The following is a 72,089-nucleotide window of genomic DNA, read 5'->3' as shown; positions in this document are numbered from 1 at the left end:
GACTCAACCTGTTACCCAGAATAACCAAGCTAAAAACAACATAAGGACGGGGAATGGTGAGGGAGAACAGAATGACATGAAGAAGAACAAGTGTGTGGAGAAATTAAAGAATGTTAATGCCACATACAATGATGTAACAGACACCCGGGAACATATCTTTCTGGCAAATTCTAATCAACTCTCGTGGTAGAAGCCAAAGCCTTTAAGGTATCAGAGGGTGAAGAGAGACCCCTCAAAGTTTTGTCGATTCCACAATTACATCGGTCATAACACCGATGACTGTCAACAGTTGAAGGATAAGATTGAGATTCTCATTCGGGCTGGTCAATTAGCCTAGTACGCCCAAAATCGGGTACCTCCCAATCAACCTGTCGGGCAGAATCCTTAACTAGCTGAGGGAAATGAGGAGTCTTGGGAAGTGGAAGTTACCCGTAGGACGGCAGAACCTCTAGAAGGAAACGATGAGGTCACCTAATGGGATGACATTGATCCACAAGTAGACAAAGACAGGTCTGAGCTTAAAGCAGTAGCAGAGCTCGAGGAAATAAGTATCGACCCAGAAGAACCTTCAAGAGTTGTCAAAATTCGAAAAAATGTTGAAGTCAAAAGGAAGAAGGAGCTGGTCGAGTTTCTAAGGAAGAAACTAGATGTTTTTTCTTGGTCGCACGAGGATATGGTGGGAATCAGTTAGAGTATAATAATGCATACTTTAAACTTGGACAAGAATGTGTCTGCAAAGTCCAAAAAATGGAGGATTTTGGGGACTGTACGGTCTAAAGCGTTAGAAGAAGAAGTAGCTTGCCTACTGAAATGCGGATTTATCAGAGAAGCAAAATACCCGATATGGGTTGCTAACCCTGTTCTGGTTCCGAAGCTAAATGGGAGGTGGAGAACTTGTATCGATTTCTTCCACCTCAACAAGGCATGTCCCAAGGATTGTTTCCCATTACCAAGAATTGATCAGTTGGTAGATGCCACGACCGGTCACCAACTCATGTCCTTCATGGACGCATACTCTAGATATAACCAGATCGCGATGAACCTTGAAGACTAAGAGCATACCAGTTTCATGACCGACCATAACTTATATTGCTACAAAGTTATGTCATTCGGGCTAAAAAAATGTCGGAGCCACATACCAAAGGTTGGTCAACAAAATGTTCGCTAACTAGATCGGGAGAAACATGGAGGGGTATGTCGATGATATGCTCGTCAAATCAAAGACTACCAATAACCATGTATCCGACCTGGAAGAATGTTTTGTCATATTTAAAAAGTACGACATGAAGCTAAATCCAGAAAAAATAGGTCATTGTTAGAAATGCCTTCACCCAAGTCGCGTAAGGAAGTACAAAGTGCAACTGGAAAGGTGGAAGCTTTAAACCGCTTCATTTCAATATCCACTAAGAAGTGTCTACCATTCTACAACTTTCTCAAGGGAAACAAGAAATCTGAATGGACCGAAGAATGCGAACATGCATTTCATGACCTGAAAAGGCACCTAGCTGAACCCCTCGTACTATCAAAACCGACATCTAGAGAATGTCTGTTTCTTTACCTGATCGTGACAGAAAATGCAGTCAGTGTTGTGTTAGATTGAGAAGAAAACCGGGCATAGAAACCTGTATATTATGTAAGTAAGAGGCTTCTTGGAGCTGAATCACTGTACTAGTTGATAGAAAAGCTTGCGTTCTGTCTCATTTTGGCTTCAAGAAGGCTTAGGCAATACTTCCAGTCCTATTCTATTCACGTCTTAACCGACCAACCTTTACGGAAGGTTTTGTAAAAACCTAAAATGTCGAGAAGTCTATTAAAATGGGCCATCGAACTTAGCCAGTTTAAAATATTATACATGCCACGAACTACAATCAAGAGCCAAGCGCTTGCTGATTTTTTTACCGAGTGCACAGGTTTTCAGGATGAGATGATAAGGGAGCCGGTGCAAGAATTATGGAAAATCTTTGTTGATGGATCGTCTAACGAAAACGGGTCGGGAGCTAGGATAACATCGGTTCCATACAACTCTCAGGTTCGGGTTTGAAGCATCCAACAACGAAGTGGAGTATGAGGCCTTATTGGCAAGGATAAGGGTGGTGAAAAAGTTGAAGGCAAAAGCCATCCAATGTTATAGTGATTCTCAGCTCATGGTCAATCAGATATTGGGAGAATACCAAGCTCGAGGCATCAAGATGGAGATCTACCTGGCTAAGGTAAATGGCGAGCTGTCTGAGTTTGAGTTTAGCTCCGTTGAGCAAGTACCCTCGAGCAGAATTCCAACGCTGATGCTCCGGCTCGACTCTCTACCATCAAAGAGGCATATACATTGAATTTAGTTCCAGTGGAGTTCTTGGAAAGCCCAGGTATAGCAGTAGAAATGGTTGAGGTCAGAATGATTGACACAAAACCAACCTAGATGACTCCCATAGTGGAATATCTCACAACCAGAAGGTTACCTGATGATAGGAAGGACGCAAGAGAGTTGCTGTATCAAGCTCCGTAGTATGTTATGATTGAGGGGATCCTACATCGACAAGGGAATTTGTTGCCCCTCCTATGATGTGTTCTGCCTAAGGAAGAACATACTATTTTGTAAGAAATACACGAAGGCTTCTACAAAGACCATGCTTGGGGGAAAAACCTAGCTCTAAAGGTACTGAGACAGGGCTATTTTTTGCCCACTTTAACAAAGGACTCGATCTCGTATGTATAGTCGAGTTAACCATGATCTCATCCTCTTGGCCATTTGCGACATGGGAAATTGACTTAATTGGTTCCCTGCCAAACGGGAAAAGGAGGAGTACATTATTTTGTAGTTGCAATCGATTATTTCACGAAGTGGGTAGAGGCTAAACCTTTGGCAACCATCACCTCGAAGAAAGTCTTGGACTTTGTTGTGAAGAATATCATATGTAGATTTGGACTCCCTAGAAAGACCGTGTCAGACAACAAAACTCAGTTTGATAGTGATATCTTGACAGACTTTTGTGAAAAATATGGCATAACCAAGAGTTTCTCATCGGTTGCGTACCCATAAGCCAATACATAGGTCGAGGTTATAAATAAGTCCCTGAAATCAATCTTGAATAAAAGACTAGATGAAGCCAAGGGATTGTGGCCTGAGTAGCTCACACAAGTACTCTAGGCCTACCGGACATCACATAGAACTTCCATGGGACATACACCTTTTTCCCTAACCTTTGGTAGCGAGGCTACGCTCCCAATTGAGGCAATGGTAACAACTCAGACAAAAAACATTTGATCAAAATCATAACCGCGAGTTACTTAGTGCATCCCTCAATTTGATCGAAGAAAAATGAGAGGCATCACAATTACAGCTCGCCAATTATCAGCAGAAGATCACTCGTTATTTCAATTAAAAGGTTAAGGGACGCAAACTCAGATTAGGCCATTTGGTTCTTCGAATGGTCTTTTTGGCAAATAAAGATCCCAAGGAAGGTGTGTTAGGGCCGATTTGGGAAGGACTATATTAGATCGTAGAGGTCCTGCGTGAAGGAACTTTCAAGCTAGCCCGACTAAGTGGGGAAATAGTCCCACAGACCTGGAACGCCCTACACTTAAAAAAGTATTATCATTAGTTTTGTTGACTTTAATGTTTCAGAGTTATCATCTATGTAAGGCTTATTTATAAAAGCCATTTCAGTTTAATAACAATTGGAGTATTAAATATCCAATTTTATCGTTTTGTTATCATAAACTCGCTTTGTAAAAGCAAATCATAAGGTTTATACATTGTGGTTACTTGGGGGGCACATAACCGAGGAGAGCTTTTAAGAGAGTTCAGCTTATTCGAATAAGGATTAAAAACATAGAGTTTTGAGAAATTGATTATTCAACGACTTTTTAAAGCTCTAATATTCAAAAAAAAAAAAAAAAACCAAACGCAAACTAAGTTTGAGAAATCAATAAAACCCTGTATATAACCAGGTCCGAGGCCTGATTCCTAACAGTTATAAAGCTACTAAGCCTATTAAAAACCCTGGATATAATAAAGTTCGAGGTCTGATTCTTAACAGGTATGACGCAAATAAGTGAGAAAAATCTTAGGATACAACTAAGATAATGATAATATCTATCTCAATCTAAACTCAACCACTAAGATTTCGATTGTACAAGAATCTAAAGATTCATAAGCATGAGAAAATAATAAACTAAAGGGAATGTAAATATATCACAAGTTAGATGAATATTCAAAAATATATTGTCATCTCGAGGAGAAAAATCCTCGACCTAAGCCCGGAGGAAATTGTTTTGGTCCCAAGGTACTTGATTACAAAAGCTTGAAAATAAAAATGAAAGTAATAAGTCACCGAGGTCCGTCAGCTCACTCCAGAGAAGTCACCAACTTGCCATCTCCCTCAACAGCTCCAGAGGCATCGGCGGTCTTCGAGGTTATCGTGAGAACCGAATTTTAAACCTAGCAAGATATGGGTCCCACAGCTCGCGCTGCATAGAGAAGTTCTTATCCTGGTTGAAAACCCAAAAACGGTATAGCATCTCCTACATTTGAGTCAATGATTCCACAACTTACTCCTTGGCTTTGGCCTCGACCTCGATCAGATTCCTCTTGAGTTCTTCATTTTCGACCTAAAGCTGGTCCACGCGATGGCTCACCTCCATGACATGATCGTGAGAGGCAGACAAGGCGACTTTTGCAGACCGCTCGCTCTCCTAGGAGGAAACCATGGCAGCTTTGGCAGTCTCTTCGCCCTCTTGAGAGGCATTGAGGGCAACTCAAAGTTCCTCGTCCCTGTCTTTAACTCGAGCAATTCCTCAAAATTGAGCCTAAATAGATTGCAAAAAAATGAAGCAAGTCAAGAATAGTTTATTAAAAGAAACTAAAGAGAAAAAAAAAGTTAGGAGAGTGAGAATGACTCACAATGAGATTCATCCCCATAGGAAATTTGAGGATGTCCTCAGGAGTGCACTCCTCTATAGCCCTTAAATCTTTGGCATTGGCTCTGTAGGCATGGCCGACCATGTGGCTTGCCATCTTGTACACAATACCCCGAAAAGCCTCGGGGATCTTGTTCAGGTCTAGTGGCAGGACTGGGATCTGAATAGTGAGAGCCTCACCATGGATCACTTAAGGATTTGAGGGAGGTGCATGTCAAGGAGGAGGAGGAGTTTGTTGAACCGTGATTGTTCTTACCAGAGCAGTGTGAAGTTTCTTTTGTGGCTGTTCCCTGGTGGAGCTGGTACCTTTGTCTTTGGCAGGGGACTCGGTGGTACCCCCAGTCCTTGGAGTTGTTTTCGTTGTCACCCTAAGCCTCTTCACCACATGACCAGCTCCGGTCCCACAGTCCTTAAAAGTACCCATCAAATCTGGGGCTTCTGGTAGCTCTATCTGTTCACCTGAAAAAAAAAAGTGAACTGAGGATTCAATTTAAAGAGGTAATTATTCAAAGTATTATAAACACAAGAGAAAAAGCAAGAACCCTACCCTCCAAGATAGAGGCAGAATCTACTACGATCAACTCGAGGTTATTGACCGGGGTAGGCACAACCTCTAACTCTTTGATTAACGGGGGTGGGGGAGAATATAAAATTATGACCTCCTTGGTCCTAGGGGGTTCAGATCCTTCCTCAAGGCTGGACTCATCTACGAACTGCCTAAAACTAGGGGCATATGCACCCTGACGCAGGGAAGGGCAAGATCCATGGTTTGTCCCATACTCCTAAAAAATGGTGGACCTAAAATTGAGGGTGCTGTCAACTACGATGGTGCCCTGGGTCAGTGGGGTGACAACTAACAAGATGGTTAGGGTTGAATCAAATTAGCCTATAATTGTCAGCAACCCCATCTAACTCTCTGTAGGAGTATGGGTTACCTTAGCCGGAGGGGCCGACTGCTGCCCTGGACGCAGCTCGATCTGGATCGGGCTCTTGATTATCTTCAGGAGCTCATCTTTTACGCACCAGTGGTGCCATGTCTTCTTCCTCCTTGACTTCCTCATTGGCTGGCAAGGCCTCTTGAGGAGGGGGGAGTTCAGGGATGACTGGAAGAGGAGCTCGGATCCTGATAGCTAGCTTCTGGCCATTGCTGATCAGGTTTTAGGCCACCCTGGTGGCATCATTCACAATCTAATGATAGTATTTCTCCCTCAGAGGAAGACTAGACAATGTCTCGTATTGACCCCCAAGGGTCACAGATAGTCCTAACCTCACAAATATAGCTGCACAAGGAAATAACTTAGTAAGAAAAAGATAAAAAAAAAAGAGCATAAGCGATAAAAAGTCCATGTGCTGAATTCATAAAGATAGAAGACTTACGAGGACCGTTGAAGTATCGATGTTTGCAGTTCTTGAACCCATTTGAGATAAAGAACAAGTCTTTATAGCAGTTTGGGTGGCTGGGGAGGTCGATGACAGAAGCTGAGTTGGGAAACGAGTGAGGTAGTAAAAACCATCACCTCTCCACTTCTGGTCGGGATTGGCCTTGAGGAAAAATAAATACATAATGTATGCTAGAGTTGGGATCTCCCATTAGTACCTCAGAATCATATTCTTTAACCCTGCCAAAAGCCTGTATGAGTTTGGGGGGAACTGGAATGGATCCAGTTTGACATAGTTCAGAAAATTTATGAAATACTTGTCCAATGGGAGGAAGGCACCGGCCTTCAGGTGCTTATCACTCTAAGCCTCGTAGTCGTCTTGGAAAGGGGCGCAGCTCCACTCTCCCTCTAGCGTAGGTCAGGCGATAAGGCCGTCAGCTCCCATCTCAATCTTGTGACTCAACAGGATCTTGTTCACTTTCCCTTGAGTCGTGATCAAGGAGACTATTTGTTTGGCCTCAAAGAATGCATTGGGGTCGACCATGATTTCCCTATCAACCACAGGGCCAAAATGAGGGATGGGAGAGTTAGAGGCAGCCTGCTTTCCCTTATCTTCGCTCTGAGTAGAGGAGTTCGCGGTGTTTTTCTTTGCAAGGGCCATAATTTAGATTGTGTGACGACAAAGCGGCCTATTAGTGGCGGCCTAAGATGATTTCTAGCTATTGTTGTGGAGGTACGAAAATTCGAGGGTTTAAGTGGTTTATTTTTGGGATTTGAGAATTTATACGAGCTAAGTTGTGTCCTAGCCTCAACGCATGATTCCATGCATGGTCCTAGGCCATGTGCTTCAATTTCTTAAAATTCCTTGATACTTCGAAATTTGAGTGTCAAATCCGTCAGACCCACTACTTTTCTTTTGAAAGCAGTTTAATGCAAAACTTCTTAAGGAATCGTAACCTTTAAGCTACCTAGAACCAAACCTAAAACCTCTTTGGCTTCTACACTCCAAACATGTATTCTAATTGATTTACCAGTAGAGTTTTCTTTGGAAAACCCAGAAAATTTGCCCAGTTTTATGAAATCCTTCTTTCTAAATAAGCCTAATATCGTTCATTTAGCATAAACTGAACCCTATTACCTATTTACAAAAATACATTACCTAAACGACATTGAGCAAATGATGTTTTTCATAATAAAAGGAAACAAAAACTCGCTGGAAAGAAAATAGTTGAAAAATTCAAACAATATGAGGAAATAGTTTTAGTTGAGATGATCGGTCTAGAGAAAATGTCGATATGTCCACAGGAAACTCCCTGGAAGCTTTTGAGAGTCCGAAAGGCGATGGAGGGTTTCAGGAGAGGTTGGAGAAGAAAAAGGGAAACTTTTATTTTTGAAGTGGAGACTATTGAATGCAAAGGTGGTGAGGGTTTAGGTTTGATCACCCTATTTATACGTAAACTATGGGAATTAACTCGGGCCATCCGATTAGGTTAGCTTGAGATCCAAAGGCTAAGATTAAACGAACCATACGGCGGCAAAAAGTTTACAGGACATTTATCACAGTCCTTGAAACTCGAACGGATGCCAATTACAGGCAACCACGTGTCCAGTACTCGAGTAGTGGGCAGGCACTAAAAACCCCTACTGTGCATGTCAGAAAGTGATGGCATCAAGCACGAGAAAAGGCTTGGAGGGAAAATGTTGTACCCTAAAATTAGCACAAGTTCAATTACTCAGCTTAGGTACATCTGGCAGATGAATATGTGAAAAATAGCCAAGTAGAATATCTGACTAGCAGTGATGTGGATAGCTCAAGTTTCGGGGCCTGACAACACGATACCCAAATTATTATAAGACCGCCTCTTAGGATAACAATTGAGTTTGAGACTTATAATGACCAGATCCAACTTTGGGCGCTCTTAGCTTACTACGAGTTAGGGTTCAGATAGTCCTTGAACACGAGCTCAGGTGAGATATTCATCTTGGGAAAACCTAGACATAACGCATACTGAAGGCTCCTTATACGCTCATTAATGACCAGGCTGTATTGTATATATATCATTTATTATCTGAGATAGCAGGGGTATATTCTGTTCTGTTATCAAATCATATCCCAATGTAAATTAGAATAATTTATATTAAATGTATGCCTTATTTATTCATGCAGTTACCCAAACCTGACACGAAAGTTCCCCTATAAATACGAGGGATAATGGACAAGGAAGGGGACGACCATTTTTCTATTTCTAAAACTCTGTAGAAACTGAGAGAGAAAAGCAATAACATTGTCTTGTGGACTAGGTGGATTTTAACCACTGAACCACGTAAAAGTTGTGCGTGATTGAGAGGGTTCTTTTATTACTTAATTACGATTTATAATTTAGCACTAATCCACCTATTTAATTTTTTAATCTACTGTTAGCGAAAAACCGCGTCAACAATCATATTCTCATGAATGAATATGGAATTTTCTTGATATTATTATATAATTAATTCAAACAATAATTATAATATTCAAATATAATAAAATTATTGTTTTATTTAATTCAATAAAATGTCTTTACATTCTTTTAGGGCATTTCCTAACATGTTCCCACCTATATGCTTGAGTGTGGGACACGTGTCTGTTTTTTACAGGCATCTATTTGGGTTTCGAGTACAGTGACATGTGTCTTGTCAACTTTCTGCTGCCGTTTGGTTCATTTAATCTTAACCTTTCAATCTCGAGATGCCTTGATCATGTGGCTCTGATTCTTTTATGAGTTTTGTGTATATATAGCAGTACAACACCTAATTTTCACCACCTATGCATTTCAAAGTTTCTTTTTTCTTTCTTTTCTAAAACCCTCAAACCTTTCTTTGTCGATTTTTTCTCTGGATTGCTCCCTCGCATTTTCAACCTACACAATCTTCCCAGATTCCTCCGATCGAAAACTATAAGTCTTTATTTTCTCTTTCTTAAACTTATTTTACATGTTTCTATACATATTTGTGAAGTTTCTTGTTTTCTTATGGCTTTGTAAGTGGCTTTGGTTGTGTTTGTGTAAAAAAATAGATAGGACCCCTTTATATAACCCAAATATGAGTGGCAAAAATAAGTAGGCCTTTTAGGAATTTTCTCGGTTTTAAGGGCTGTTTTAATAAGAATATAGACCAAAAATGCAGATTTCTTATCATGAAACTAGGTAGCTGAAGAGTCACGTTTCCTGGGTGGTTTTGCATTAAAACTGCCTCATGAAACCAAGGTTCTGACACGCGATTTATGAGGTGACAATACTTTCTGATATTAGGATGCGTGACTTAGGGGCACACATGGATACATGTAAGAGGGCCTTAATTATGCTTTAGCCCGTAAAAGATTTGGTTCGAGCATTGTAGCTTTCAATCTTTAGGTCAAATTCTCCCATGATCCTTGTCGATGGTTACATCCTTAGGTCGCCTCTAACAGTGTAATGACCCTCAACACATACAAGACCAAAATCTTGAAGAAATTTAAACTTTTTACTTATAACTCAATGTACCGAAATTCCATATAAAGAAAAAGAAACTTTGAAAAAAAGTTCGTGTGTGCACACTTTTAGTTTAGCAAACAAAAAATACAACTTCTCTTCCACAGAGTTATAACAAAACATTTATCCCAAAAGAAATAACAAACTTCCAACATTTTCTTTTCAAAATGGTGATCCATCAAAAACCTCCCAAGTTCAGGCTACATGTGCATATCCATAAGCATACTTCGACGCTCACTGTTCCACTTTGCTATTGGACTTACCTACAACATGAAACAACTAGGTAAGTGAAAACGCTTAGTAAGTATAGCCTTGCATACAAATATACTAAACTCAGTAACATGTTGCCCTAACTAAGGTAGGTATCACTACTGATCGTTAGGATACTAGATAAATTCCAACCCTATCATATAATTCTCAAACAATAGCCAAAATCATAATCAAATACATGATTGTACCTAACAAAAAATGTTACACATATCATGATAACTTGCACTCAGAAAATCCCAGAACATTCAAGATATATAACACATATCATAACTAATCAATAGATTAACAGCAAGAGATCCGGGCCTAAACCCGATTCCAATATTTATGTCCTGGCTCCCACTCGGACTATATTTTTACCATGTCTTGGCTTCAACCCGGACCATATTACCATTGTTTTGGCTCAAACATGGACTATATACTTACCATGTCCTGGCTTCAACCCGGACTATATACTTACCATGTCCTGGCTCCAACTCGGACTATTTTACGTTAGGGTTCTGGCTGTAACGACCCGGATTTTCAAGACTCGATAATGCGGAAATATAAATGTTTTCATTTAACAAAATGTCTCCAAAACCCATAGAAAAAAAAAACTTTTTAAAAAGTCGTATGGCCATACTTAACATTTAGTTACAAACATGTTTTATAAAGATTAGAGTGAGCCTAGTTTAGGAAAATTACACAACATTTCCAAAAATAAAAAGGCTTCCCAAAAGGTCGGTCCACATGTACATTTGCAAGGAAGACTCCAGCGCTCACTGCTCTGCCTTGCCCTTGCTTTTACCTACAACATGAAACAACTAGGTAAGCGAAAACGCTTAGTAAGATCAACTTTCAAACAAAGCATGTAGAGAAATAGGGATCCGGACCCATCCGGACCCTACACAATCAATTTCAAGAATGCTAAAGCATCCTGGCAAACTTATGGTCATGCCTGATAACCAAGGATAAATTAATTCCTATCTAGAAAAAATCCTGCACTCAGAAAATCCCAGAACAAGCAGATATATTATATCACAACTATATCTTACCAACAGTTATATCCCTGCACTCAGAAAATCCCAGAGCAAGCAGATATATTATATCACAACTATATCTTACCAACAATTATCTCCCTGCACTCAGAAAATCCCAGAGCAAGCAGATATAATATATCACAATATAATTCGAGACCAACGCTCGACAATTTCCAACAATTCATGCGTAACGCGCCCTCCAACATAATTGCTAATCTGTAAAAGAGAACCGAGTCCCCACACTAAGATCTAGCCAATAAATATTCTTATCAAGGGTAACTATCGTGTTACCTAGGGCATCGCTACTTATTCAAGAGTGTAATCCAATTTACACGGTTTTACGGAGACTTCTATGTTAATCAGTGGTGCTGGTGAGCAGCTGCCCCTAGGGTGTTCAACCTCACTCAATCTTGGCAACCCCTAGTATCTCTAGGCACTCTCACGGAATGGCCAATATTCACGGCTGCTATCCGGGAATAACTTATCAGAGCACTTGCTCGGATTCTAACCGTCCAATGATTAAGTAAGCATGAGGGCCCCTAGGTCCCATTTATCTTGGCGCCCCTAGGTTTAACCAGCTTATCCTCATCTCATGGCCACTTGTCTCGGTAATGAACCGGACATAAATAAAATCAAGCAGTGTGACGGGGATCAACCGTCTAGGATATGACGGACTTCTACCGTTCATATTTTCTAAATCAGCACTCACTAGACTAACGTCTCTAAGCAACTTTCTATGACAACCTATGTATATGCATGTATCCCTATACTAACATACAAGACAATAATCATTTCATGTTGCAGCCATACAATATAAGTTGACTTACTTGGAGTCCTTAGCGCTCAGCAAGTTTTCACCCTCCAACGTTCAGTCCAGTTACGCTTAGCCAATACTGTAGTTATCCATACAGTATACTCGGATTAATTATGGCACTAATAATTCATTATTATTATTTTGGGCAGTTTGGTCATTTTAATAAAAGTCATTTGTAAGGATTTACAATCCTTATTTGGTTTTAAACCTATTAAGGAAAGTTATACAAAATATTCGAGACTAAACCCTAAGTCTTGGGGAGACCTATCCTAAGGTCTCGATACCTAGGCTCGGGTATCACAATGGTATTTCCCACAATCCGCTAAAAATCTTATTCTTTCCAGGTATCGCTATTAACCCGCACTTTCGACTAGTCGGTTAAAATATGTAAGATTTTAGCCGGTATTATATCCAGAAAATACAAATAAATTCCTTAATTATTTTTAAAGAAAATAAACTCTTTAAATTTTCCTTTTATTTTTCTTAAGGTTTTAATATCTAAAAACTGTTTTAAGAAAATTGCCTAATTTGTCTTAATTAGGAAAACCGTTATAAATTTCTCATCTTGACTAATTAATTTTCCAAAAGCAATTAATCAATTTTTACTTACTAGAAAAATAATTCATTTAATTATTTTCTCAAAATATAGGGTTTTAAACCCTCTTTTAATTTATTAACTATTAATAAATTAAATCTCTTATTTTTAGAAAGAATAAAAACTCTTTAATAAAAATAATTCATTTAAACTCAAAGGGTAAATTTTAGTGAAAATATGATTTCAAGACTTACCAATTTATATCTTGAAATAAGCAAAATTTTACTTTTTACCTTATGTTCCAAAATCTCATTTTTACACTAAGTGTGAAAAACTTAATTTTCACATTTTTAACTACATACTTCGTTAGTTCATAACTTGAAATTTACTTACCCAATTGTTACCAAAATTTCCCAATTCCATTTTTGTTATGCCATTTAGGTCTTTGTAAAATCTTAGGTCAAAATGAGCATTTTTGATTGGTGAAATCATTTTCCAACAATGAGGTAAAAATGACCTTATTTTCAAGTCCTTATTTTTTCCAAACTTTGACAGTTAATAACTTTCAAACCGTTTAATATTTTCTTACCAAATTTTACAGTGGACTAATAGGTTATGCCAGAAATATGTCCACAAAATTTTAGAAAAAACTGGGTTCATTTGCCCTATACAGTGGCTGTCCAAACTTGGTTCCGAAAATGAGAATACGAAAAAACAGTTTTTTACCTAAACTTTGAAATAGCATAACTTACTCATTTCTAAACATTTTTTAGTGTTTCAAAAGCTCAATTTTATGTACTCAATCTCAACAACATAACAGTACAATTTAATTTTACAAAAACAATATACAGTGGCTGCTTGACCCCTTGGAAGTCACAGCTTAAAACATGTTTTGTTTTAGGGTATCCTACAAAACCCTTGGGGGTTTTGGTTCCCATTTTCAAAAATCAATACACATGCATCATAAAAATTATTAAACAACTACCATAACCTTATTACATCACCAACAAGAAACTTTAAGCATTAGATATACAAAATAATGCTTAAAACTAAAAACCCTACAACAAAATCATCAAAAGTAAACTTTTTACCTCTTTGGTGTTCTTGCTTAAGGTTTGAACCTTCCTATTAGCTTTGGCTCCTCCAAAACCTTTCAAAACCCCTAACCAACTTCCCCCAACAACATTGGTAATTAGATATTTGAAACTCTATGATTAAAACTTGACAAAAGTCTAGATTAATGAAACTTTACCTTAGGGAAAACCCTTCCTAGACCAAGACTTAGCTTCCAAGTTTCTTTGGTGTTCTTGGGGTTGAAAATGGAGAGAACACTTGAGAGAGTCTTCAAAAATCAGATGAGAGTGAATGAGGGAGGGAGAGTGGTCGGATTTGGGGGTTAGAATGGCTCACACAACTCTTCAAAATATCACAAAACACTTGAGTGCTTTTCTACCCACTTGCCCACTTGACTTCTTACACCTTTTTCACTCTCATTAAGTTTTAATCACCAAACTTACTATTAATTAATTAAATTAAATGTCTCTCATATTTAATTTAATTAACCACAAAATAAAATTTAACCTAAGGTCCATTCATGGAATAAAATTCCCCATTTCGGCAAAATTAGGCATTTACCACAAAATGCCTTAAAATTTCCATTTTCTTTTAGGTTTATTATTTTTGACCAAACTTTAACTTTTATGAATGTATTTTATGCCCAAAATATAATTGCCATGATTTTTCGTTTTATTTTCCGAGATTTTTACCCGATCAGGGTTTTTGTGTCGGTCCAGGACCGAAAGTCTTATCTTGACTTTTAAAATCACAAAATTCATATTTTGGCTAGCAATAACTCATGGAATACTTACAAACAAAATATAATATTATTTAAAATAATATTCTTAACCCGGGAGAAAAATCCCGACCCGAGTCGTTTAAAGGTACCCAAAAACGTAGGACGTTACACTGGCTCCAACCCGAACCTACATACCATCTAGCCGTAGAATGGATAAGCATTACAAAGGTAGGCATTAAGCATACTCTGGTCTTAACGACCCAAGAAAAACTAGTGTAATCTACTACTATAAGCATGCATTAGTATATTCATGTTGTAGCCAAGAAAGAGAAAGACTAACTTACTTGGAGTCTTTAGCTCCCAACTGGATCTTTAACAACGCTATTCGTTTTCCTTTTTCGCGATTACTGTAATTAATACAATGTACTCAGATTAAACTATGGCATACTATTATAACTAACATTCTATGATAGCTACATGCAATAACATTCCTTAGAGACTCTATACTATAGCCTCTTATACACCCTACAGGCCAAAAAAAATTTCAGTCTTTACAGTATCATGAGAAAATCAGCCTCACCGCAACATGTTATCTGTGCTGTGCATTTTAATATTCTTTAACTGGAGAACTCTCTTATCAGATAACTTGTATTTTGGTTTTTGGAAAAAGGAGTTCTACTCTGCTCCTATCTTTAGAAAAATGCCAACTTGTCGTCCTCTCGCGAAAGTTTACCATTTTCTATCATTTACAAAAATTCTGCTTTTTAAAATTTTACAAATAATATATGAAAATGTTATCCCTTTCTCTTAAAGATTCTACAAAAACCAAACTCCCATTCTGACCATTGTAAAATGAAGGGCAATTAGATCCTTAACTTAAGATTTGTAAAAATTAACTTTTAATTTAACTCAACCTGATTTGGGATCGATTAATTATCTAAATCCTTAGTTATCTTTACAAAGGATTATTTCTTTTAATTTCAAATTCTTTACTTCCACTATTTAACTTAAGGGGTAAAGTCTTCTTGTTAAACTTTTTCCATAAGTTGGATTTTGGGAAAAAACCCTTAAACTATCATTCACGTGTTCTTTGTCATAATGATGGAAACTAGGCGAAAGCATCGCGTCAAAACTTGTTTTAGGTTAAGAGTACTAACCTCCCAAAAATCATTCTTCGTTAAGGTTCGAAATTACTACCTTTCAATTAAACCGTGAAACATTTTTCTCTAAAATTTCACAGAAGTCCTTATACATATCTTAACTAATTCCCCTAAAAATTTCATTACTTTTGGGATGACAAAAATCACTCAAATTTATAAAGCAATCTGAGCAATGCCTACTACCCAGAAGGTTTTCCCAAATTTTAAGGTATCTTTGAAAATTCACCTCTCTTACACTGTAGCCCAGTTCTTTTTAAAATTTTACAGGGATCTTTATCCATATCAAAATTAGCTTCCTTAAATATTGCATAATTTTTGGAATAATAAAACTCATCAAAATGTTTAAATCAATATGGGTAGTGCTTGTTGCCCAGATGTTTTAATTCCAGATTCTAGGGAAAATTTTGAAAAAAAATATCTCTTACACCTTAACACAATTTCCTCCAAAATTTTATAGTAACCCTTATCCATGTTTAAACTAACATCCTACTAAATTTCATAGCTTTTTGATTAGTAGAACTTGCTCAAAGGTCAAAATGATCTTGGCAGAGCATGCTGCCTAGAAATTTTCCAAATTTACATCAAAATGCCAAAACATTCATCACTTGGGTTTAAAAATACCTTTTTATGATTTTCCAAAGACTATCATCAAGTAATAAAAAAGAACTATGCAACTACAAAAATATTTTTACAGACAGAGGAAGTAGAGTGCAATCTGACCCATTGGAAACCAGACCACAAAATTTTGGCAGCATGCATTTTTACACTACCTAACACCAATAAACAATTCTAGCATAACCCTAGCCACATGCATGCATGCAAATCATTATACCACACAATAATCTCAACCTTAAGTATAAAGCAAGCTCAAAAACTATTGAAACACCATGTACAACTAGATCTACAAGAATCACCACAAAATAAAAAGAACTCTACCATAGATTCTACCTTTTGAAGCCATAGCTTGGAGATGTGTTCCTTAGCATGTCAAGAGCTTCCCTTAGTGCTCTAAGCTCTCAAAACCGAGCCCCAAGTTCCACATGAAGATTTTTAAGAAAAGGATTAGGGTATAAAATTTAGATGAGGAAGAAAACATGCAAACTACAAAGATTTCTAACCTTGCTTCCACTAGATCACCCAAGTGCTTTCTCCTTGAAGTACTACCCGTACAAGCCTCTCTTGAACCCTATAACACAAGATCAGAGCCATGCATGGCTATTAGATCACATCCAAGAGAGGAGAAAAATAGAGTAGGGTTCGAAACTTACTCTTCCTTAGTGTGCTCTTAAGCTTCTCCCCTTCTTGAATGGGGAAAGAGTGCTCTTGCTTTTGGAGAGAAAATGGCAGAAATGGAGAGTAGAGAGACACTAGGGCTTTGGTTTTGGGGAGAGAGAATGGAGAGAGCTATTTTCTTGAGGAAAAGGAATACATAAGAAAAAATAATGATTGGATGTGTAAGAGGGAAATGATTGGGGGTTTAGCCAATAAGTGGGTAAGACTCTTACTCTTCCTATGGTAGGTGTCCTAAGCTCTTGAGAGCCCTAGGAATATCCCTTGCATCCCACCCCTCTCTCTCTCCTCCCTTTGAAAAGACCTTTATGCCCTTACTCATCTTTACATCTCTCCTTAGACACTCAAGGGCCCTTTGATAATTCTACTTATCTAAAATCCCCTAAAATTTACCCTATAGTTTTGAAATATCTCCAAGCTTAATTACTTATTAAATGTGACCAAAATATAAAATTTGTCACATATCACATAATTTTGGTAATTTTCTCAAATTGACCAAAATGCCCTTAGAGACCCGAGCAAGAAATTCTCAGTCCTAAGCCCGGTTGATTGGAATTCAAACTTCAATCAAATTTTCTTAAACTTATTAGCTCGAATATAAAGTCTTAGTTGCCAAAAAAAATTAATATTTTTATGCCATAGCATTTCCTATTTTATTTAGTCTAAGATTTTTCTCAATTCACTAATCATCACAAATTCATATAATATCATTTATCAAAAAAAATTTCACATAATTCTTCACTAGCTCCAATCGACTACTAACGGTTGTTCAAAACACGAGATGTTACAAACAAGTAGTTCTATTTTGTACCTAGGCGAACTTAACCATTGTAAAAAGAGCAACCAAAAAGGCAAAGGTATAGCAGGATCCTCCTCCCAAGGCCACCAGGTCGCTAAAACCCCCATCCCCCATTATAGACCAGTGGTGAAGAGGGATATCGGGGTTAACGCCAATAGTTTTTATGAGGTCGAGAGGATAGTCTCTCGAATAATTTTGATGTCCCAGATGAATAAAGTAATGAAGGGCCATAGGATCGAGAAAGATTCTAAACTTTATGCGCAACCTCCACTTGAAGGTGAGCAGAGCTGCATTACCCTGGAGGACAACTTCAGGGCATGGAGAGACGAGCACTTGAAGGAAAGTGCGTTCCTCCCATTGAGTCCATATTTTACAGACTTCTTAAATTTTGTGAAGCTAGCTCCGTTTCAGATTCCCCCAACAATATTTATTTCTTATGAACGAGTGGGAGGACCCCACTGCTGAAGATATATTATATTTCTTTTGGCTTAAGACCAATCCAAACACTACAACAGGTACAGATGGTTTCTACTACCTCACTAGAATTCTAAAGATAGCCAGCATCATCGCCCTCCCTAGCATCCAAACAACTATAAGAGCCAATTCTTTACGTGGAAAGGGCCCCGGACTTGTGACATCCATTATTTCAATCGACTTTGTAAGTATTTTTTCCTTAGCCTTATTAAAGTATTTGACTTAATATTTGCTTATTCTGATCATTTTAATTTCTTGCGCAAAAATTTACAAGTAGTCCGCGACTTCCCATATCCGTTTGAACCAATAACAGACCCTTGCCTCTGCTCTCGCTGCTAAAAAACAATACTGCCAACATGTTGGCATGTAGTCTAATAAAGAAGGTCCAACATTTGGCTCTAAAACCTTGAGGTCCTTGCCCCAATTTCTTGAAACGTTAACTGACTCTTCCCAGCTTCCAACACTGAAATGATTGGAATTCGTAGTCTCGTTGCTGTCTCCACGAACGCAAAAGGCTCCTCTCCATCGGGGTTAAACACCACCTTTTTCATCTTACAATCAATGGTATCACTGTACTTTTTCAGCCAATCCATCCGAGGATTACATCAAAATTAGTCATACCCAGCTCAATCAAATCTACAAATAGCTCCCTACCATCTACCCTCAAAGGCAAGGCTCTAGTCCACTTCCTAGATATTACCACCTCCCTAGTGGGTAACATGGTCCCAAAACCCTTAACATGCATCTCATAAGGTCTATTAAATCTATCAAATATTCTCTTAGCAACAAAGAAATGAGTGGCACTAGAATCAATTAAAACACGACAATCAGTTCCAGCGATAAAAATCAGACTTGAGACCACAAAAGTGATTGCTTCTGCCTGAGGCTTGGTGAGAGTGAACACACGTGCTGGAACCAGATTATCGTCCTTCTTATGCTACTCTTTGACCCCTTCCTAACTCTTCTGTGGGCATTTCCTCTTAATGTGTTCTTCCTTATCACAATCGTAACACACATTTGCCGACATTCACCTTGGTGGCACTTTTTACATCTCTTGCACTTTGGGTACTATACCCGTTCCTTGTTCCCAATGTTATTGTTTCCATTATTATATCTGGTCCTTTTATCCTGGCTCAACTACCCTGCATGATCATTCCCTTTCCTCTTCTAGTCATTGGAGTTATTATTCTTGGAGGCATTCTTTCTTGCCTTTCTCTTAGCAGCACCTTCTTTCAAAATTCTATCTTCCATTATCTCAGTAGTGAGGGCCCTTTCCAGAACCTGAGCATATGTACTGCTATCCCCTACTGACACAATCTCTACATCCTTGGCTATCCTAGGCTTTAAACCTTCAACGAACCAATCTACTCTGGCTATGTTAGTTGACACTAGGTCTGCTGTGAGCTTGGCAAGCCTGTCCAATTTTAATGCGAATTATGTCACCGTCATATTCCCTTAGGTCAAGGTAGCAAACTCACGCACCTTTGACACCCGTACCGCAACATTGCAGTACTTGTCATTAAATGCTTTCTGAAATTCTGCCCAGATCATTATAGTAACATCTTTTGCCTGAAAGATCACTTCCCATCAAATCTTTGCACAGGCTACCATGTCGTTTCCTTCGACTCGCATGAAGTCCAAAATTGACCCCATCATACTCATCCATTATTTAGGCTTCAATTGATCAGCATTCCCTTCGAACACTATAGGATGTTGCTTCCTGAATCTTTCATTCAGTGGCTCCAAATGATTGCTAGCATTAGGAAAAATTGCTATCACTGCTAATGGTTGTGGAATGTCTCTGATTAATGTTGTTTGCTAAGTTTGTTGCTGCCTCAACTGCCTTAATTCTCTTAACTCTTCTGCCTGCCTTCTCATGTCTTCTTGCATGGCAATAAACTGCGTTCCAACCATTGGTAGGTAGTATGAGGTTCTTTGTCGTGCCTATTTCCCCCATCAGCTGGTGGAGGGTTGCAATTGTGTTTGGCTCGCATATTAGGTCTCACAACATGTGGATTGTTAAGGTTGTGGTTAACCCCAACATTCGTTAATACAGATCTCCTAGGAGGCATGATTTCAATTTGTTCCTGAAACCAACAACATATCTTAGAACAACTTTTTTCTTAATCAGAAACCAAAACATATTTTAATCAATCAAATAACCAATCTCCATTTATTCATAAGGCAAAAATATCTTTATACATCCATCATTCACAAAGTTCACAAACTAAAGCAAATAAATAAATTAGACTGAACCAATCCACATACAATGAAACGTCTACAAACACATTTTATGCACATGGAAAGAACTTTTAAGCTTATGTAATAACTCTATAGAAATTCCTTGATCAAATGATTTGTTAGCCATCTCAAACCCTTCTTGTCTTGCGAAAGCCATAAGTGTGCATTTGTACTTAGAACCTTCCAAAGCTCTATCTTGTACGTGCTTCCATACCGCTTGAAGTTCATCTTGCATCCTTCTTAAGGAAATCATATCTCTAAATACTTCGTACTTCTTCTTACAACTTGACAATCCTCCTTCCCAGACCATGTCTTGAATGTGCTGATTGACCATCACACAATGGTCCACTAACTTTTGCTCTGTTTCGCAAAACCATGCATCCTTATCCTTACATTCCTTATCCTTCTTGCTAGCTTCCTTCATTGGGTCTTGTTCATGGGAACCTTAGGGACTCTAAGCACACAAGTCATACTAGCTACTATATACATGTAGATAAATCACTAAAACACATAAGACAAATAATCACATAACCAAAAGAAACTCAAATAAAACTTACAGTGCAATAAGTCAAGCTTGTCTTCAACGACGAGAGTCCATGTCAGGATAATCTACAGGAAACAAAACAATTTCTTTGATACCAACTCTAATGCCCCAATTTCTTGAAATGTTAAATGACTCTTACAATAATTATTTTTGAAATAAACACTCTTTGCTAGAAATCCAACGTGAAATACAACCCAACTTTTAAAACAAAGAAACTCTAGAGTTTCGTAATTATCACAAATAAAGTTAGATAAAACAAATTTTATTCCCAACAATAAAACTAAAAGAAACATCATTCAAAACTCTTCATAAATTCCCCTAGTATGCCCGACACCCTATGGTCGTTAAGTCCTTGACATGCACCCTCCACAAAAGCTCTCAAACATATTGCGTTGTAACCATATCTTTGCCTTTACCTACAACACATAGTACCCATGAGCCAAAGGCTAGCAGAAGAGTTGTGTAGGACACAACCCCATAACCTTAACATGGAATTTAAATCAATAACTTATAAACACAATTGAAAATAATTATATCATAAACACCACATTAAGTAAAAGATCTTAGCCCATATAAAGTTGGACAAGTGCAGTGAGCACATAATAACGTAAGCATGCAATTTTCAATATTTTGTAAGCATGCTATTTTTGTAACGTTGACATGCATTTTAAAATGTAAGCATGCCATGCAGTTATCACAAATACACATAAACAAAAAATAAATGTAATCTATTTAACATAATCATACACTAGCACGTTCACACATAAACATAAACTTTATAATATAATACAAATTCTACAATAAAAAGTACATCCAGTGTACACTCTGCGTGCAGGTGTCCACTCTTCATACCACAAAAGCAGCAGCAATCCACACACCCTAACACGTCTCTTCAGGTATCCTTAGCGAGCCTAAACATGTCACATAACATCAAAGTTTCAAAACTTCAGACCAAACCAAACTATATTAAAATACACCCATGTCCTTTTTTGAAGCTGATCCATACCCACCCTATCCTTAAGAAAGTCTTATAACTACACTGCATAAAGCTCCAAAAAGGTACAAATTTATATCTAAAGGGTGTTTTAAGATCCCCAAAATCTGTGTTTCTGGGTCGCGCCAGTGCCTGGGTGCGATCACGCTCAAAGAGCGCCTGGGCTAACTAGCCATGCACGGAGGTCATGCTAGGGGTGGGCACAATCACGCTAGGCCCTTTTTCTAGAGATCGCATATGCGATTTTAAACCTAGGAATCTAACCAAATTACAAAACTTCGACCCCAAATAATCAAATTAGCTATCCTAACATGTTTCTAACCCTTGGAACCCAGATATCATCAGTCCTAAACCTCTATTAAACATTTCATAATCCTGTATACATTTAAATCGCTCTAACAACATCAAAATTTAGACCTATCATAACTTGTATAAAACATATCAAAGAACTCACCTTTCAAATGCCCCGATTCAATCTTCAAAGTTTTGCTTCCCTTGTGCTATCCTTAGTCCACCAAAATTTAAATTCCACTCGCTCCTTTGAATCTCCAAGCCTCAAAATTAAGATCAAGAATAGGAAATATATTCTTGGCCTCATATTCTATCAAGTAATGTAACTGCAAAGTGTCTGACTATCATATAAAACTCTAAACTTAATTCCCACTATTAATTTTATTGGTAATTAATCATATAAAACACATTACCATACTATCCCCAACCTCTAACTTTTCCTTAATAATTTCTTAAGCACCTTCTAATTTCCATAAAAACTAATCGTTTGAACTTTTCATAATTATACTTTCTACCATGAAACTCATAACTATACTTTCACCCCACAACTCAACTATTATCACACTTTGACCACTAATACTTGAAGAAATAGTGTATGGATAGACTAACAAGTTTGTAACAATAAAACATACATTCAAATCATGCACATCATAGCTTAAATCATGTATCACATAAAATATACAAATTACCATAATACCCTGGCCCACACCAAATTACCAAAATATCCCGTAATAATGTGAGCAAATATTACATCCTCCTAGGAAGAGGCCTGTGGCCACCATGGAGGAAGTTGATGAAGAGGAAGAGGTCGCACCCTTTGTGCATAGATGAGGTGCTAGAGGCGACCAAGATAATATTCTAGGTCAGATGGAGTTGGGGGAAGCAGTTGGAACCTCTGGCCAAGGTAAGAATAACAATGATATTAACCGATTGCTACCAACTTTGTGATAGGTCGCTATGATCCAAGGAAGGTTGTGACTAGGCATCCTGATGACCAAAACAAGGACGTCACTATGTAACCATGTGTCGAGTTGCTGGTCCTTCACCACAACTTTAGCCTTCGTAACATGACTATGGTTGTAGATTATAAGTTTCATATTGAATAGTACGGAACCAACCTTCGACCTTAGTATTCTTTAGATTTAGGCAAGTTTTTCCCAATTACCAGGTAGCCCGAGTATGATCCAAGTTCGAATGAAAAGCCTAGTTCTGAAAGGGTGCCTAATCTAGTTTCGTTAGAATCTCCTCCGCATTCCATTATTCAGGAGTTAGAGGTTCCCCAAGTAGCTAGCCTGACCACCAATCCGAAACTAATTATCGTAGTTTCCTCCTCTAGTTCAGATAGTAGGACTTTTCTTCTTTTACCTGTTGTTTTTTTGTTTAATTAGAATTTATCAAACCATCTTTTGATTGTTTTGCAGAGGCAGTAGGTCTAACCTCAAAAGTGTCTTTACCAGTCCTGGTTCCACTGTTAAAGAGGCAATAGGTCTCGAAAATGTCCACCTCTGGGGCTAAAGCTTCAACGAGAACTCAGGCCTAGGCCAAGGAGACCACTTCCTCCTAACCACAAGCTTCAACGATAATGATCAAGGATTCTCCTCCCTTAGCTCCCCGGGTGAATGATTTTGCAATTCCCCAGATTATACAGGTTGCTCCTTCTATTGCCATCCTAGCTCGTCATATCGAGGTGGCGAAATTTCCTAACCATCTCCGAGATCCATTATAGGGCCTTACCACCCAAGTGGTCGCACATTTAAATCAACTCTCTGTTAAGGAGATGGAAGCAATTGAGGGAGATGCTGCCCCATTTATCCAGAACTCTACCCTGGGATATGTCTGGCCGTAAGTTTCATTGCTTCTTTCTCAAAATTTATCCCATATTTTTTGTAGTCTAACCCTTCATTTATATTTCAATGTAGTCATGTTTTTCCCGAATCTGGGATAGAGAATGGATATGTTCTAGCCATGCTACGGCAGAGCAATCCATGAAGGAGCTAGACAAAGTCAAGGAAAAGTACAAGCAGATTGAGGATGCAACCTCTAAGGAACTGGAGCAAGCTCGCGAAAAGGCTCGACAGCTGGAGGTGGATCTGGAAACCTCATGAAACAATGAGAAGATTGCCAAGGCACAAGCCATGGATGTGATCCAAATCCCTGACCAACATCAAGGGAGAGTCGAGGAACTCCAGTTGAAGGTCAAAAAATCTGAAGCACAAGTCGAGGAGCTCAAGCTAAAGGTTAAGGGAGCTGATGTAAAGCCGCTAGAGTCCCTAGAATAAATGTTCTACAAAGGATTGTGATTTAACCAGGAATATGACTTGTCCTTCATGGACGCCTAGTTGTTGGGGAGATTTCTCACAAAATTCCAGAATCAGCTGGCGAAATAACTGACCAAGACAGTGGACACAACCTCAAGAGCTGGAGGAAATGAAAGGGAGGACGAGAAAGGCCTCGTTCATTTATGCTTTATTTGTTTTTATTTTTTCTTGGGGATATTTTTTATCCATTATAATTAGGCCTTATAGGTCTAGACAATTTTCCTTAGGGCTCTGTTCGTGGTCATTTATCCTCATTTTACATTTCGTTAACCACAATCTTTGTGCATTTCCCTTGTATTTATTGTTACTGTTTTTTCAAACCTTTTAAGTTGTTATACACATGCATAGTTATAGGGACTAATTTAGATTGAAGAATATGATTGGTAGCTGACCAGTTGTTCTTCATGTCGTGGACTTGGTTATATCCACGGTTTTAATTGCCTAGTTGCATGTACCTGTTAGAATTCAGGTCTCGTACCTGGTCTAGTCCGGGGTTTTTCTTTCCCTTTGAATTTTCTTCATTTAGTTCATATTCAGAATTGTCTTCAAAACTCGAGCTTTATAAAGCCACACAAATTTCAAAATTTTTTAATTCTAAGTTGCAATTTTGTTTTTCTAAGTTAATGAATTTTTCAGAGACTAAACTAAGGGTGTATGCCCCAAAGCGACTAGAATTTATAAATATTCTAGATTGCTTTTACCAAACAAACTTGTCAAAATAAGATTTAGTGAAGAATTTGGTACTGTGTATAAACTACACATCATCCATTTTATTAATGCAAGAGAAAAGTAAAGGAAAGGGCTTTTATAACTAAGCCTTACAAAAACAATAACATACATTGAACTAAAAAATAAGCCTTATCATTGATAGTATTTCTTCAAAGGTAATGCATTCCAAGTTCATGGAACTACCACTCCATTTAACCGAGCTAACCAGAAAGTACCTTCTCGCAAAATTTCCACGATCTGGTGTGGTCCTTCCCTATTTAGGCCTAAAACACCATCCTTATGATCCTTGTTGGCTAGGAACAATCTTCTAAGCACTAAGTCTCCCAACTCGAGCCTTCATCCGTTGACCTTTGAGTAGAAGAATCGGGTTACCCTTTGTTGATAGTGGGTGAGTTGGATTTGTGATTCTTCTCGACGTTCTTCAATTAGGTCCAGGGATGCTTGTAACAAGTCTTGATTCTGCTCTTGGTCAAAAGTTCTTTGTCTATGTGAGGCCACTAAGGTCTCAACTAGGAGCATAGCTTCACTACCGAAGGTGAGTGAGAAAAGGGTGTGCCCAGTAGAGGTGCGATGTGAATTTCTATAGGACCAACGTACTTGCCAGAGCTGGTTAGGCCACAACCCTTTAGCATCCTCCAATCTCTTTTTTTAAGTTTGTCTTGAGTGTTTTATTCACTGCCTCGACTTGTTTGTTAGCTTGAGGGTATGCTACTAAAGATAAGCTATTGATCACACTGTATTTTTCACAAAAGTGCATTAACAGGTTGTTATCAAATTATGTCATGTTATCTAACATGTCCTTCTTCAGGTTTCTGAAAAGACATATTATGTTCTTTACCACGAAATTAAGTATTCTCTTCGAGGTTATAATTGCCAATGTCTCATCTTCAGTCCACTCTGTAACATATCGATAGTGACCACAACATAGCGAACTTCTCCCTTGCCAGTAGGTAATGAACCAATTAAATATAATCCCCTAATGGGAAATGGCCCGGGCGAGGAGATCATGGTTAATTCTATAGGCGCAACTTGGGAAATCATTGAAATCACTGACACTTGTCACACTTGTGAACAAATGAGGCCGAGTCTTTCTTAAGGGTAGGCCAAAAATATCCCTACCTCAATATTTTAGTGAGAGGCGTTTCCCCCCAACGTAGTCTCTGCAGAATCCCTCATGGACTTCTTTAAGAATTCTTCGGGCCTCGTCGGGAAAAACACATCTAAGGAGTGGCATGGAATGACCTCATTAAATATAGAATTCCCTCGACCAAAACATACCTTAGGACCTTGTACAACAATTTCTACACGTCCTTGTGATCCCTAGGAAATTTGTTTAGAGGTGAGATACTCCACAATTGGAGTCATCCAGGTCAACCTTCACTGATCATATAAACTTCTTTCGATTCTTCCTTTATACTGGGCTTGTTGATAAAATCAACTCGGACAACACTTACTGTGTCTACCTCTTTGGTTGTGGCAAGCTAGGCGAGAGCATGTGCATCTCTATTCTGCTCGCGTGGGACATGCTCTATGGACTAGAATTTGAATTCTAACAACTCACTTTTTACCTTGCCCAGATAAGATACCATCTTGATCCCATGAGCTTGATACTCTCCCAGTACCAGGTTCACCACGTCTTCAAAATCACTAAAGCACTGGATAGCCTTTGCTTTTAACTCCTTGGCAATCCGAATTCCAGCAAACAATTTCTCGTATTCGGCCTCGTTGTAGGAGGCACCAAATCCAAATCTTAGAGCTATGTGAATGTGATGTCCTTCGCGTGTAATTAGAATTATTCCAGCTCTAGATTCATTCTCGTTTGGTGACCCATCGACAAAGAGTTTCCACAATTCTTGGACTGGTTCTCCCATGGGCTCATTTTGGAAACCGTTGCATTCGACAACAAAATCAGCAAGGGCCTGCCCCTTTATGGTTGTTCGTATCTTATACAAAATCTCGAATGGACTCAGTTACATGACCCACTTCAGTAAATCTCCCGATGCTTCAGGTTTTTGCAATACCCGCCTTAGTGGTTGATCGGTTGAGATGTGTATGGTGTGGGGCTGGAAGTACGTCCTAAGCTTCCTTGAGCCTGGGATCAGACAAAACACGAGTTTCTTGATCAAGAGGTATCCAGATTTAGCTCCCATATGCCTCTTTTTAATATAATATAATAGTTTCTATGCTCAATTTTCCTCTCAAACTAAAACGACGTTGGCAACATTCTCTGTTATTGTCAGATAGAGGTCTAAGTTCTCCTTGCTAACAGGCTTGGACAGGATGGGGGGTTCAGCTAGGTGCCTCCTTAGATCTTGAAATCCTTCTCACATTAATTTTCCCATTCGAATCGTTTGTTTCCATTAAGAAAGTTTTAAAATGGGAGACATTTATCAATAGACTTTGTCATGAACTGGTTAAGAGCAACGACCTTTCGAGTTAGACTCTGGACCTCTTTTCACAACCTGGGAAATTGCATCTCTAACAGTGATTTGATCTTCTCAAGATTAGCCTCAATCCCCCTTGAGTTGACGATAAATCCTAGAAATTTCCCCGACGAGACCCCAAAGGTGCATGTCTGAGGTTTTAGTTTCATGTCTTACTTTCTTAGTACGCCAAAACATTCTTCAAGGTCGAATACATACACTTCCATATTTTTCCCGATTTGGTCAACAAACATCTTTTTTACAAATCTCTGGTAAGTTTCTCTAGCATTCTTTAGCCCAAACTACATGAATTTTTGACAGTAAATCCAGTATGTTCTTGGTCCATAGGGTAAATCATGATATGGTTAAATCAAGAATTTGCGTCCATGAAAGACATGTGCTTGTGGCTAGCCGTGGCGTCAACCAATTGATCTATTCTTGGTAGTGGGAAATAGTCTTTTGGGCATGCCATATTCAAGTTGGAGAAGTCAATATAGGTCCTCCATTTTCAGTTTGGCTTTGGAACAAAAACAGGGTATGTGAACCAAGTCTGATATTTTGCCTCCATGATGAACCCGCATTTCAGTAGGCAAGCTACTTCTTCTTCTAAAGTTTCTCCTCGCTCCTTCCACAATAGCCTTCATTTTTTATCAATCCTTGACAAAGGAAAACAATCCTTTCGGTAGGCCTTATTGAGGTTGGAGAAGTCGATGCACGTCCTCCACTTCCTATTTAGTTTTAGATCTAGAACGGGGTTGGCTATCCACGTAGGATATTTCTCCTCCCTAATGAATCTACATTTTAGGAGTGGGTACCTCTTTTTCCAGGGCCTCTCCTCTTTCCTTCCTCAGTAGCCTTCTCTTTTGCTTGTTGGAAGGTATGTTTTTGTCCAAATTTATTGTGTGCATGATTATGCATCAACTGATTCCTACCATGTCGGCATGTGAACGGGGGAAGACGTCGAGGTTATTACTTAAAAAATGCGATTAGATCATTTTTGTGTTTCATCCTTGTTGAGAATTACCTCCTCTAGCTCCTCCAAGGCTTGGAGCTCAGATCGATCTTTGCCAATCGTTGGGTCAATTTCTTCTAACTGGGCGACCTCGTCCCCTTCCATTTGAGGTTCTTCTACCCCTCGATGACCTACTGTTCGAGTCATGATATTCCCTTCATGAGAATGCTATAGCATTCTCTGGCAGCAACCTGATCCCCTCTTACTGTGCATATCCCAGCAGGGAGAGGGAACTTCATAACTAAGAGGCAGAAAGAAGTTATGGCTTCAAATTTCGTCAAGACTAGCCTCCCAAAATGACGTTATATGAAGTTGGACAATGTATTACGATGAAATCGAGCATCTTTGTTGTAGCTCATTTTTCACTGCCAATGGTTACAATGAGCTTGATCATTCCAATGGATGCCATTCCTTTTCCTGAAAATCGGTATAGAATTATGGAGGTTGCCTTTAGATCCCCCCCATCTTTTCTAGAGTGAAGCAAAATAGAACATTCACGGAGCTCGCGTTATCAATTGAGAACCTTCAAACTCTATGATTTGCATGCTGAATGGGCATGGCAAGAAGATCATTATGAGGGAATTGGACATGGCTAGTGTTTTCTTCTATAAAAATGATGGGTTGTTGTCCATTTTTTTTTTTTGACAATCGCTGCTCTGGAGTGAACATCATACCATTATGAGCTTTTAAATAACTTTTCTGGGCCCATTGCTTGTGCCTCCCAATTGAGGTGCACCTACGATCATGGCTATATCTCTCCCCTCGATAGGAGGAGCAAAGAGTTGGTTTTCGGGAGCTAGAAAAGTTGGTCGTGTACTGTGCACTGCTGGGTGATTGTGTTCTACACGATTTTGGGCATACTGCGCTAATGGTCCATCTCATATGAGGGTCTCGATCTCATCTTTTAATTGAAAAAAATTGTTAGTAATGTGGCCGATATCGTTGTGGTAATGAAAAAACATGGTTGGAACTCTCTTTGCCCGCTGATTTCTCACGGGCTTTGGCTTTTTCCTCGAAAGGCGAGTAGAGTTCGCTAGGTATATATTGTCCAGCATATTTTTCAAGTTGGTATATGTAGTGAATATTGAGACGTACTTATCCCTGACTTTGTTTTTCTTGGACCCTGCTGTGGGTGCAGTATTTGGTACCACTCCAATGGGTTGAGTGGGAATTTGACTAGTTCCTGAAATTATGGATTTGGCATCCTCAAGGTTTATCCATTCTTGTGCTCGGGCCAGGAACTCATCAGTATTTTTCACTCCTTTCTAGTGGAGGTCTTTCCAAAATTCACCTCCCACGTTGATCCTTGAATCGCCATAAGCTTAGTGCTCTCATCAGGGTCTTTAGTTCGAGTTGCTATGTTGGTGTACTAGATTATATAAGCCTTGAGAGACTCAGTCGATTGTTGTTTTTTATTGTCCAAGGAATCGGCCTCCACCCGTACTTATTTTGCAGCTCGAAAATGAGTTTTAATCACTATCGATAAATGTTCCCATGTGGTGATTGAATGCTTTTTAAATTTTCTAAACCAAAGTCTGGCCGGTCCTGTCAGCGTATCTAGGAACAGGACACAACACATGTCAATTTTGACATTATAGGCTCTCATCAAAGTATTAAAAGTCCCAATGTGATTTGATGGGCTGGTTGTTCCGTCATAGGTAGTCATGCTCAACATCTTGAAGCCTATTAGATACAGAGCTATAGCTATGTAAGGAGAAAAAGGATCAAGCTCCTCGTCAGAATCACAATCGTCCTGGTTTCTCCTAGAAAGGAGATGCTTCATTTTCTCCTCTATCATAGCAAGTTGCTCAAGGATTAGATCCTTCATTTTCAAGTTGTTTGGTAGTTTACCTTTAGCTCCTATCCCGGGCTGTGGTTTATTCAGGCTTTCATCCCTCCAAGCTTGAGCTTGGTTAATTGGGGCATTCCCGTTATCACACATTATTGAAGGATTTTCCCTAGTCTGATTATAACTCAGATCGTTGTTGTGAGCGTGCTGTCCTCATTGTGTGTTCAGATGATTGCAGAGATCGAATTGATGGTTCAAGCAAAACTATGAGCTGAGTTTAAGTGACTTCTCAAGTCCGTTTCTTGCGTTTGAGAGTGTGTACTATGAATACTCTCCGACCTTCTCTTCTGACAGCTCTCCATCCAGTTGTTGCCTTCTGTGAAGCTCACCATTCACTAGTGAGGTCGTGGACCGTGGTCATTCACATGAACTTAGATTCCTGTATCCCGAGATCGTGAAACATAAGTAACTTCTATATGGGCACAATTTCTTCCAGTGTCTCTTCGAGCTGATACATTTTGCTGCACTCGCGGGAATGTTGGGTGAAGAATGGGTGATGGCAGGTGCCTTATTTGCGAGGTAATCCTCCCTCCATCTTGGACTGGGTGTAATGTTGTAACTCCCTGGTTACCCCAGAACAGTTACGGTGAACAGTGAACCGGAAATTTGACTCGCTACCCGAGTCCTTTGGTTAAAAACGTGATCTAAGTGCTATTATCAGGTTAAGGTGAAAACCAATAAAAAGGAAAGGGTACATTTCATCATGTAAATAAACTGCTCATGAGCTTTTTTTTAAAATGTTTACAAGATGTCCATAATACAAAATAGTCGCTACAGTTCCAAATTTACAATCCCCGTCGGCCTAAGCGGCAAAAATAGGGTAAACCCCTAGTCCCTCTGAGAACTCCTTGACCGTGGCGGTCAAGCGGCTCTGTATGTACACAACATCGCCTAAGCTCTCCTCTCAGGGTTGGTTAAGATTCTCCTTTCCTTTACCTGCACCAGATAGCACCCATGAGCCAAGGCCCAGCAAGAAAACATAGTAAAGCATGATATAATATCAGCAACGGTCATAATAACCATTCAGGACTATCAGTCCAAACAAATAGGTGACATTAGCCAAAAGTCACAATAATGAGCATAGCTCCCTCTAGCCATGTGACCATAGGGTCAACAGGGCTTAACTGATGAGTGATTCTTTCATAAGTTTGATCAGGACAAGTGCATGGTGATTGGTCACCAACATAACCTTCCTCCCGACACTAGAGTCGTAACTATGGACAACGTCCCCTAGCCATGTGACAAACGGTAACATGGGTCATATACCTTGGCTATAGTCATCTGGTCGTAGACCAGGCAAGCGCTTATAAGTTCTTCGACCTTAGGGTCGGTCCCGCATTAATGCCATGGAGCTATTCAATGCGTGATCATCGACTTTAGAGTCGGTCCCTGACTAGTCAGTGTCATAAACAGGTAATCAGCGTTCATTAGCATTTAATATGCAATCCACGTCCACATATATCAACCAACATGCTTCAATATCAAACCATGCATGTCATATACCTATACAGGGTGCAACTGTATTCATACACTATTTTCTTACCTCAGTTTCGAGCGAGAAGTATGATAAAGACGACTCCTGAGAAAGATCGATCTTTTAGTTCCTTAGCGGATACCTAATCACAACCAATTATAACCTCCATTAATGGGAATCCATAATAATAGGGTCTTAACCTAAGCACCACCCTCGGGACCTCGAAACATGCCCACACGGTCTACTAATCCAGGGATCCCGGGCCTTAAGGATTGAAACCCCAAGTCAAAAACCCTTAAAAACACTCAAAACGGGACTTAGAAGGAACAGGGTAGCGCTACAGCGCTCAACCCCTAGTGCCCCAGCGCTACACTCAAAACCACCCAAGTGCCAGAAAGCCTCCTGAGGAGCGCTGTAGCGCCCTAAGGTGGGCGCTATAGCGCTACCTCCAGACCCAAACACCCCTGAACCGACCTTCTTCAACTCCTTCGATACTAACTCGATTTCCAAGCTTCCAAATCCTATTCTTAAAGCCAAATGAACCCAAAAACCATTCTAACACACCCCAAACATCACAAGCATGGGAACCCTAGCCAAAAATCCCCACAAAACCATGAATTCCCCCCCTAGAAATCTCAGCTGCAAATTAAAACCAGAACAGGGCAAACTAGAGAAAACCATGGTTAGAAACTTACCCAAAGCTCGGCTTATGATGGTATTCAATGGTGGAACACACTCCCAAACTCCCAAGGCTTGCTTCCCAAGCTTGAATCCTCAAAATTGGTTCAAAAACCACAAAGAAAGGTGAAGAGAAGAAGGTACGGGAGAACTCTTTTGCATACTCTGTTTTTCCACCTTCTTCTTCAGCTGTCAAAGGTTATATCTATCCTAGGGGTGAAATGTCCATTTTACCCCTAGGTCAATTAATACTTCCTAAAGGCTCCCAAGGGCATATTTGGTACTTCCTTCCTATCTCGTTAATTATAATTAACGCTCTCCAATTCCCGCTATTCTCAATGTTCTCAAATACCAATAATTCACATCCTGTTACCCTATATCTCCCGGTAACGCTCTAATCATCGAAATCACCCCGAGACTCAACCCAAGTCCCGACACTTAAACCTGTTGTGACTAAACCGCTAATCACTATTCTACGATCGTCTCATGTCGACTAGCTCGAACAAACCCACATCATAATGTGGTCTCAACACATATCATCGACATGCATACAATTATCATTATATTATAATATAATTCTCATAAACATGCATAAACACATTTACTGGCATAATTAAACAATTATGGCCCTCCCGGCCTACTAATCCAGCCATTAACCATAATAGGGAATCCGGGGCATTACAACTATCCCCTCCTTACAGAAATTTCGTCCTTGAAATTTACCTGAACAGCTCGGGATACTGACTCCGCATATCCGACTCCAGCTCCCAGGTCGCCTCCTCGACCTTGCTGTTCCTCCACAACACCTTAACCAAAGGTATTTTCTTGTTCCTGAGGACTTTATCCTTCTGATCAAGTATCTGAACAGGCTGCTCCTCAAAGGAGAGATCTGGTTCAAGCTCCAGAACTTCATAACTCAAAACATGACTCTCATCAGATACATACCTCTGAAGAGCGGAAACATGAAATACATCATGCACGGCCGACAATGCCGAAGGCAAAGCTAGCCTGTAAGCCACTTGACCAATCCTCTCCAGGATCTCAAATGGACCTACAGACCTGGGACTCAGCTTGCCTTTCTTCCCAAACCTTCTCACCCCTTTCCACGGCGAGACTCTGAGGAAGACATAGTCTCTTACTTGGAACTCCGCGTTCCTGCGTTTGGGATCTGCATAGCTCTTCTGTCTACTCTGAGAAGTAAGCATTCGAGCTTTAATCTTGTCAATAGCCTCACTGGTCCTCTGAACTGCCTCAGGACCTAAGTATCTCCTTTCACCTGTCTCATCCCAATGAATGGGAGATCTACACTTCCTACCATACAACATCTCATAAGGTGCAACACCAATGGTAGATTGATAACTGTTATTATAGGAGAACTCTATCAAAGGCAAATACTTACTCCATGATCCACCAAAGTCCAGTATACATGCCCGCAGCATGTCTTATAATATTTGGATCGTCCTCTCAGATTGCCCATCTGCTGAGGATGATAAGCTGTACTGAACTTCAGTCGTGTACCCATGGCTGTCTGTAAACTCTTCCAAAACTTGGAAGTAAACGTAGGGTCCCGATCTGACATGATCGACCTAGGATCCCCATGGAGGCGCACGATCTCTCACACATAGAGATCTGCATACTGGTCAACAGTATAAGTAGTCCTCACTGGTAGAAAGTGAGCTGACTTGGTATAGCGATCCACTATCACCCAAATGGAATCATGCTGACCAACTGTCCTGGGCAAGCCCACCACAAAGTCCATTGTGATGTCTTCCCACTTCCACTCTGGGATATCCAGAGGCTGCAATAACCCTGCCGGCCTCTGATGCTCAGCCTTGACCTGTTGACATGTCAAGCACTTAGCCACATACTCTACTACATCTCTCTTCATCCCTGGCTACCAGTACAATGATCTCACATCCTCATACATCTTCGTGGTGCCTGGATGCAAAGAGTAAGGTGTAGTATGAGATTCATCCATAATCTCCCGCCTCAATGCAGTGTCTAACGGAACACATATCCGTCCCTTGTATCCCTGGATACTCCAGCCAAGACATCCTCTCTAATCTTGATCAGTTGTGGATCACTCAACTGACCTTCTTTGATCCTCTCTAGCAGCGTAGACTGTAGCGTAACATTGGCCAACTGGCCCACCAGCAACTCTATACCAGCTCTGGTCATATCATCAGCTAACTCTCTGGCTATCAGCCTAATACCATGAATCTGTCCCGGACCCTTCCAGCTTAAGGCATCAACTACCACGTTGCCCTTTCCTGGATGATAAAGAATCTCACAATCGTAATCTTTTACTAACTCTAGCCAACGTCTTTGCCTCATGTTCAAGTCCTTCTGGGTGAAGAAATACTTCAGGCTCTTGTGGTCTGTATAAATCTCACACTTCTCTCCATAGAGATAGTGCCTCCATATCTTTAGAGCAAAAACCACCGCTGCCAACTCTAAGTCATGAGTAGGATACCTCTTCTCGTACTCCTTCAGCTGACGAGAAGCATAAGATATAACCTTCTCTGATTGCATCAAAACACAGCCCAAACCCTGATCAGAAGCATCGCAGTATATCACAAACTTCTCCTGGTCTGTCTGAAGACTCAGAACCGGAGCTGTAATCAATCTCTGTTTCAATTCCTGGAAGCTGTTCTCACATTTGTCTGACCACACAAACTTCTGACCCTTGCATGTCAGTTCAGTCAACGAAGTAGAAATCTTTGAGAACCCCTCCACAAAACGCCTGTAATACCCTGCCAATCCAAGGAAACTTCTAACCTCAGAAGCATTCTTTGGCCTTGGCCAATCTCTGACCGTTTCAATCTTCGCTGGATCTACTTTAATCCCCTCCTTACTGACTATATGCCCAAGAAAGGACACTTGAGGCAACCAGAATTCACACTTCTTGAACTTTGCAAACAACCTGTGTTCCCTTAATCTCTGTAGAACCAACCTTAGATGCTGCTCATGCTCTAACTCAGTCTGAGAATATACCAGAATATCATCGATGAAGACGATCACAAACTAGTCGAAATAATCCTTGAACACTCTGTTCATCATATCCATGAAAGCGGTAGGGGCTTTAGTTAACCCAAATGACATAACTAGAAACTCATAATGCCCATACCTAGTGCGAAAAGCGGTCTTCGGTATGTCTCCCTCCTTGACCCTCAACTGATGATAACCAGAACGAAGGTCGATCTTAGAGAATACCGTCTTACCCTGCAATTGATCAAACAGATCGTCTATCCTTGGCAAAGGATACCGGTTCTTAATTGTCAACTTATTCAGTTCTCTGTAATCTATACACATCCTCAGAGAACCATCTTTCTTCTTTACAAATAAAACTGGCGCACCCCAAGGTGAGAAACTAGGTCTGATAAAACCTAAATCCAACAGCTCTTGCAACTGTTCCTTTAATTCTTTCAACTCAGCTGGGGTCATTCTGTATGGTGCTCTAGACACTGGCTCCGTCCCTGGGGCCAGTTCTATAACGAACTCAATCTCCCTGTGTGCTGGCAACCCTGGCAGATCTTCTGGAAACACATCCAGAAATTCACACACAAGTCTAGTATCCTCTGGTCTCACTAGCACGACCTGGGTGGTATCAACCACACTGGCTAAGAATCCAATGCAACCCCCTTGCAATAAATCCCTAGCCCTCAATGCAGAAATCATAGGAATACGGGGTCCATGCACAGCACCAACAAATACAAAAGGATCCTCACCTTCAGGCTCAAAGGTGACCATCTTCCTTCTGCAGTCAATGGTTGCCCCATACTTGGCCAACCAGTCCATACCCAGTATCATATCGAAGTCAGTCATAACCAACTCTATAAGATCCATTGACAACTCTCTGCCCTCCACCATCACTGGCAAAGATTTGACCCATCTCCTGGATACAACTAACTCCTCAGTGGGTAACAGAGTACCAAACCCCACAGCATAAGAATCACAAGGTCTACACAACCTATCAATAACACTACTAGCAACGAAGGAATGTGAAGCACTAGAGTCAATCAATACATTATAAGCAGTTCCAGCACTAAGAAGCTGACCTGTAACAACTGAGGGGGAATCCTCAACTTCTGCCTGAGTCAATGCAAACACTCGCGCTGGGGCCGAGCTGTCTGCCTTCCTGGGCTCTTCCTTTCTTGCCTTAGGGCAATCCTTTTTGAGATGACCCACTGCTCCACAAGAGAAGCAGGCCCTTGCCTTACACTCTCCCAAGTGATGCCTCTTGCATCTTGGACACTCGGGATAAGACTTCCAGGCATCATTACCACCTCGACGACCCACAGAAATACCACGGGGCCGTCTGTCAGGACCTGGAACTGGGAAGGTGTCAGGAACCTTCCTCTTCTGATCACTGGGGCCAACACCCCTACCAGAACCCACAAATGGAGGACCTGGCCTCCTAAAATCCCTTCTGGCTGCATTGTCACACCAAATCTTAATCTCTGCGGTTTCAGCTGTAAGTGCCTTCTCCACCACCTGTGCATAAGTAGTCACTCCTGCCACAGTGGTGATGCGTACATCTCGGGCTAACCTGGGTTGTAGCCCCTGTAAGAAACGCTCTCTCCTGGTCCCATCAGTGGGCACCAACTCCTTGGCAAACTTTGCCAAACGGTCAAACTTTAAGGCATACTTGGTTACTGATAAGCTTCCCTGAAGTAGCCTCATAAATTCATCAGCCTTCGCCGCTCTAATAGCGTCATTATAGTACTTTTCTTTGAACAAAGTCTGAAATTCCTCCCAGCTCAGGAGATTAACATCCTTGGTCTGGCCAACCACTTCCCACCAAATCCGGGCATCATCCCGAAACATATTGGCAGCACAGGCCCCCCTCTCAGTACTAACTACCCTCATAAAGTCCAGAATAGTGGTAATCATGCTCATCCATTGTTCAGCTTTGGTAGGATCGGCACTGCCTTCAAACACAGGAGGTTGTTGTTTCCTGAACCGCTCATGAAGAGGTTCCAATCTATTTTCAACCCCAGGCAGTTGCCCAGTAACTGGCACCGACACAGAAGGTGCCTCTGCAACATTGGCAACCACAGGTACTTGCTGCTGTCTTAGGAGACGAAGCTCCTCTCCCTGTTTTAACACTGTAGCCTACAACTCCTCAAACATCTATTGCCAGTTTGTAGGTGCAGGCTGTGGAATCTGAGATTGTTCATTCTCTTGACCCTGACTGTTATTATTCTGGCCTGGATCACTCTGGCCAGCTGACATGTCTTTCTGTCCTGAGTTCATTCTGTCACTGATACCTTACTGAAACATTAATCAATACGGCCAGTCAGGTAGTAATAACTAAACCTCTTGCCGCCTCACGGTCCAAGAACAACAGACAACTATCACATTCCACAGTCATTTAGTATTCACAATCAGATACACGTTCATGGCACTCAGCACTCAGCATGTATCACATAATAACTTATAAACAACCATACTAATAAGCAGGCGCCAACAATCTCAGTACTAATTAGCACACATTTGCTGAAGATATAATATTTCAGGGCACAAGCTCAACATGGTATCTCATGCGCACAGGTAAATCATATATATCACATTTAAACAATTATACATGTAACCACATAAATAGTTACCAAACCATGAGTCGAGCTTGACTTCGGTGATATGTGTACATACCCAGCCAGTCTACAGGAAACCTAACCTTGGCATTGTTCTGATACCAAGTTGTAACGCCCTGGTTACCCCAGAACAGTTACGGTGAACAGTGAACCGGAAATTTGACTTGCTACCCGAGTCCTTTGGTTAAAAACGTGATCTAAGTGCTATTATCAGGTTAAGGCGAAAACCAATAAAAAGGAAAGGGTACATTTCATCACGTAAATAAACTGCTCATGAGCTTTTTTTTTAAATGTTTACAAGATGTCCATAATACAAAAGAGTCGCTACAGTTCCAAATTTACAATCCCCGCAGGCCTAAGCAGCAAAAATAGGGTAAACCCCTAGTCACTCTGAGAACTCCTTGACCGTGGCGGTCAAGCGGCCCTGTATGTACACAACATCGCCCAAGCTCTCCTCTCAGGCTTGGTTAAGTTTCTCATTTCCTTTACCTGCACCAGATAGAACCCATGAGCCAAGGCCCAGCAAGAAAACACAGTAAAGCATGATATAATATCAGCAACGGTCATAATAACCATTCAGGACTATCAGTCCAAACAAATAGGTGACATTAGCCAAATGTCACAATAATGAGCATAGCTCCCTCTAGCCACGTGACGATAGGGTCACCAGGGCTTAACTGATGAGTGATTCTTTCATAAGTTTGATCAGGACAGGTGCATGGTGATTGGCCACCAACATAACCTTCCTCCCGACTATAGAGTCGTAACTATGGACAGCGTCCCCTAGCCATGTGACAAACGGTCACCGGGGTCATATACCTTGGCTATAGTCATCTGCTCGAAGACCAGGCAAGCGCTTATAAGTTCTTCGACCTTAGGGTCGGTCCCACATTAATTCCATGGAGCTATTCAATGCGTGATCATCGACTTTAGAGTCGGTCCCTGACTAGTCAGTGTCATAAACAGGTAATCAGCGTTCATTAGCATTTAATATGCAATCCACGTCCACATATATCAACCAACATGCTTCAATATCAAACCATGCATGTCATATACCTATACAGGGTGCAACTATATTAATACCCTATTTTCTTACCTCAGTTTCGAGCGAGAAGTATGATAAAGACGACTCCTGAGAACGATCGATCTTTTAGTTCCTTAGCGGATACCTAATCACAACCAATTATAACCTCCATTAATGGGAATCCATAATAATAGGGTCTTAACCTAAGCACCACCCTCGGGACCTCGAAACATGCCCACACGGTCTACTAATCCAGGGATCCCGGGCCTTAAGGATTGAAACCCCAAGTCAAAAACCCTTAAAAACACTCAAAACGGGACTTAGAAGGAACAGGGTAGCGCTACAGCGCTCAACCCCTAGTGCCCCAGCGCTACACTCAGAACCACCCAAGTGCCAGAAAGCCTCCTGAGGAGCGCTGTAGCGCCCTAAGGTGGGCGCTATAGCGCTACCTCCAGACCCAAACACCCCTGAACCGACCTTCTTCAACTCCTTCGATACTAACTCGATTTCCAAGCTTCCAAATCCTATTCTTATAGCCAAATGAACCCAAAAACCATTCTAACACACCCCAAACATCACAAGCATGGGAACCCTAGCCAAAACTCCCCACAAAACCATGAATTCCCCCCCTAGAAATCTCAGCTGCAAATTAAAACCAGAACAGGGCAAACTAGAGAAAACCATGGTTAGAAACTTACCCAAAGCTCGGCTTATGATGGTATTCAATGGTGGAACACACTCCCAAACTCCCAAGGCTTGCTTCCCAAGCTTGAATCCTCAAAATTGGTTCAAAAACCACAAAGAAAGGTGAAGAGAAGAAGGTACGGGAGAACTCTTTTGCATACTCTGTTTTTCCACCTTCTTCTTCAGCTGTCAAAGGTTATATCTATCCTAGGGGTGAAATGTCCATTTTACCCCTAGGTCAATTAATACTTCCTAAAGGCTCCCAAGGGCATATTTGGTACTTCCTTCCTATCTCGTTAATTATAATTAACGCTCTCCAATTCCCGCTATTCTCAATCTTCTTAAATACCAATAATTCACATCCCGTTACCCTATATCTCCTGGTAACGCTCTAATCATCGAAATCACCCCGAGACTCAACCCAAGTCCCGACACTTAAACCTGTTTTGACTAAACCCCTAATCACTATTCTACGATCGTCTCATGTCGACTAGCTCGAACAAACCCACATCATAATGTGGTCTCAACATATATCATCAACATGCATACAATTATCATTATATTATAATATAATTCTCATAAACATGTGTAAACACATTTAATGGCATAATTAAACAATTATGGCCCTCCCGGCCTACTAATCTAGCCATTAACCATAATAAGGAATCCGGGGCATTACAAATGTTTTCTCATTTCTTTGCACTTGATTAGTCATTCAGACTGTTGTTGGAGGATTTGGGGGGACTTCGGTACGTTTGGAAGTACTCCTTACTCGCGTAGTTTGAGCAGACTGTGTTCCAGCAACACAAGCTGCCTGCTCATTCCTATTATGATTGTCAGCAGGGTGGTTATTCTTGGGGATGTACTCTGATGGCACCGAGCTCGGGGTTGCGGTTCAAATAGAATGACTTAAATTAGGAGGATTACCCCTGTCGGAGTACTGCGGGACCCACTTGTTCTCCTTCTACAATTTTTGTCGGTTACAGAAAGGGTAATTGCGACTTTATTTGTCAATACGCTTATTGGCGTGGGTGAGGTTGCGCCTTAGTTGAGCATTCTCCTAATCTACCGTACTAATATAACCTGGGTTGTGGCAGTAATGTGGCAATGACGAGTTGCTAGTGTAGAGGCGGTCGCCATCCTGGATTTAGGGATGTTTTTAAGGACGACGAGGTGCAGAAATGCTCTCTCTAGTAGGGCTGACTGTATGGAAGTCTTCATGGTTGTTAGGCCTCTCCGACTCATTGTCATGCATTGATCGTGTTACCACCATTATTAATTGATGAAAATTACTTGAAAAGTATCAACTAGCCTAATTGATCTTTGTAATGCCCCAGATTCCCTAATGTGGTATAATGGCTGGATTTGTAGGCCGGGAGGGCCATAATTGTTTAATTTTGCCATTTAACGTGTTTATGTATGTTTATGAGAATTATATTATAATATAATGTTAATTGTATGCATGTCAATGATATATGTGAGACCACATTATGATGTGGGTTTGTTCGAGCTGTTCGACATGAGACGATCGTAGGTTATTGATTAGCGGTTTAGTCACAACAGGATTAAGTGCCGGGACTTGGGTTGAGTCTCGGGGTGATTTTGATGATTAGAGCGTTACCGGGAGATAAAGGGTAACGGGATGTGAATTATTGGTGTTTATGATTTTTGAGAATAGCGGGAATTGGAGAGCGTTAATTATGATTAAAGAATTAGGAGGGAAGTACCAAAAATGCCCTTGGAAGTCTTTAGAAACCATTAATTGACCTAGGGGTAAAATGGACATTTCACCCCTAGGATAGATATAACCTTATTTAGCTGAAAAGGTGATGGAAAACAGAGTATCTTTGAGAGTTCTCCCGTACCTTCTTCTCCTCACTGTTCTTTGTGGTTTCTGAACCAATTTTGAGGATTCAAGCTTAGGAAGCAAGCCTTGGGAGTTTGGGAGTGTGTTCCATCATTGAAGAGCTTCATAAGCCAAGCTTTGGGTAAGTTTCTAACCATAGTTTCTCTGGTTTGCTCTGTTTTAGTTTTGTTTTGCAGCTGAAATGTTTAGGGTGAATTCATGGGTTTTGTTGGGAGTTTTGGCTAGGGTTCCCATGCTTGTGATGTTTGGGGTGTGTTGGGATGGTTTTTGGGTTCATTTGGCATCAAGAATAGGCTTTGGAAACTTGGAGATCGAGTTAGAAACGAAGGAGATGAAGAAGGTCGGTTCAGAGAAGTTTTGGGCTGGAGGTAGCGCTACAGCGCCCACCCTAGGGCGCTATAGCGCTCCTCAGGAGGCTTTTTGGCTTTTGGGAGGTTCTGAGTAGAGCGCTGTGGCGCTAGGGGTTGAGCGCTGTAGCGCTACCCTGTTCCTTCCAAACCCCGTTTTGAGTGTTTTTAAGGGTTTTTGACTTGGGGTTTCAATCCTTAAGGCCCGGGATCGATTCTACTCACCGTGTGGGCATGTTTCGAGGTCCCGAGGGTGGTGCTTAGGTTAAGACCCTATTATTGTGGATTCTCATTAATGGAGGTTATAATTGGTTGTGATTAGGTAACCGCTAAGGAACTAAAAGACCGATCGTTCTCAGGGGTCGTCTTTATCATACTTCTCGCTCGAACTTGAGGTAAGAAAACAGTGTATGGATACAGTTGCACCCTGTACAGGTATATGACATGCATGGTTTGATATTGAGGCATGTTGGTTGATCTGTGAACGTGGATTGCATACTAAATGCTAATGAATGCTGATTACCTGTTAAAGACACTGACTAGTCAGGGACCGACTCTAAAGTCGACGATTACGCATTGAATGGCTCTATGGCATTAATGTGGGACCGACCCTAAGGTCGAAGAACTTATAAGCGCTTGCCTGGTCTACGACCAGATGACTATAGCCAAGTTATATGACCCCGGTGACCGTTTGTCACGTGGCTAAGGGACGTTGTCCATAGTTTCCACTCTAGAGTCGGGAGGAAGGTTATGATGGTGACCAATCACCATGCACCTGTCCTGAGCAAACTTATGAACGAAACATTTATCGATTAAGCCCTGGTGACCCTATCGCCACATGGCTAGAGGGAGCGATGCTCATCACTGTGACTTTTGGCTATTGTCACCTATTCGTTGGACTGATAGTCCCAGATGATTATTATGATCGTTGTTGATATTATATCGTATTCTATTGTGTTTTCTTGCTGGGCCTTGGCTCATGGGTGCTATGTGGTGCAGGTAAAGGAAAGGAAAAGATTGGCCAGCCTTGAGTGGAGAGCTTGGGCGGTGTGATGTACATACAGGGCCGCTTGACCGCCACGGTCAAAGAGTTCTCAGAGGAACTAGGGGTTTACCCTATTTTTGCCGCTTAGGCCGGCGGAGTTTGTAAATTTGGAACTGTAGCGACTCTTTTGTATTACGAACTACTTGTAAACATTTTAAAAGGCTCATGAGCAGTTTATTTACTTAATGAAATGTACCCTTACCTTTTTACTGGTTTTCTACCTTAACCTGATAATAACACTTAGATCACGTTTTTAACCAAAGGACTCGGGTAGCGGGTCAAATTTCCGGTTCACCGTTCTTCGTAACTGTTCTGGGGTAGCTAGGGCGTTACAACTTGGTATCAGAGCAATGCCAAGGTTAGGGTTCCTGTAGATTGGCTGGGTATGTACACACATCACCGAAGTCAAGCTCGACTCACGGTTTGGTAACTAATTATGTGGTTACATGTATAATTGTGTCAATGGGATATATATGCTTTACCTGTGTGCATGAGATATTATGTTGAGCCTGTTCCCTGAAACATCATATCTTCAGCAAATGTGTACTGATTAGTACTGAGATTGCTAGCACCTACTTATTAGTATGGTTGTTTATGAGTTATTATGTGATACATGCTGAGTGCTGAGTGCCATAAACATGTATCTGCTTGTGAATATTGAGTGACTGTGGACTGTGATAGTTGTCTGTTGTTCTTGGACCATAAGGCGGCAAGAGGTTAGGTTATTACTACCTGATTGGCCATATTGATTATTGTTTCAGTAAGGTATCAGTGACAGAATGAACCCAGAACAGACAGACACTTCGGCTGGCCGGAATGCTCAGGGTCAGAATAATGACAGCAGTCAGGGTCAAGTGAATGACCAATCTCAGGTTCCAAAGCCAGCACCTGCAAACTGGCAACAGTTGTTTGATGATTTGCAGGCTATAGTGGTAAAACAGGGAGAGGAGCTTCGTCTCCTAAGACAACAGCAAGTGCCTGTGGTATCCAGTGTTGCAGAGGCACCTTCTGTGTCGATGCCAGTTATTGGGCCACTGCCTGGGGTTGAAAACAGATTGGAACCTCTTTATGAGCGGTTCAGGAAACAACAACGTCCTGTGTTTGAAGGCAGTGCCGATCCTACCAAAGCTGAGCAATGGATGAGCATGCTTACCACTATGCTTGACTTTATGAGGGTAGTTGGTAATGAGAGGGTGGCCTGTGCTGCCTATATGTTTCGGGAAGATGCCCGGATTTGGTGGGAAGTGGTTGGCCAGACCAAGGATGTTAATCTCCTAAGCTGGGAGGAATTTCAGACCTTGTTTAATGAAAAGTACTACAATGACGCCATTAGAGCGGCGAAGGCTGATGAATTTATGAGGCTACTTCAGGGAAACTTATCAGTGACCGAGTATGCCTTAAGGTTTGACCGGTTGGCAAAGTTTGCCAAGGAGTTGGTGCCCACTGATGGGACCAGGAGAGAGCGTTTCTTGCAAGGGCTGCAGCCTAGGTTAGCCCGAGATGTGCGCATCACCACTGTGGCAGGAGTGACTACTTATGCACAGGTGGTGGAGAAGGCGCTTACAGCTGAAACTGCAGAGATTAAGATCTGGCGTGAAAGTGCAGCCAGAAGGGATTTCAGGAGGCCAGGTCCTCCATTTATGGGTTCTGGTAGGGGTGTTGGCCCCAGTGATCAGAAGAGGAAGGTTCCTGACACCTTCCCAGTTCCAGGTCCTGACAGGAGACCTCGTGGTATTACAATAGGTCGTCCTGGGGGCAGTGAAGCCTGGAAGTCCTATCCCGAGTGTCCTAGATGCAAGAGGCATCACTTGGGAGAGTGTAAGGCAAGGGCCTGCTTCTCTTGTGGAGCAGTAGGTCATCTGAAAAAGGATTGCCCTAAGGCAAGAAAGGAAGAGCCCAGGAAGGCAGATAGCTCGGCCCCAGCGTGAGTGTTTGCTTTGACTCAAGCAAAATCTGAGGCTTCGCCCTCAGTTGTTACAGGTCAGCTTCTTAGCGCAGGAACTGCTTATAATGTATTGATTGACTCTGGTGCTACACATTCCTTTGTTGCAAGTAGTGTTATTGATAGATTGTGTAGACCTTGTGATTTCTATGCTGTGGGGTTTAGTACTTTGTTACCCACTGGGGAGTTGGTTGTATCCCGGAGATGGGTCAGATCTTTGCCAGTGATAGTGGAGGGCAGAGAGTTGTCAATGGATCTTATAGAGTTGGTTATGACTGACTTTGATATGATACTGGGTATGGATTGGTTGGCCAAGTATGGGGCAACCATTGACTGCAGGAGGAAGATGGTCACCTTTGAGCTTGAAGGTGAGGATCCTTTTGTATTTGTTGGTGCTGTGCACGGACCCCGTATTCCTATGATTTCGGTATTGAGGGCTAGGGATTTATTGCAAGGGGGTTGCATTGGATTCTTAGCCAGTGTGGTTGATACCACTCAGGTCGTGCCAGTGAGACCAGATGATACTAGACTGGTGTGTGAGTTTCTGGACGTGTTTCCAGAGGATTTGCCAGGGTTGCCACCACACAGAGAGATTGAGTTAGTTATAGAATTGGCCCCAGGGACGGAGCCAGTGTCTAGAGCACCATACAGAATGGCCCCAGCTGAGTTGAAAGAATTAAAAGTACAGTTGCAAGAGCTGTTGGACTTGGGTTTTATCAGACCTAGCTTTTCACCTTGGGGTACGCCAGTTCTGTTTGTGAAGAAGAAAGATGGTTCTCTGGGGATGTGTATAGATTACAGAGAACTGAATAAGTTGACAATTAAGAATCGGTATCCTTTGCCAAGAATAGATGATCTGTTTGATCAGTTGCAGGGAAAGACGGTATTCTCCAAGATCGACCTTCGTTCTGGTTATCATCAGTTGAGGGTTAAGGAGGGAGATATACCGAAGACCGCTTTTCGCACTAGGTATGGGCATTATGAGTTTCTAGTTATGTCATTTGGGTTAACTAAAGCCCCTACCGCTTTCATGGATATGATGAACAGAGTGTTCAAGGATTATTTAGACCAGTTTGTGATCGTCTTCATCGATGATATTCTGGTATATTCTCAGACTGAGTTAGAGCATGAGCAGCATCTAAGGTTGGTTCTACAGAGATTAAGGGAACACAGGTTGTTTGCAAAGTTCAAGAAGTGTGAATTCTGGTTGCCTCAAGTGTCCTTTCTTGGGCATATAGTCAGTAAGGAGGGGATTAAAGTAGATCCAGCGAAGATTGAAACGGTCAGAGATTGGCCAAGGCCAAAGAATGCTTCTGAGGTTAGAAGTTTCCTTGGATTGGCACGGTATTACAGGCGTTTTGTGGAGGGGTTCTCAAAGATTACTACTTCGTTTACTGAGTTGACACGCAAGGGTCAGAAGTTTGTGTGGTCAGACAAATGTGAGAACAGCTTCCAGGAGTTGAAACAGAGGTTGATTACAGCTCAAGTTCTGAGTCTTCCGACAGACCAGGAGAAGTTTGTGATATACTGCGATGCTTCTCATCAGGGTTTGGGCTGTGTTTTGATGCAATCAGAGAGAGTTATAGCTTATGCTTCTCGCCAGCTGAAGGAGTACGAGAAGAGGTATCCTACACATGATTTAGAGTTGGTGGCGGTGGTTTTTGCTTTAAAGATATGGAGGCACTATCTCTATGGAGAGAAGTGTGAGATTTATATAGACCACAAGAGCCTGAAGTACTTCTTCACTCAGAAGGACTTGAACATGAGGCAGAGGCGTTGGCTAGAGTTAGTAAAAGATTATGATTGTGAGATTTTGTATCACCCAGGGAAAGCCAACGTGGTAGCTGATGCTTTAAGCCGGAAGGGTCCGGGACAGATTCATGGTATTAGGCTGATAGCCAGAGAGTTGGCTGATGATATGACCAGAGCTGGTATAGAGTTGCTGGTGGGCCAGTTGGCCAATGTTATGCTACAGTCTACGCTGCTAGAGAGGATTAAAGAGGGTCAGTTGAGTGATCCACAGCTGATCAGGATTAGAGAGGATGTCTTGGCTGGAGTATCCAAGGATTATACAGTGTCTGATTTGGGGTTATTGAGATACAAGGGATGGATATGTGTTCCGTTAGACACTGCGTTGAGGCGGGAGATTCTGGACGAATCTCATACTACACCTTACTCTTTGCATCCAGGCACCACGAAGATGTATTAGGATGTGAGATCATTGTACTGGTGGCCAGGGATAAAGAGAGATGTAGTAGAGTACGTGGCTAAGTGCTTGACTTGTCAACAGGTCAAGGCTGAGCATCGGAGGCCGGCAGGGTTATTGCAGCCTCTGCATATCCCGGAGTGGAAGTGGGAGGACATCACAATGGATTTTGTGGTGGGCTTGCCCAGGACTGTTGGTCAGCATGATTCCATTTGGGTGATAGTGGATCGCTATACCAAGTCAGCTCACTTTCTACCAGTGAGGACTACTTATACTGTTGACCAGTATGCAGATCTCTATGTGAGAGAGATCGTGCGCCTCCATGGAGCTCCTAGGTCGATCGTGTCTGGTCGGGACCCTACGTTCACTTCCAAGTTTTGGAAGAGTTTACAGACAGCCATGGGTACACAACTGAAGTTCAGTACAGCTTATCATCCTCAGACGGATGGGCAGTCTGAGAGGACGATCCAGATATTAGAAGACATGCTGCGAGCATGTGTACTGGATTTTGGTGGTTCATGGAGTAAGTATCTACCTTTGATAGAGTTCTCCTATAATAACAGTTATCAGTCTACCATTGGAGTTGCACCTTATGAGATGCTATATGGTAGGAAGTGTAGATCTCCCATTCATTGGGATGAGACAGGTGAAAGGAGATACTTAGGTCCTGAGGCAGTTCAGAGGACCAGTGAGGCCATTGATAAAATTAGAGCTCGGATGCTTACCTCTCAGAGTAGACAGAAGAGCTATGCAGATCCCAAGCCCAGGAACGTAGAGTTTCAGGTAGGGGACTATGTTTTCCTCAGAGTCTCGCCATGGAAAGGGGTGAGAAGGTTTGGGAGGAAAGGCAAGCTGAGTCCCAGGTTTGTAGGTCCATTTGAGATCCTGGAGAGGATTGGTCAAGCGGCTTATAGACTAGCTTTGCCTCCAGCGTTGTCGGCCGTGCATAATGTATTTCATGTATCCGCTCTTCGGAGGTACGTATCTGATGAGAGACATGTCTTGAGTTATGAAGATCTGGAGCTTGAACCAGATCTCTCCTTTGAGGAGCAGCCTGTTCAGATACTTGATCAGAAGGATAAAGTCCTCAGGAACAAGACGATACCTTTGGTTAAGGTATTGTGGAGGAACAGCAAGGTCGAGGAGGCGACCTGGGAGCTGGAGTCTGATATGCGGAGTCAGTATCCCGAGCTGTTCAGGTAAATTTCGAGGACGAAATTTCTGTAAGGAGGGGATAGTTGTAATGCCCCGGATTCCCTAATGTGGTTTAACGGCTGGATTTGTAGGCCGGGAGGGCCATAATTGTTTAATTTTGCCATTTAACGTGTTTATGTATGTTTATGAGAATTATATTATAATATAATGTTAATTGTATGCATGTCAATCATATATGTGAGACCACATTATGATGTGGGTTTGTTCGAGCTGTTCGACATGAGACGATCGTAGGTTATTGATTAGCGGTTTAGTCACAACAGGTTTAAGTGCCGGGACTTGGGTTGAGTCTCGAGGTGATTTTGATGATTAGAGCGTTACCGGGAGATAAAGGGTAACGGGATGTGAATTATTGGTGTTTATGATTTTTGAGAATAGCGGGAATTGGAGAGCGTTAATTATGATTAACGAATTAGGAGGGAAGTACCAAAAATGCCCTTGGAAGTCTTTAGAAACCATTAATTGACCTAGGGGTAAAATGGACATTTCACCCTAGGATAGATATAACCTTATTTAGCTGAAAAGGTGATGGAAAACAGAGTATCTTTGAGAGTTCTCCCGTACCTTCTTCTCCTCACTGTTCTTTGTGGTTTCTGAACCAATTTTGAGGATTCAAGCTTAGGATGCAAGCCTTGGGAGTTTGGGAGTGTGTTCCATCATTGAAGAGCTTCATAAGCCAAGCTTTGGGTAAGTTTCTAACCATAGTTTCTCTGGTTTGCTCTGTTTTAGTTTTGTTTTGCAGCTGAAATGTTTAGGGTGAATTCATGGGTTTTTTTGGGAGTTTTGGCTAGGGTTCCCATGCTTGTGATGTTTGGGGTGTGTTGGGATGGTTTTTGGGTTCATTTTGCATCAAGAATAGGCTTTGGAAACTTGGAGATCGAGTTAGAAACGAAGGAGATGAAGAAGGTCGGTTCAGAGAAGTTTTGGGCTGGAGGTAGCGCTACAGCGCCCACCCTAGGGCGCTATAGCGCTCCTCAGGAGGCTTTTTGGCTTTTGGGAGGTTCTGAGTAGAGCGCTGTGGCGCTAGGGGTTGAGCGCTGTAGCGCTACCCTGTTCCTTCCAAACCCCGTTTTGAGTGTTTTTAAGGGTTTTTGACTTGGGGTTTCAATCCTTAAGGCCCGGGATCGATTCTACTCACCGTGTGGGCATGTTTCGAGGTCCCGAGGGTGGTGCTTAGGTTAAGACCCTATTATTGTGGATTCTCATTAATGGAGGTTATAATTGGTTGTGATTAGGTAACCGCTAAGGAACTAAAAGACCGATCGTTCTCAGGGGTCGTCTTTATCATACTTCTCGCTCGAACTTGAGGTAAGAAAACAGTGTATGGATACAGTTGCACCCTGTACAGGTATATGACATGCATGGTTTGATATTGAGGCATGTTGGTTGATCTGTGAACGTGGATTGCATACTAAATGCTAATGAATGCTGATTACCTGTTAAAGACACTGACTAGTCAGGGACCGACTCTAAAGTCGACGATTACGCATTGAATGGCTCTATGGCATTAATGTGGGACCGACCCTAAGGTCGAAGAACTTATAAGTGCTTGCCTGGTCTACGACCAGATGACTATAGCCAAGGTATATGACCCCGGTGACTGTTTGTCACGTGGGTAAGGGACGTTGTCCATAGTTTCGACTCTAGAGTCGTGAGGAAGGTTATGGTGGTGACCAATCACGATGCACCTGTCCTGAGCAAACTTATGAACGAAACATTTATCGATTAAGCCCTGGTGACCCTATCGTCACATGGCTAGAGGGAGCGATGCTCATCACTGTGACTTTTGGCTATTGTCACCTATTCGTTGGACTGATAGTCCCGGATGATTATTATGATCGTTGTTGATATTATATCGTATTCTATTGTGTTTTCTTGCTGGGCCTTGGCTCATGGGTGCTATGTGGTGCAGGTAAAGGAAAGGAAAAGCTTGGCCAGCCTTGAGTGGAGAGCTTGGGCGGTGTGATGTACATACAGGGCCGCTTGACCGCCACGGTCAAGGAGTTCTCAGAGGAACTAGGGGTTTACCCTATTTTTGCCGCTTAGGCCGGCGGAGTTTGTAAATTTGGAACTGTAGCGACTCTTTTGTATTACGAACTACTTGTAAACATTTTAAAAGGCTCATGAGCAGTTTATTTACTTAATGAAATGTACCCTTACCTTTTTACTGGTTTTCTACCTTAACCAAAGGACTCGGGTAGCGGGTCAAATTTCCGGTTCACCGTTCTTCGTAACTGTTCTGGGGTAGCCAGGGCGTTACAATCTCACTACACCAAATATCCATTTCCGTAACACATGAATATAATACTAATAAAAAATGAAATCAAGGGCGGTAATTTATTTAGCCATCCCGCCACTTAGCTTTTTTTTTTCATTTCCTTCAACATTTCTTCAACAAAGAACAGAGACCCATTTCCTTCAACATTTCGACACAAAGAAGAGACCCATTTCTTCGACTTGGTACGGTCTCCAAACTCCTCACTCTCTCAAATCTCCTAAAAGGAGCCGGAGCAAGTGATGAAGCTGAGGGGAGGATCAGTGCTCGGGAAGAAGAAGATTCTGAAGAGCGACCACTTTCCTGGCTGCCAGAACAAACAATTGTCTCAAATCGATGGCGCTCCCAACTACCGTCATGCCGAATCTTTACATGTTCATGGCGCTGCAATTCCTACCATGGAGAAAGGCAGTCAGAATGCAGCCGTTTTGGAGAAGAGGGTACGTTCCCCATTTCGAGAATTTCGATTCAGATTTTCATTTGAATAAATGGTTTTTTATTATTTTTCAAATCCTGATGTTGATTGATTTTAGTTTCCGTTTTCCACTTTTCTCCATCCCAATTAGGTCTTTCTGTTCGGATTTGTGGTTGAAATCCGAAATGGAAGTACGAACCTTTGATTGTTGCTATTTTTAAAACAAAACATTCAGTATGATTGATAGGAGAAGGGTTTCTGATTTCCTTTATTGATTTGAAACTTGAATTCAATTTCCAAATACCATTGAAATGGGAACGCCGATGTTGTGGGGTTGTCTTTTTCTGCATTAGTATATGGGTTTAGCTCTTGATTGTTTGGGAAAAAGGGATGGAGAGTGAAACTGAAGGTTCAATAGCTATTTTTTTTTTTTGTTGCATTTGAAAAGACAAGTTTGAAATTCATGGTTTCATTATTGTAATATAATATATTTTTGTTTTTGGAGAGGCTAAATGTCTAGCTCAAGTTAGTGTCAAGCTGAAAGCTTGAAACTACTTTTTGAAATGAGGTTTTGAGATGATAGATAAGAATAATAATTTGGAGATATGGTTGGTCGACCATTGCCAAGGTTTATTTCCAAGTATTCGTTAAGCATTCGTGTTTTGTTTGAGTGAGAAATAAATGATGTGGCAAACAATTGATTAAAAACATCCATTTATGAGATGTTTTCAGAGAGTTGAGTTTTATCATTTTCTCTTGTTGCTTTTTGATTGGATCATTATGTTCAATGTTTTCTGAGCAGTTGGAAAGTATTCCTGCGATGGTTCAGGGAGTATGGTCTGATGATTCTGCTTTACAATTAGAGGCAACTACTCAGTTTAGAAAGCTATTATCAATTGGTAGGGGAGCTGGTCGTAATATCTATGATTGAACTATTAGGAGTATATCCATTTAGTTCTTACTTTGGTATGTCTTTTATGCAGAGCACAACCCTCCAATTGATGAAATTATTAAGGCAGGCGTGGTGCCTCGGTTTGTTGACTTTCTTGGAAGGAATGAAGTGCCTCAATTGCAAGTAGGAGCACCTTGTTGTTTTTGCTTAATTTTAATATTTTCTGTTTTAGTCAGATTAATTTTTAAAGGAGATAGATGGATGCTTGGCCTAACACTATTATAATTACAATTTGAGGCTGCATGGGCTTTGACCAATGTTGCATCTGGAACATCAGAGCATACACGGGTTGTTATCGATAATGGTGTTGTCCCCATGTTTGTGCAACTTCTTAGTTCTGGCAGTGACGATGTCAGAGAGCAGGTAGCTTTCTATTCAGTTTACCTAATGTGAGTTGCAACAAATATTTCTCAACTGTTTTAACTAAATATGAATTATGTTTTTTCTGATATGGTCAAACTTAATTGATCACTTACATTTTCTGGCAATAATCTTCTTGGGCTAATTTATTTATAAAAATTTTAATGATAACTCTCGTTTGTTATATTCTAAAGGTTTCCTGTTGCTTAATTATTCTTCCCTTTTTGTGTTAACATTCAATTTTTCTGTGTACTACAATTATGATCTTCTATACACACATTCTCGTCATGAATAGGGTGTATGGGCTTTAGGTAATGTTTCTGGAGACTCACCAAGTTGTAGGGATCTTGTTCTTAGTCACGGGGCTCTTGTTCCTTTATTAGTTCAATTAAATGAGCACTCGAAGCTATCCGCTAAGGAATGCTACGTGGACTTTATCTAACTTCTGCCGTGGCAAGCCTCCTACACCATTTGATCAGGTGGTTGCATTTCTCTATTTTTGTTTTTTATTTTTTTATCCTTTTGAGATGTCTGGTAGTATCATTTATGTGCACTATGCGGTTGAATGTTTACCATGGAAATGTAGCTATCGTTAATAATGCTTATCTTGGTGCCTCTCAGGTTAAGCCTGCATTACCAGTTCTTCGGCAGCTTATTTTCCTGAATGATGAAGAAGTTTTGACGGATGCCTGCTGGGCTCTTTCTTATCTCTCAGATGGCCCCAACGACAAAATACAAGTTGTGATTGAATCAGGTGTCTGTCCATGGCTTGTGGAACTTCTGATGTAAGTTCTTTTTACTTGTAAACTTTATAACCATATGTTTTCATGAAATAATTCTTAACCATATGTTTCTTTTTTGACAAAGTGGGGTTTACAAAAAATAATAATAAAAAAAGTAATTGTGAGAACATATGTTAGTATGTTATATGTCTGTATATGCTTGTTGTTTCTATTTGTGCTAGTTTTAGGAATTGTTATTGGCCTAGGTTTCTCGTTTCTCTATCTAACATCGTTTCTTTTCATAATAATTTATTTTAAAGGCATCCATCACCTACAGTTCTTGTACCAGCTCTTCGGACTGTGGGTAATATTGTCACTGGTGATGATTCTCAGACTCAGGTATTAACCACACATAAGCCATGCACTGCCTAGTTTCTTTCTGTAGTCTGCTCTGCTGGGTAATTTTTTTATTGTTGTTTAATAAACTTGTGGTCAATTTGTTTCCTAGATGATGTGTTGGCTTTTCTGTTCTTTTGGCATTATTTATAAACCTTTATTTAAGTTCCTTAAAAGCTTACCTAATGCAAGTTATTATGGAAATAGTACCTTTTTGGTGCTAATTTTGGTAAAGTTAATGCCACAAATCAGTTATCTTTTTACCGGTGATTTGATTACATTGTTATAATCTTTAGATTGTGTAAAGCAATTACATTTAAAATAGTATATATTAAACTTCTAGGGTCTTATCTCCTTGCTTTTTTTGGTAATTATCAATCGAATGATTTCTGCTTCCCTGCTTAAACATATCAATAGAATAACCTGCTTTGTAATTTTCCAGTTTGTAATTGACAATCAAGTGCTCCCTTGCCTCTTTCAACTCCTTACACAATCAAGCTTGTTGGACGATCTCAAATATTACTGCTGGTAATAAAGCTCAAATACAGGTATTAAATTCTATCTCGAAGTTTTACTTATATTTTTGTCAAACTTAAGTTAGTTTAAGAATGATGAGAGATAATGAATCCAAACTTTAATCATCAAGTTTCCAATGTATCTTTTGTTGGTCAATTAACCTTGATTCCAAACTGATGAATCTTATTGTAATGGCACAACTTCTAGATGGGGAAGTTTAGGTATTAAAGTCACATAACCTACCAAGCTCACTAAGGAAAAAGAGAGAAGCTTCTGACATTGAATCATTGATGGAAAAAAAAAAGATTTGCCAGGCTTCATTATTTTTTGTTTTACTCTGTTTTTACGTATAGGGTTGTTTATATATATATACACACACTTTTCTCTTCAAGAGATCCATATTTTTGTTCCATTACCATTCTTCTGGGTAGTATTGCAATTTATATAAACTTAGTGTTTTCTTTTTCTTTCCCGTCCCTTTAACACATGGGTGGTGGGTTTGGCACCTTGGGAGAGTCCAAGCTGTCAATTATGGTGACTATTTTGGCCTAATTTAACTCCAAGTATGATGATCGGCTTGTAATTTTTTCTGTTAAATTCGGTTTTGCAGTCTGTAATTGAGGCCAATATCATTCACCCGCTTGTACATCTTCTCCAACATTCAGAGTTCGATATAAAAAAGGAGGCTGCATGGGCCATCTCTAATGCCACTTCCGGTGGCTCTCATGAACAAATCCAGTATATACTTGTGCTTCCTTTCTTGTTTACACATGCACTTCTGTTACAACCAAAAAAAAAAGAGAAAATATATAAAATTTGAGTTGACTCGTGTAATTTAATATATATATATATAGATATAAGAAATTCTAGTCCTGATGCACTTCTGTTGTAGAAAGATTCATCTAATATATAGCTATTATAGTTGTAATGCATTTGGCATGATATTTCACTAACATGGACATTGCCTTGCAGATTTCTTGTTAGCCAAGGTTGCATCGGCCCACTCTGTGATCTCCTAAACTGTCCAGACGCAAGGATTGTAACTGTATGCCTTGAGGGTCTGGAGAACATTCTGAAGGTGGGTGAGGCAGACAAAGAAATGGGACTAAATGGCTGAGTCAATATATATGGTCAGGCAATTGATGAATGTGAAGGATTGGATAAAATCGAGAATCTTCAGAACCATGCTCAAGCACGGGCATGCCGCAGCCTGCCCTTCTTCCTGGCCACCCTTCAAACCCAAAAAAATCCTCCATTTTTGCGACGAAAACCCAGCCAATTCACCCCAAAATCAACCCAACAATCCCACTCAATCATGACAACATTTCCAGAGTAATCCCAACAGTAAAACCCAACAGAAACTAACCCCAAAACTCACCCAAATAATCAAGAGCAATTCACAACTTTACTCACATGCAAACTCTAAAATACCAGCAGAAATTCAATACAATTCACTAAGTTAAGAGCTTACCTTGAGCTGAGTTATGCCCCTGGATTAGTTCCATAAGCTCCAAGCTTCTAGCTCCAAAAAATCCCATCTCAAAATCCTTAATCTTTTGTTAGTTTCCACCAAAATGCTCCATGTTTCCAAAGGGAGAAAACTCCAAGAGAGAGAGGAAGAAAGAGGGTCGGTTCCTGATTTTCTAAAAGCTTCTTTGGTTTTGTTTTATTTAACTTAAGTTTCTAAGGTTACCTCAAAGGCTCGGGGTGCCAAAAATGTCCCCGAGGGAAAAATGGTAAATTTCCCCAATATTCCCTCCTAACCATCTAACCTCAAATATATCTCCAAATATTTATTTCCATAACCCGATAAGCCCATAAAACGCCTAACGCCCGAAATACCCCTCGACTCGCCTCGAGTTAGGCATTCAACCCTGTTGTGACTTTCTAACTAAGCCGCTCCCTAGGATTGTCTTAGATCGTGCAACACAAATATATCACAAGTATATCACCATTACTACAATTATCATATTTATGCCTGAACGGGATAAAATTACAAACATGCCTCTAACAATCAAACAGGGCCCACATGCATATTTAATTCACCTAAACATGCATCTCAAGTCACAAATTCATACAAATTCACATATTATAATATTAAATCACTTATTGCCCTCCAACCACACTAATCGAGGCCCTAAGCCTAATTTGCAAATTTGGGACGCTACAACTATCCCCTCCTTACAGAAATTTTGTCCTCGAAATTACCTGAATAAGTCGGGATACCACTCTGCATTTCTGATTCAAGTACCCATGTCACCTCCTCAACTTTGCAGTTCCTCCACAACACTTTCACCAAGGCGATGGTCTTGCTCCGCAAGACTTTATCCTTCCGGTCAAGAATCTGAACCGACTTTTCCTCATAAGACAAATCCTGATCCAGCTCCAAATTATCATAACTCAGTATATGCGTTGAATCAGATACATACTTCCGGGGCATGGATACGTGGAAAACATTATGAACCCATGATAAGGCTGGAAGCATTGCCAGTCTGTAAGCTACCTCTCCAACCTGCTCTAGTATCTCAAAGGGGCCAACAAACCTAGGGCTCAACTTGCCCCGAACACCAAACCGTTTCACTACCCTCAAAGGTGAAACTCTAAGAAACACATGGTCACCGACCTGAAACTCCACGCTCCTGCGTCTCAAGTTTGAGTAACTCTTCTGGTGACTCTGGGAGGCAAGCATTCGAGCTCTAATCTTCTCAATCGCTTCATTGGTCCTCTGAACATTTTCAGGACCCAAATAACTCCACTCACCCGTCTCATCCCAATGGATAGGTGATCTGCACTTCCTCCCATAAAGCATCTCATACAGAGCCACTTCGATAGCCGCCTGATAACTGTTATTGTACGAGAACTCAATCGAAGGGAGATACTTACTCCAAGATCCCCCAAAATCTAGCACACAGGCTCGTAGCATATCCTCCAGTATCTGAATCGTCCTCTCAGACTATCCATCTATCTGAGGATGATAAGCGGTACTAAACCGTAACTGTGTGCCCATAGCCTTCTGCAAACTCTCCCAAAACATGGAGGTGAAGGAAGGGTCCCTATCGGATACTATCGACCTCGGAGCCCCATGAAGTTGAACAATTTCCTTCACATATAACTCAACATAGTGCACCACGTTATAAGTCGTCGTGACGGGTAAAAAGTGAGCAGACTTGGTATACCTATCCACAATCACCCACACCAAGTCATGTTGTCCCACGGTCTTCGGCAAACCAACCACTTCCACTCTGGAATCCCCAGAGGCTGCAGCAACTCTGCTGGCCTCTGATGTTCAGCCTTGACCTGCGGACAAGTTAAACACTTCGCCACATAATCCACCACATCCCTCTTCATGCCCGACCACCAATACAAAGCTCTCAAATCTTGGTACATCTTAATCATACCTGGATGAAAGGAATAGGGAGTGGTATGCGATTCATCCAAGATCTCCTGCCGGATATCAGAATCCATCGGAACACAAATTCGACTGTTGTACTTCAGTAACCCCATATCCGAGAAAGAGAAGTCCTTAGCTGCTCCGACTAAGACGTTCTCTCTGTTACCTATCAGCGGGGAATCCTTCCCATGTGCCTCCTTGATCCTCTCAAGGAGTGTAGACTGAAGAGTGATGTTGGCTAACCGACCAACCACCAACTCTATACCCGCTCTAGTCATCTCCTCCACTAGCTTATCGGATATTTGTCTCGAACTGAACAACTGTCCTGGGCCTTTCCGACTCAATGCATCAGCCATTGCATTAGCCTTCCTAGGATGGTATAGGATGTCACAATCATAATCCTTTACCAACTCCAGCCACCATCTCTGGCGCATATTTAGATCCTTCTGAGTAAAGAAGTACTTCAAACTCTTATGGTCGGTGTATATCTCGCACTTATCACCATATAGATAATGTCTCCAAATCTTAAGTGCGAATACCACCGCTGCCAACTCCAGATCATGCATGGGATATCTCTACTGATACTCTTTTAGCTGTCTCGATGTGTAGGCTATCACCTTACCAACTTGCATCAGCACACACCCTAAACCCTCTTTGGAAGCATCACAATAAACCACAAAATTCTCATTATCTATCGGCAACTCAACACTGGCGCGGTGATCAGTCGCCGCTTCAACTCTTTGAAACTGTTCTCACATCTGTCTGTCAAAACATACTTTGTCTTCTTCTTTGTCAATACTATCAATGGCGTAGCTATCCTGGAGAACCCCTCAACAAACCGACGATAATATCTTGCCAATCCTAGAATACTCCTTACTTCAGGAACACTGCTCGATCTAGGCCAATCTCTCACTGCCTTAATCTTACTTGGGTCAACCAGAATCCCCTCCTTACTAACGATATGGCCCAGAAATGTAACTTGCGGTAACCAGAACTTGCACTTGCTGAACTTAGCATATAACCTATGCTCCCTTAATCACTGCAATACCAAACGTAGATGCTGGTCATGCTTTGTCTCTGACTGAGAATACACCTGAATGTCATCGATGAACACAATCACAAACTTATCCAGATAATCCTTGAAAACCCTATTCATCATATCCATAAAAGTTGTTGGGGCATTGGGTAATCCAAAGGACATAACCAGGAATTCATAGTGTCCATACCTCGTACGAAAAGCGGTCTTTGGTATGTCCTCTTCTTTGATCCTTAATTGATGGTAACCTGATTGAAGATCAATCTTGGAAAACACTATTCTTCCCTGTAACTGGTCAAATAAATCGTCGATCCTAGGCAGTGGTTACTTGTTCTTAATGGTCAAATTATTCAGCGCCCTGTAGTCAATACACATCCTAAGAGATCCATCCTTTTTCTTGACGAACAACACGGGAGCACCCCATGGCGAGAAACTCAGTCTAATGAACCCCAAATCCAGTAACTCCTATAACTGAATCTTCAACTCCTTCAGCTCCGCCAGAGCCATTCTGTAGGGTGTCCTAGATACTGGGTCTGCCCCTAGCACCAACTCTATAACAAAATCAATCTCCCGCTGCAGTGGCAACCCTGGCAGATCCATTGGAAATAAATCTGGAAACTCACATACCAATCTGGTCTCCCCCAGTCCAACCGACACAACCCTAGAGGTATCCACAACATTTGCTAGGAATCCTATGCAACCCTACTGCATCAGGTCTCTAGCCTTCAGTGCTGAAGTCATAGGTACTCACGGTCCACTAACTGTCCCCAAAAATACAAAGGGTACCTCCCCTTCTAGTTCAAAAGTCACCATCATGCTCTTGCAGTCAATCGTCGCCCCATACTTTGAAAGCTAATCCATCCCTAGGATCATATTGAACTCATCCATCGTAAGCTCAATTAGATCAACAGACAACTCCCTACCATCTACCTCTACTGGTAAAGCTCTAATCCATCTCCTAGAGACTACCACTTCCCTAGTTGGCAACAAAGTCTGAAAACCCCTAGCATACAAACACTAGGTCTACACAGCTAATCTATCATTCTATCATATACAAATGAATGAGTAGCTCCCGAATCAAATAATGCAGTATAAGAAAACCCAACACTATAAATCTGACCTGTCACAACCGAGGGGCTAGCCTCCACCTCAGTTTGAGTCAAAGTAAACACTCTGGCAGGAGCAAGACTGTCGCCCTGCTTTGGCTCCTCTTTCCTGGCATGTGAGTAGTCCTTCTTTAGATGATTGGCACTCCCAGAGATAAAGTAGGTCGTAATCCTGCACTCACCGTGGTGTCGTCACCGGCACCGAGGACACACTGGAAAACTCCTCCAGTTGTCACCTCCGCCCAGTCGGCCACTAAATGTACCCCGCGCCCTCCTATCTGTACTAGGAGGAATAAAAGAATCTGGGGCCCTTCTATTCTGCTCACTAGAGCCACTACCCCGATTGGATCCAATAAAAGGAGGCACTGTCCTCCTGGAATCGCACCTAACAGCGCTTTCTCTCCAAATCTAGTCCTCAGCCCCCTCAGCTGTAAGGGCCTTGTCCATAACCTGAGCATAGGTAGTAGTCACTGGATCTAAGGTGATCTTTACATCACGGGCGATTGTAACATTCAACCCCCGTACAAATCTATCTCTCCTTGCCGCATTAGTCAGCACCAAATCCGGCACGAATTTCACCAACCGGTCAAATCTCAAAGCATACTCAGTAACTGTCAACCAGTTCTGAGTCAGGTTGATGAACTTGTCAACCTTCGCAGCTCAAATTGCAACACTATAATATTTCTCGTTGGAGATGTTCCTGAATTCTTCCCAAGTCATAACTGCCACATTCCTCCTCTGAACCACTACTTCCCATCAGATTCGGGCATCCTCCCTGAACATGTAGCTGGCACAAGCTACCCACTCCTTCCCCTCAACCCTCATAAAATCCAGAATAAAGGGAATCATATTCATCCACTGCTCTTCCTGTAGTGGGTCTGGTCCACCCTCAAAGGTGGGAGGATGCTGCTTTCTGAACCTCTCATACAAAGGTTCCCACTAGTTCTCCATAACAGGCTGAACTGGCACTGGCTCCACAACCTGCTAAATTGGCAACCCAGTGACCTGTGGAGGGGCCTGCTGCCTAAACTATCAAAGTTCTTTCTCTGTTCGTTGTAGTGTTGCTTCCATTTCGACAAACATATGTTGCCAATTCTATGGGACAGGTGGAGTGTAACGACCCCAAATTCGCTAATGAGGCTTAAGGACCTTGATTAGTGTTCCGGGAGGGCATTATTGGGTTAAATATGGTTTGCATGAATATATTGATTTATATGCATGATTATATGGTTAATGATGCTTGTGTGATTATATTGGCTTTTGTATGATATGGGACTATGGTAATTGTGAGAACCACATTATTATGTGGGTAAATCTGCAGAGCACGACTCAAGGCGATCCTAGAGCTAGTTAGCGGGGAAAAAGCCACAACGAGGCTTAGCAGTTGACTTTAGATAAGTCAAGGGTATTTCAGGTATTGGGTAGTTATTTAGACTGTCGGGTTATGAAAATAAATATATGGAGATATATTTGAGGTTAGGAAGTCTAAGCGGGAATATTGGGGGATTTTACCATTTTGCCCTCGGGGACGGTTCCGGCACCTCGAGCCTTGGGATTAACTTAACAAGTAAGACAAACTTAAGGAAAACAGTAGACAGAAATATTAGACTGACTCTTTCTCAGGCCTTCTCTTTACTCTCTCATTCAAGGAAACACAAAGAGGCAACCATTGAGAATTTGGTGAATCAAGCTGGGAATTTCTGAGAATTGAGGTGGAGATTTGGAGGCTTAGCTCAGGAAATTAATCAAGAACTAAATCAGGGCTAAGGTAAGCACTTAATTTCCTTTACTGTGGTTAGAAATTCTGAGTTTTGGTTGGGTTTTGAGATAAATATGGTTTTGATGTTTAAAGACAGAATTAAGGAGGGAAGCTTGGGTGTTAGCTTGGTTTTGGCTTGGTGAAGTGGTCCAACAGAAGAGGTAAGTCTCAATTCATGATTTAGAAGTTTTAATTTGGGTTTGAATGGCTGGTTTAAGTGTTTATAGCTCTTGAGTTTCAGAAATTGAAAAGTGAATTCTAGTGTATGTTAGGTTGTGTTTTCTGTGGAATTATGTTGCTTAAGTCATGCTAAAAGTGTTGGGATTGTTGGGTATTGAAATAGGGAGCTTAAGGGTGGTTTTGGATGGGGTTTTAAGCCTAGAAATGGTGGGAATTCTGGGTTCGAAGGGAAGGGTCGCAGCTCTGTTCTAGAGCGCTGTGGCCCTAGGATGGAGATGAGCCAAGAGGGCTCGGCAAAAGGTGAGCGCCGCGGCGCCCAAGGCAAGGGCCGTGACCCGTGTCCTCTTTCAGGGGTGGTTCTTGGCTCTGTTTAAGGCGAGGGCCACGGCTAAGCCTGAAGGGCCGCAGCCCTTAGTTATGCACTTGAACTTTTAGGGACTTTAGGCATGGGAATGTGGTCTAGAATGCTCGAGATCATTTTCACCACCATGCTTGGCAGGATTCGATTTCCCAGAAGTTAGTTTTGAACCTGAAAAACCTATATTTGGATATTAATGGAACATTATACTTTGGTTGTGACTAAGTGATAAAGCTTAGGCTCGGGAACGGATCGTGCTTGAGGAGTGTTGCTCGTAAATAATAACTGCAAAGATCAAAGGCAAGAAAACTGCACCTGGTTGAATATGTGTGGCGGGACTAAGGGTTCCCTATTGTGAATGCTTGAAAAGATGGTATTATTCCATGCAAGCCATTTAGAGAACAACCGACCTAAGGGTGCCAAGGGTTACACTAGCGCACAAGGCGCGGCTCGGCCACTGGTAGCCGAGGACAGTTTAATATGCACTGAGCTCGGTTTAAGCGGGCCGGAGTCAGTGGAATAAACAGAGGGTGCGGCCAACATTGTCGGCCCTGATTATTATGTGATATAGATGTTATAAGTGTTTGATTGCATCCATGATTCTGAATATATGATGAATGATAGTATGTGGATTATTTGATGAAAGTTCATGCTTGGTAAATTTTACTATCTGATATCATTGATCGTGTTGCATTTCATGTTTTCTTGCTAGGCCTTGGCTCACAGGTGCTACATGGTGCAGGTAAAGGCAAGGGCAAGTTGGATCATCCTTGATTGGAGAGCTCAGAGGGTGGAATGTACATGGCCAGCTGCTCAACCGCCACGGTTGAGGTTTAGGCAGGGACGCGAAACCCAAAGACTGTCTATTTTGCCTTAGTATGGCTAATGATTACTCATGTACTTTTGGGAGTCTTTAAGCCTACTTTTAACTTTGTTTCTTCTGGGATCCCACGTAAATAATAGTTTAATTATATAAAATGTAACTTTTGAAACCAAAATCTTTTTAACCCTAGCACATACATGTTTAGTGACATGTTTTAAAACTCATGACTTGATTAGCAAGTCTTGCACCTTTATAAGTACACTGTGTAGCGGTCTTGGCTATCCAGGGCGTTACATGGAGGGTCTGACCCTGGTTGTCATCCTCAGCCCTACTACCGCAGAGTCTCGATGATTGTCGAGGCATCTCAACAATTATGCCTTCAATCAACAACGCCGCTCATCAGGCATGATAACAACATCCAAAACCACATCTCAGATCATAACAGTCAACCATAAACAACAACCCACAAAACATACAAATAACATATCACACTCAATGGGTCATGCCTTGGCATCATGCATATGTTCACTCATTCATCATGCTCTATATGAAATATGTAGGCAAGCAAGGCATTTAAGCACATATTCAAGCATATAAGTCAATTATTAACAACCAACCCTGAGTCGAGCTTGTCACTGACAACGAGCATACATGTTTGGTCAATCTCCAGAAACCATAAATCTGGCTCTGATACCAAGTTATAATGCCCTACTTCCTTAGAGCCATTACTAATTGAGTTTAAAACGTGCAATTAACTCACTAATCGAGGTTTTCAGACAAAAGTGTAATTAAACCATAAACAGAGTCGGATACTTTGAAAACAATTCCATTCATTGAAAAGCGTAAAGCATTTAACATTTGGGATGCCAAGTACGGTTTAGAAATATTTACAACACAAACATATAACCAGAGTCAGCTAAACGACAAAATCTAGGTTTAGTACAATCATCTCCCAATATACCTCTGGTCGTGGCAGCCAGGCAGGCCAAACATGTACGCCCTGCTTCACGCTCTCTGTACTCATGGTTGGTTGACTTTCCCCTTGCCCTTACCTGCACCATAGAGCACCCGTGAGCAGAAGCCCAGCAACAAAACCCTCATAAGTTGATAACATATGCATATTTAACATTCAACATATAAACAAGCCATCATCAGGTTAAACACGTACGGCCATGCCATCCCAGGTATCCTTTAGGGTCTCGCCCTGGAAACTCACACCCCGCGTGCTAAACGCTGCTCCCGGCCCCTTCCCGTTCCCGGCCCTCGTCATTTTTGGCTCTTGCCATTCATTCACATATATGCACACATAGCATAATTAAGCAGATACTTAAACACGTATAAATTCAATCAATGGGGCTACGCCTTACAACACAAGCTATAGGGCCTCTCCCTGCTCTATGGGTACAATAGTTTTCTTACCTGTGTCCCGAGCTTTCCAAGCACCGATGTCCCGAGCACAGTCCCCTAGTCCCAGCCTCGCTGAAACCCTAGTCACAACACACAAACAATATCCATCCATCAAGTTCTAATCCATTAAATAACTTTGGGTCATAATTCTAATCTCCGCGACCTTGAATTCTATCAATCCGGGTGATAAAATCCATCCCGAGCCTTAACTTTTGGATTCCTAAGCCTAAAACCTCTTTAAAGCCCAAAAATGCACTAAGCGTCGTGGCCCCATGAGGATATGCCGCGGCCCACCCCCAACTAGAGACCAACCACAGATCAGGGCAGGCGCGCCACGGCCCAAGCAAGGGCATGCCGCGGCCCGCCCTTCATCCTGGCCACCAAAATGCTCTACAGGGCCGCGGCTCAGCAAGAACAATGCCGCAGCCCGACCCTTCAAACCCAGAAAAATCCTCCATTTTTTCCATGACAACCCAGCCAATTTACCCCAAAATCAACCCAGCAATCCCACTCAATCTTCACAACATTTCGAGAGTAATCCTAGCAGCAATACCCAATAGAAACTAACCCCAAAACTCACCCAAATAATCAAGAGCAATTCACAACTTTACTCACATGCAAACTCTAAAATACCAGCAGCAATTCAATACAATTCACTAAGTTAAGATCTTACCTTGAGCTGAGTTGTGCCCCTAGATTAGTTTCCTAAGCTCCAAGCTTCTAGCTCCCAAAAATCCCAGCTCAAAATCCTTATTCTTTGGTTAGTTTCCACCAAAATGCTCCAAGTTTCCAATGGGAGAAAACTCCAAGAGAGAGAGGAAGAAAGAGGGTCAGTTCCTAATTTTCTAAAAGCTTCTTTGGTTTTGTTTTATTTTACTTATGTTTCTAAGGTTACCTCAAAGGCTCGAGGTGCCAAAAACGTCCCGGGGGGAAAAATGGTAAATTTCTTCAATATTCCTTTTAACCATTCTAACCTCAAATATATCTCCAAATATTTATTTCCATAACCTGATAACCCCTTAAAGCGCCTAACGCCCGAAATACCCCTCGACTCGCCTCGAGTCAAGCATTCGACCCCGTTGTGACTTTCTAGCTAAACCGCTCCCTATGACTTTCTCGGATCGTGCAACACAGATATATCACAATTATTACAATTATCACATTTATGCCCTCAAGGGGCTAAAATTACAAACATGCCCCTAACAACCAAATGGGGCCCACATGCATATTTAATTCACCAAAATATGCATCTCTAATCACATATTCATACAAATTCACATATTATAATATTAAATCACTTATTACCCTCCAGGCACACTAATCGAGGCCCTAAGCCTAATTAGCAAATTTGGGACACTACACCTTTCACCTTAGCCTATGGCTGCAATGCTGTCCTCCCAAAAGAAATGAAGATTAACTCCATCTGCATACAAGCATATGATGACCAGGCTAACATAGCATCATTAGTCAGAAATTTGGACCTGTTGGAAGCAAGGAGAGAAAGGGTACAACTGAGGCTGGCAACATATCACCAACGAGCCGCAAGATACTATAATTCAAGGGTGCAAAAGAAGGCGTTCAGGGTTGGACACCTCGTGTTAAGGAAAGTCCTGCCCAACACTCGAGACCCGAGCGCGGGTGTGTTAGGGGAAAACTGGGAAGGGCCCTACCAAGTTGCCCAGGTTGAGCCCCCTAACACCTACAAGCTTGCAAGCTTGGATGATACCATGGTACCAAGAGCATGGAACGCAGAACATCTAAAGAAATATTATCAGTAAGACCTCCATGTTGAGGCATGAATGTTATTGTTCTGTGTAGCGTGCAAGTTAAATGTAATATCTCTAAGTTCAACTTGGACTCCTTAATATGTAGTAAGAATGGAGTAACATTAAGTTACCATGTATTTCACTTGTTTCCAATGCATATGATGTGATATTAGATGAATATGTTTAAGCAAAATGATTATCAAAATGCGTGAATGGAATGATCAAATTGCATGCCGAGATAAATCTCGCCAACCACTTGGGGGGCAGAGTATATAGAAAAAAAAGGGTCCTTAATGAGACCCTTATATCTTAAACCAGACGATTATATCCTAAAAAAAGAACCCTTATAAATAAAGAAGAAGACCTGACAAGACATCACTTGAGTTCACGAGGATTAGCTACCCTTATGAATCAAGGAGGTCAAAAGGTCCTACCAAAAAAAAGCCTCCTAATAAAGGCAGATGCTTCTACTAGAGGAAATGCCTCAGGAAGAGCACCCACCAATAAGCCTAGAGCGGCCACCAAACCATCTAGCCAAAAAAGGGTCCTAAAAGGGACCCTTGCAAAAATAACACTATAAATAATGACGAGAAGGACACTTCTCGCAAGAAATAATAAGCACGCGCAAAAGTAGATAAAAGGATAATTAGAACCCAAAGGGTCAACATATCCTTATAGATACAATCAAGCGGCACCAAAGAGAGACCTGTCGAACCCCTTCGTATGGGCTCCAAAGGACCTCAAGCATGATAAATAAAAAAGTATATATAAAAAAGAGAACCTATCGAACCCTATTTTGCGGGCTCAAAAGGACCTCAAACATAGAGGAACAAAAGCAAATAATCACATAAATATACAGAAAAAAGGAGTCGTGATAATGTCACAGGACTAATAAAAGTTCCAACAAAAAAAAATGATAAGCTCAAATGGGCATACAGCCCAATTGAATTGAAAGATAAGATCGCAGAAGCAGAATCTCAGGGCCTCCTGCCGCAGGCATCCCACTCAGCAACCTTGGCAACGGCGTGCTCACCAAAGGAGGAGAAGTCGAAGTTAGGATTTTTCCTCCATTCTCTGTAGAAGGCGCTCTCTATGGATTTGTACTCGATATCAGCCAAATTCGCCTCTAAGGAAGTGACCCTCTCCTGCAACATTAAGATTTTGGCTTATGCTACACTAAGATCGGCCTCTAGGCGAGCAACCTTCTCCTGCAGCATCACGACCTTGGCATCACCACCTTGGCATTCGCCCTCTTCTTCTTTTTTGATGATGAAGAGGCCTTCGCCAAGGACTTCTCAAAGTTAAGCTTGGTGTCAGTAAGTTCCCTCTCGAGCCCCTGAACCTTGACTGTTAGACGATCCCTTCCGGCATTCGACGAGGAGAGGTCCTGCGCTGAGTCAGCAAAGCGCTGGGCCACTATATAAGTCTGCACAAGAAAAATAATAATAATAATGATGAAAAAAATGGGTAAGGCCAATGTAAGATGCATGAACTCACCAAAGTGGCGGAGCGCACATGAGTCTCCCCAAGCTCTGACATGGAAAAATTCCTGAGACTTCTCCAATCAGTCTCAGGAGGATCCCTGGTGACCCGGATATATCGTTACCCATAAGAGGTCACCATACGACCCACCCAAGGTGCCCCCAACGAGTCAGGGGTGCCTAGATGGGTAGGGACAGATGACCCGCTCACCGATGGAGGAGGGGTGCAGGAATATCGGGAAAATGAGCCATCGACAAACCAGGATTGAGGGAAGGATGAGGGAGAGCATCGTAGTCCTCAGAAAAGGGACAGACGAAGCCCCTCGGCATGGCCTGTTGACCATGGGAGTGAGAGGCCATGTAATGGTCCATAGGGGCCAAAGGAGGGAACCATCTAGAAGACAGAGATGATCGGCGAGGTCGCTTGTGTTCTTGGGAAACCTCCTCGAGCACCCACTCCGCATCGCCTCTGTCAAAGTGATGCTCAACTAGAGGCCCCTTCTTCCTTCACTCGGAAATGTGCCAGAACACATCAGGATCCAAAACCGCGAAGAAGTTGTAGCGGTTTAGGTTTGCCACAGTGAAGAGGTGAACAACCATTTTCAGGGCGGGGTCAGCATTGAGGATTTTGTCCACTGGCGATGCCTCCGACCAGGGAATGTCAGGGTCACTGAACTCCTCTGCACATTCAACACAATTGCAAATATAAGCATAAGTTCCAGAATAACCAATTCAAAGAAAAAGGATGACATGCTTGAAGCACTTACTTGGGTACAAGCGAAAGCGTTTGCGTACGTAGAGGGGATATTGTACGAAGAAAAAGTCCTGCTTCCAGGACGCCGGGTTTGAAACAAAACCCTCTATGAGGGAAACCTGGGAGTTGGCCTTCTGTAAGAAATAAAAGCCTTTGGATTTTGGGGTTGGCATGAGGTTATACATAAAGTGCCCCTCCCAAGCCGTAGGAGCGCGCTGGTTGAGCTCAACGAATGCCATGTATAGGCAACTTAGGGTTAGCCGGCTGTTAGGCGCCAGTTGGAGCGGGGCAAGGTCAAAGTGATTAAGCATCGTGACAAAAAACGAGTGTAGAGAAATGGTCCCACCTGCTTTTAGGATATGCTCGCTCATGGCCACGCACCCTTGAGGGGGATTATCGGCCCGGCAGGTTTTGGAAGGGACAAACAACTGGTATTCCTTGCCAATGCGATATTTCGTATATTGCTCCAACAACTGGTTCTCCACACATTGGACACAATGGAGGACGCTAGTAGAGGAACTGAATGTTGCGCCTCAGAAACCACCTATCGTCGTACTCTCTTTGCCATATCTGCAAAACCAAAAGAAAGAGGTGAGGTAGAAACAAGGCACTTTACCCTCCATTTTTTCTTCTTAGCAAGGGTCTTCCACTAAGGCGCTAAGTATGAGAGCCCTAAGCAAGGGTGGATAAAAAACAAGGGTTGAGGGGAACCCAAGATTACCCCATGACAATCATAAGTGGAAAATGGGGCAGGAGGTTCAGGCGGGAGATTTCCTTCCATGAACTCCAACTCCATCTGCAGATCTAAAAGGGTCACCCTAAGGTTCGCTATATGGTCGCTAAGGTCAAGGGGGAAAGAAACTCCGTCACCCCTCAGAACTGAGTCTATTTCAGCCACCCAGATTTTATGTCTAAGTTCAGCCATATACTCAAGGTGACGTATACAGGCCTACCTCAAAGTGTCATAGTCTCGGTAAGGGTTGTTTTCGGGGGACTCCAAGTCTATAGATAAGTCTACAAACTCAACCTGTGTAGGATCACCAGATGATCCCTCACATACCATGGGACACCGTCTCATAGGTAATTAGGGTGCACATGTAAATGAGAGGGTTGTTACAAAACAAAAAGGAATGGGTTCAAAACCTCTAAGCACAAGCACTCTAAATGACCAACTACGGGGTATAAACGAAGGCATGTAAGTGGATTAACTCACAACGAGCTCCGACCAAGGCAACCCATTCCGAGTGGTGCTAATTTAGACCCAGTGAGCATAAGAGAGAAAGAAAGTATACCTCAAGTATGTAAAATCGAGCGTTGTCGTGGTCGAAAGGAGGCTGAGAGTCAAAAACACCGTCGCGGTCGAATAGAAGCAAAGGGTCAAAAGTATGCGTTTACAAAAATAAAATAAAATGGTGTTTTAATCCCCAAGTACTTGCATAGATATTGGCATAAAATAAGTGAACTCAAATAATAAAAGAAAAAGATAGCAAAAGTAGGTTGTGGGGGATTGAACCCCTTACCTATTGAAAGGAGTAAGGATTCCAAAACCACTAAGCTAAAGAGATAAAGTGTAAATAATAGGCTAGGATATGAAGGCCTATTTATAGGAACCATAGGCTCATCTTAGCCATCGAACCCAACGCCCGATCAATGGTAAAGAAGGGAGCATGGCACTTGCCTTAGGACCCGCGGAGCACAATGATAGGTTTACATTCACCCTCAAAATCTCGTGGACATCCTGAATGCATCGCACCTTGGTGTCTACAAGAGAGCCTGAAGACTCTCTCGTAAACTGGGGGGCAAGTGTGAACACCGCAAATTGGAAATAATCCCAAAAGACTCAAGCATCACGCAATGCCTTCACGAGATTGACCTGTCTCACCCCATGCGAGGCCCAAGCTCACTTCACTTTTCCTACCTTGTTGAAGGTCCTATGGACCCGTGCCTAAGTGTCGCGCACCTAGGCTGTAACGACCCGTATTTTCAAGACTCGATAATGCAGAAATATAAATGTTTTCATTTAACAAAATGTCTCAAAAACCCATAGAAAAAAAAAACTTTTTAAAAAGTCGTATGGCCATACTTAACATTTAGTTACAAACATGTTTTATAAAGACTAGAGTGAGCCTAGTTTAGGAAAATTACACCACATTTCCAAAAATAAAACGGCTTCCCAAAAGGTCGGTCCACATGTACATTTGCAAGGAAGACTCCAGCGCTCACTGCTCTGCCTTGCCCTTGCTCTTACCTACAACATGAAACAACTAGGTAAGCGAAAACACTTAGTAAGATCAACTTTCAAACAAAGCATGTAGAGAATTAGGGTTCCGGACCCATCCGGACCCTACACAATCAATTTCAAGAACGCCAAAGCGTCCTAGCAAACTTATGGTCATGCCTGATAACCAATGATAAATTAATTCATAACTAGATAAAAATCCTGCACTCAGAAAAATCTCAGAACAAGCAGATATATTATATCACATCTATATCTTATCAACAATTATATCCCTGCACTCAGAAAAATCCCAGAACAAGCAAATATATTATATCACAACTATATCTTATCAACAATTATATCCCTGCACTCAGAAAATCCCAGAGCAAGCAGATATATTATATCACAACATAATTCGAGACCAACGCTCGACAATTTCCAACAATTCATGCGTAACGCGCCCTCCAACATAATTGCTAATCTGTAAAAGAGAACCGAGTCTCCACACTAAGATCTAGCCAATAAATATTCTCATCAAGGGTAACTATCGTGTTACCTAGGGCATCGCTACTTATCCAAGAGTGTAATCCAATTTACACGGTTTTACGGAGACATCTATGTTAATCAGTGGTGCTGGTGAGCAGTTGCCCCTAGGGTGTTCAGCCTCACTCTATCTTGGCAACCCCTAGTATCTCTAGGCACTCTCACTGAATGGCCAATATTCACGGCTGCTATCCAGGAATAACTTATCAGAGCACTTGCTCGGATTCTAACCGTCCAATGATTAAGTAAGCATGAGGGCCCCTAGGTCCCATTTATCTTGGCGCCCCTAGGTTTAACCAACTTATCCCCATCTCATGGCCACCCGTCGCGGTAATGAACCGGGCATAAATAAAATCAAGCAGTGTGACGGGGATCAACCATCTAGGATATGACGGACTTCTACCGTTCATATTTTCTAAATCAGCACTCACTAGACTAACGTCTCTAAGCACTTTCTATGACAACCTATATATATGCATGTATCCCTATACTAACATACAAGACAATAATCATTTCATGTTGCAACCATACAATATAAGTTGACTTACTTGGAGTCCTTAGCGCTCAGCAGGTTTTCACCCTCCAACGCTCAGTCCAGTTATGCTTAGCCAATACTGTAGTTATCCATACAGTATACTCGGATTAATTACGGCACTCATAATTCATTATTATTATTTTGGGCAGTTTGGTCATTTTAATAAAAGTCATTTGTAAGGATTTATAATCCTTATTTGGTTTTAAACCTATTAAGGAAAGTCATGCAAAATATTCGAGACTAAACCCTAAGTCTCGGGGAGACCTATCCTAAGGTCTCGATACCTAGGCTCGGGTATCACAATGGTATTTCCCCACAACCCGCTAAAAATCTTATTCTTCCAAGGTATCGCTATTAACCCGCACTTTTGACTAGTTGGTTAAAATATGTAAGATTTTAGCCGGTATTACATCCAGAAAATACAAATAAATTCCTTAATTATTTTTAAAGAAAATAAACTCTTTAAATTTTCCTTTTAGTTTTCTTAAGGTTTTAATATCTAAAAACCGATTTAAGAAAATTGCCTAATTTGTCTTAATTAGGAAAACCGTTATAAATTTCTCATCTTGACTAATTAATTTTCCAAAAGCAATTAATCAATTTTTACTTACTAGAAAAATAATTCATTTAAACTCAAAGGGGTAATTTGAGTGAAAATATGATT

General features: G+C 41.4%; 1 protein-coding gene and 1 pseudogene across 1 annotated transcript; both read left to right on the top strand.

Moving 5' to 3' along the window:
• Positions 1 to 50,937: 50,937 nt before the first annotated feature.
• LOC133785101 (importin subunit alpha-4-like) lies at positions 50,938 to 52,255 on the top strand. The gene is made up of 4 exons (XM_062224359.1): positions 50,938 to 51,147; positions 51,925 to 52,021; positions 52,106 to 52,197; positions 52,247 to 52,255. Exons 1-4 carry the CDS (start codon positions 50,950 to 50,952, stop codon positions 52,253 to 52,255), a joined length of 396 nt encoding a protein of 131 aa, XP_062080343.1. The 5' UTR covers positions 50,938 to 50,949.
• A 134-nt stretch (positions 52,256 to 52,389) lies between these two features.
• On the top strand, positions 52,390 to 55,248 carry LOC133785100 (importin subunit alpha-4-like; annotated as a pseudogene).
• Positions 55,249 to 72,089: the final 16,841 nt, after the last annotated feature.

This window comes from Humulus lupulus, chromosome 6, assembly GCF_963169125.1.
Source record: "Humulus lupulus chromosome 6, drHumLupu1.1, whole genome shotgun sequence".
Taxonomy (NCBI): Eukaryota; Viridiplantae; Streptophyta; class Magnoliopsida; order Rosales; family Cannabaceae; genus Humulus; species Humulus lupulus.
Note: the sequence above shows the minus strand (reverse complement) of the source record. Positions and strands in the feature narration are given on the sequence as shown.

Bases quoted from the DNA above. Each gene is read 5' to 3' on its own strand.
- LOC133785101 (XM_062224359.1), top strand. From the start codon at position 50,950: ATGAAGCTGAGGGGAGGATCAGTGCTCGGGAAGAAGAAGATTCTGAAG. The intron at 51,148-51,924 runs GTACGTTCCCCA...TTTTCTGAGCAG, and splicing joins CAGCCGTTTTGGAGAAGAGG to TTGGAAAGTATTCCTGCGAT. The intron at 52,022-52,105 runs GTAGGGGAGCTG...TCTTTTATGCAG, and splicing joins TAGAAAGCTATTATCAATTG to AGCACAACCCTCCAATTGAT.